Source organism: Sorghum bicolor, chromosome 5, assembly GCF_000003195.3.
Source record: "Sorghum bicolor cultivar BTx623 chromosome 5, Sorghum_bicolor_NCBIv3, whole genome shotgun sequence".
Lineage (NCBI taxonomy): Eukaryota > Viridiplantae > Streptophyta > Magnoliopsida > Poales > Poaceae > Sorghum > Sorghum bicolor.
In genome coordinates, this window is record NC_012874.2 from 3,419,191 (window position 1) to 3,491,279 (window position 72,089).

At 43.5% G+C, this 72,089-nt stretch overlaps 4 protein-coding genes and 2 pseudogenes across 4 annotated transcripts; all 6 read left to right on the forward strand.

Moving 5' to 3' along the window:
• LOC8058542 lies at nt 29,502-31,070 on the forward strand. Its single transcript, XM_021460787.1, has 2 exons — nt 29,502-29,604; nt 29,650-31,070. Exons 1-2 carry the CDS (start codon nt 29,532-29,534, stop codon nt 30,963-30,965), a joined length of 1,389 nt encoding a protein of 462 aa, XP_021316462.1. The 5' UTR covers nt 29,502-29,531; the 3' UTR covers nt 30,966-31,070.
• On the forward strand, nt 32,393-33,757 carry LOC8070630 (sialyltransferase-like protein 2). Its single transcript, XM_002448957.2, has one exon. It carries the CDS (start codon nt 32,406-32,408, stop codon nt 33,630-33,632), a length of 1,227 nt encoding a protein of 408 aa, XP_002449002.2. The 5' UTR covers nt 32,393-32,405; the 3' UTR covers nt 33,633-33,757.
• Nucleotides 35,820-37,611, forward strand: LOC8070631 (annotated as a pseudogene).
• On the forward strand, nt 40,392-42,050 carry LOC8070632 (sialyltransferase-like protein 2). The gene has a single exon (XM_002448959.2). The coding sequence runs from the start codon at nt 40,496-40,498 to the stop codon at nt 41,696-41,698; it is 1,203 nt and encodes a 400-aa protein (XP_002449004.2). The 5' UTR covers nt 40,392-40,495; the 3' UTR covers nt 41,699-42,050.
• On the forward strand, nt 54,774-55,248 carry LOC110435640 (protein LITTLE ZIPPER 3-like). Its single transcript, XM_021461407.1, has 2 exons — nt 54,774-55,021; nt 55,179-55,248. Exons 1-2 carry the CDS (start codon nt 54,774-54,776, stop codon nt 55,246-55,248), a joined length of 318 nt encoding a protein of 105 aa, XP_021317082.1.
• Nucleotides 66,229-67,638, forward strand: LOC8070633 (annotated as a pseudogene).

Below are 72,089 nucleotides of genomic sequence, written 5' to 3' on the forward strand. Positions count from 1 at the left end.
GGAGGAAATAAATCCAATGGCATTTTAGACTTTTTAGTGACTTGTAGCGTATACAAGTAAAAAGTCTCTAGAAAATAGCACGGCTTTGCCACGCCTTATATGGAATTTGGGCTAGTGTTTGGCCACCTTCCGATGGAACACGCCTTATATAGAATTTGGGCTAGTGTTTGGCCACCTTCTGATGGAACATACAAGGGTATTGTGCACTGGTTATTTAGGTCGAACCTTGTGATGGATATGGAGTTCTCAGTGGTCGAACCTTGTGATGGATATGGAGGTATATTTGTTAACATATTACATATAGATATATAAAATAGATCACTTTTACTTAGACATTAGTTTTAAACTGTCATCCCGGATCATCCTGCCATAAATTGCACATCTAGCCCTTTTCGTTTTGCTAAAATTTGATTTATATTGATGCTTATGCTAATTTATTGTAAGAAAAAAAAACTGTGTTTGTTCAACTGATGTTGCTTCATGGTCATCATAAGAATCTTCTGAAGAAATCAATACAGGCTGGCAGCCTTTCAAAGTTTCAGAATCCACCTTGTACGCTACTGAAAACCATCGCGTACTACTTTCAAGTAACGACGGCTTTACGCATATGGTACATTAACCTATTTTAACTAGCAGGAACTCCGCGCATGGCCGCGGGCGCGCAACACATGAGAAAAGGTCATTGCAGAATTGACAATGGGCTGAACATGATTTCAGCAACAACATGTTCATGTCCAAATGAAAAATATATAAAGAGCAAGAGTGGGCATTACACATCTCTACTATAATTCATCCAACAAAATTATGCTTGGTCCAAAAAAAAAAACCACCCCGCTGAGGGCCTCAACCATTATGTACCAAGCAAACGTACAAAGGTACAAAGGATTTTATCTCCATTAAAATCAACGTCTCAAAACCAACCAGACACAAATCCAATAGGGCTAGAGGAAAGTTTGAAACTTGTACCAAACTCTCAACCCCCTTCCACACTCCTTCCCCCTCAAAAGAAAAGACCGGCGGCAACGGTGTGGCGGCGTTCCGAGAGGGATCCGCGCTGCCCATCCTAGATGGGCTCCTCGCTGACGAGGAAGCCAACAACCTCGAGGACGCCTTTGACTTCGTGTTCATCTAGGTCCTGATAAGAAAGGTAACATGCTTACTGATAGAAGTACTACATGATTTGCTTTCATAACATAGTATAATTATATGATGAATCGAACGTTACACCGAAACATCCATCTGGCTCCAGTTTCTGGCTGTCATTTTGGACACAGAAGAAGGCAAACAAAATACTGTAACATCTAGGGATAAATAATAATCCGGAAGTCTGGCATCTACTTTTTATCTCACTCATTTCCCGCCACTGAAATTCATTGGTACTCCGATCCGTAGTATTTGGTCAAAATCTTCATGTATGAAAAAGGCAAATAAGATTTCACATGTATGCATAAGTCACTTAAAAATGAGGAATATAAGGAAAAATAATAATCACCAAGGATAACATGTTTGTAGTAAAAAAACAAAGCAAGTAAAATAGAATAGTAGACCTACAACAACAGAGCTAGAACATTCCATCCAGCCAGGTGGTAAGCTTAAAGGGTCAAACAAAGATGTTTTGTATGGCAAGCACACATGTAATGTAAGGATCACAGTTCACAGTTACCTCGTAAATTAATTAGGTTCATTATACTTCCAAAAATAGATGGGAAATGAAGTAATATATGATAATCCCAAGATAAATGAGGATATCTATGAAATAAGTTTCGTAACAGAGTCATGGGAATATATTATGAAGACATACACATTAGAATGAGCAGTTTCGAATTATAGGAAAGCAGAAAGTCATCGCTAAAGGCTAGTTTTTATGTACATGAAAGATAGTATACTTTTGTTTTGTCATCAGATTTAGATCTTGGCCTTAGCACACATTGAAACTAAAGTCTGTGTAAAAAAAAACAGTAAGCCTTAGTATCAACGGATCATATTCTGTAGTCCATGTAGTATCCACAATAAAATATGGACCGCGAATGAACCATCAGCACATGTATGGCATTCGATGTAACAGGAAATCATATATGAAGTATTAGTGTAGCAAGGAATCAAAATTCTACAATGCAACCACAGGCATTATGGAGTTGAAAGTTTGAATGTCGGAAAGGTTGTTTGCATGGAATGAACTCTGCACTACTTTGTAATATGTATAAGTCATGACATCAGCGCATCTAACACACATTCATGGATTCCTCAGTACAAAGCAAATGCATGATAATACTCACCTCAAATGATTGTTGCTAGGGGCATAAAAATTTGATGTTATGCTAATGAACTGAACAAACAATATGTGCAGATGATTTCTCCTGCAATGAAAATTATTGGCAAAGAAAATATTAGTACTAAAGTCTATACTTATGGTGACCGTCATCATTCAGAGGTAGTAGTGGACATACTGGTAGCAAAGTACTTTTTGATTACATGTCTACTTGGCTACTTTTATGGTACATAAACAGATACTTAAAAAAGTTATTACTGGGAAAACCTTGTTCAGTCAAAGCAGGAAAACAGGAAGACACACTGAATCTCAACTATTGAAGAAGGTAAAATACACCGCACAACAACACTACAAACAAAGGGATTGCCACACTAAACGCAGCAACTAAACAAACATAGGCAGGTATGACCTAAATAGGGAAGCGGCATCAAAGTAAGGCCTTGTTTAGTTCGCGAAATTTTTTGGCTTTGGCTACTGTGGCACTTTCATCTGTATTTGACAATTATTGTCCAATCACGGACTAACTAGGCTCAAAAGATTCGTCTCGCAAATTACAGGCAAACTGTGCAATTAGTTTTTGTTTTTGTCTATATTTAATGCTCCATGCATGCGTTCAAAGATTCAATGTGACGGGGAATCTTGAAAATTTTTGGAAACTAAACCAGGCCTAAGGCTGAAAGCGGTTGGTTTTTTTCTTTTTTGCTTTTTTTGGTAAAATAATGGTTGGCTTATGTAATTTCAGAATTTGTGGATGTACATAGGTACTAATACAGCATTGGAATAGAAAATTGTGGATGCAAACAGGTACTAATTGCAGCACTGAAACACTGAGAAGCACTACACTTCTGAATAGTTTATAATTTACTGACCGGGGCATGGGGCAGTCAAAAATTGTGTCATAATATATTTTCCTAGAAGAATTGTTGAAGTAGTAAAAGAGTGCAATTCCTCACATCACAGGATCATGGCACTTTAATTTAGTAGGCCTACCTTTTTAAGAGCATATCTTATGGTGATGGAATTCCATTTCCTTCAAATCTGAGATAGAAGCCTTCATACCACACATTAAAAGGAGAGGTCCTGATCTGATCAGTGGACATGAACAATTCAGTTGTAGAATATTAATAACGCTCCATATTTAAACATGAAACTATTTCTGTTCCATATCTGCGCAACATTCGGAAGGTTTAGATTGGATGTGAAAGAGCTGACTCAGCATTCAACAGGAATGAACTCGGAACTCAAACATGAAAAATAAGTTACTTTAGTGAAAGCATCCTTCTGTACCCATCGATGCTCAATATATAGCTTCAATCTGGTCCTTCTGTACCCATTGACGCTCAATATAAGCTTCAATCTGGTACTACATATGAACTTCAATCAAACAATAAGAATGCACTGTAAAGATTTCTGAGGGAATTACAGTAAAATGTAGGAATTATTTTGGCTATATATAAACATGCATAGAGATCAGGGAAAATTACCAGATTGAGTGAGAAGGAAGGAGCATCCAGGAGTGCTTGTTGGGAAGTGTGAGGAGATTGTTGGCCATGATGGATGCACCGTGAGGATGCTGACCGAATGGAAAAGGAAAATTACCAAGCAAACTCGTCTTGGACATTTCATCAAACACTTGAAGGGCAGAAAATAGGAAGGGTAGAGGAACAACGGTTGGGGGCCTCAGGTGCCAGGGCGGTTGGGGACAGCCATGCCGGTCACCGGAGCTGCCGGCGCGGGCAGTGAGCTAGAGCTCCAGAGACACGGGCAGGCAGACGGCAGTGGCCTGTGAGAAGATGAGGAAGGCATGTCACGTTGCAGGAGGCATAGAAGATGGGAGGACGGGAAGGACGAACCCCGAGGTTTTTGGAGAGGATGTGACGGGGCAAACGGGAAGGGTGAACCCAGAGGCTGCTAGAGAGGTAGTGATGGGGCAACTTGGCTGGCATCCATTCTGCAGATCGGGCAGCTGGAAAGAGGCGATGACGTGGCCGCTGCAGGAGCCGATTTTGGTATACAGAAATAAGGTTTATTATGGTAGATAAGGACAGATAGCTTAGCAGGTACCAAAACTTGATCGGGCTAAGCATAGAATATCAGGAATGTTATGGAAACCAATAGCCTGAAGAAAACCACTTTTAAGTTGTTTTAACCCATAGGGAAGTCTTGTAAGTTGTAACCCATTCAACTCAAAAAGGTATCAACGACTAAAATTGGTAGTTGTAGGATTAGTACTTGAGAAAGCATTATTTTTCATGTAATAATCCTTATGCGTTACATGTCTTAGTTTTCAGTTGTTAAAAGAAGCTATGCGCTCAACAGGTAACAAAATACGATCCTAGAAATATTGTAAAAATTCGATGATTAGATGACTATTTTCTAAGAAAGGTTATAATTGAAAATCACATATTAGTGAGGCATCCATGTGAGGATAAGATATTTTAAAAAGTGCATTCAACTTATATAATCAATACCTAGGACGGTGAATATCATGCATTGATCACAACAAAATTCAGCTAACTATAGTTCAAATTGTAGCTTTAATGTTTTGTTGCATAAATGAATACAACTATGTATTTCTAATTTCAGTTCTAGCATTTACAGCATGCTGGCAATCCCTGAATTTATAGGAATTGATCTAATTACGGGTAAAACTCCGTCTATGGTGGGGTGCCTATGGCATCCAAGCATAGCAGGTCCCAACCCTGGTTAAGGAGGAGGGTTGTGTTAGGCTTGGCGAGCCAATGTAAAACTTAGCTACTCTTATGGAGATGAAACCCAAAAGAATCCCGTTGGGGCGTAACCCTCTTAGCGACGCGCCATGTCGGAACCCGGGTATGGTGTTAAATAAGCAAGGGCCGGGTCGTCACCCACGTGACGTGCCGTGTCGTGATCTGGGCACGATGTCAAGTGAGCAAGGGCCGGGTCATTGCATCCTTAGTGGCGCGCTACATCGGCGCCGGGGTGTGGTGCAAAATGAGCAAGGGTCTTCACACCAGTCTCCACGGGTGCGAAGGGTAAGGAAGCTAGTCGAGCCAACTAGGATTCGTTTAGGTAGCTGGAATGTAGAGTCCCTTATGGGTAAGTTAAGAGAGTTAAAGTGGATACAGCGGTTAGGAGGTGGGTACTTCCATGGAAAATCACGAGCAGCCACAGTTGTCGGCTTGTGGCATTCAGGGTTTTTTATCTTAACTCTGTGCTTGGAGCATAACTTATTGCAGTTACAAAATCAACAATCATGTGAAGTTGGATCTCAAGCAAGAGGTGAGTTACAAAATCAACAATCATGTGAAGTTGGACCTCAAGCAAGAGGTGAGTCCAGCAAGTTACTTCCATCTGTCAAGCAAAATAACACACAAAAAAAAAAAACTCACTGATCATGATCCCATTGACAATCATTACTCAGAATGCATTGCTTCCTCTGGTCTATGCAAGATTGCTTCTGGATCACCAGCAAGGTGATGTGGTCATTAAGAGGGAAAACAGTTGAATTAAAAGTGGCATTAGCACATGGGGAAACCTTCAGCATCACGACCATTGCAGTCTGAGAATGTATTTATCAAGAAGGTATTTAGATTTCAAGGGGTTGCATCAAGAACACCTCCATTTGTTGTTACCTAGTTATGACAGACATATCAAACACCTTGTGCCTGAATTCAATCAGTATTTAAGTGCTGCTTGAACTGAATAGAAAAGCAAATAGCTACTTAAGAACTGAAACATGGTATTCTCTTTGCACACCTAAATCATAAATAGCTAGTCCAGGACAGTGACCAAGCTATCACTAGTCCCTAAATCATAAATAGCAGGTATCAAAGACATTTCACACACATTAGTAGCTATCACACAGTGAGTACAAAGAGGACTGGCTAGAACGAGTACTGCAACAAGATCACAAAGACAGCCCCAATAAGCATTGAAGCATGGTATACACATGGAGACAAAGCGATGTGCTGTTTACCTCGTGGGAATTTTGTCGAATATCTTCTGTTTGTCAGCTTGGATTTTGGATTGAACCTCAGCATGAGGGGGACCGGGAGACCGAGGCTGGGGAGAGCGATGAACCACGGCTTGGGTGGAGCCTAGCGGCGCTGGACGGCCGAGACCTTCATTGCGAGGGCCGAGCGCTCCACCGACGGCGACGCCGCGCCGGGGTCGCCGTGGGAGGGGGGCGCCTCCGGGGCTGCAGCGCTCGAGCTTCACGACCGCGCCGGAGTGGCCGCAGCCGCCGTGCCTGCGCTCGCCGCCCGCGTCGGGGTGGCCGGAGCCGCCACGCGCGCACCGCCGGCCGCGCCGGGATGTCCGAGACCGGAGAGGCCGGGGTCGCCGCGCCCGCACCTCGCCTGCGCCGGGGTCACCGGGAACGACGCGCACGCACCCGCCCACGCATGGGCTGCTGGCCCACAGGGCCGCGCCGGGCTGAGAGAGGTGCGGGGGCGGCGGAGGACCCTCGCGGCTCTGATTCCTCTGCACGACGGGGACGGGCAGAGGAGTCGCTTTACGGGTCGACGACCGAACCCAACCGAACCGACCCAACAAGAACGCACGCTCTCCCCCCTGTCACTTGACACTCACTCCTGCTGTCCCCCACTCCCCCTAGGTGCGGATGACCCGGGGGCCGCCGCCGGCGGCCAAGAACGTCCGGCGCGGATGCTCGCGCTGGCCGCTGGTGACGGTGGGGAGGACACCGGGATAAACTACTACTAAGGAACATGCAAGGAAGACAATCAAACCAATTTTGAGAAAATTCTCAGTTTAGTGGTCAGAACCAATTCTGAACATTGCTTTACAGAATTGCTGAAAAAAATTGTTCTCTACTCTCAGCATTTGCTTTTCTAACCTTAATTGCAATGTCCTTGTGTCTGAAAAAAAATGTTTGTCTGAGAACTAGTTCTGAAAATTTTCAGACAACAATTTTTTTTTTCAGGAAAGAAAAATCAGAACCAATTCTAAAAGAGTTCTTGCATTTGTCTGTAAACTACCTTTTCTATAATTGGTTCTTTCTAACTATCTTTCTCGAACTCAAACCATATCTTCAACTAATCCTATGTCTTGCATCGAATGCTGCAAAATCGATCGTCGTCTTCTACACCCTCCTCACAGCGGATGCAGAGACGCGGCCCTCCTCGAGGGTTGGGGAAGAGCCTGGGGCAAACGGGCACGGTCAAGATGCCATCTTCTGACAATACCCTCTGAGAAGTGAAAACAGTGAACAAGTTAGATCAAGAATGTAGGAAAGCAAAGACAGGTTCTAATTCTAATTGAGCTACCAACCTTAACCCCTGAAACCAGGACAGCCGGCAGCTGCTCCTCGGGAATGAGAACCCAGCCGTCCTCTCTGACTATGCTCAACAAGTGAAAATCCTCCCCTGGGTGGTGGTGGGCATGATCTGGGCAGTAATCGGAAGAAAACGCGCGCCTACAGCTTGTGCAGAACCGGTCCAGGAAATGAGTCCGGCTGAAATCGCAGCTCACCAGACTCTGAATAATGCCCCAGCTCTGTCCTTGACGGATTGCATCCACCTGGAGGCAATCAAAACGATAATAGGAACTGCACAACGGTACAGAATACAAAACTGGTATGGCAGACGAATAAGAACAAGTAGTACAGTATTGCTGAAGAATATAGAGCAGCGGCATAATCGGCATTTCGGGACAGACAATCTAAGAACAGATACTATGACAAAACAATCAGGTATTGCTGAAGAATAAAAAACCGCGACAGAATTCGGCATTCCGGAACAGCGAATCCAAGAACCGCGGCAGAATTCGGCATTCCGGAACAGGAAATCCAAGAACCGCGGCAGAATTCGGCATTCCGGAACAGGAAATCCAAGAACCGCGGCAGAATTCGGCATTCCTGAACAGCGAATCCAAGAACCGCGGCAGAGGAATCAAAAACTGCAGCAGTATCGCAGAGAATCAAGAATTGCAGCAGTATGACAGAGCAATCAAAGAACTGACGCGCACAATCGTACCTTGCATCTGGTGCAGCAATGGTCCGTGGCACTCGGAATATGAACGCTGAGACACGGATTGACAACTATGAATCCTCGTCCAGTTATATCCCAGTCCTCTTGTCCTTACGCTGAGAGCCGTCACGGCTGGGAAACGGCCCTCAAGAAGAACCACCTAGTTGTCAAGAAACCATCAGCGCTGTGAAGACAGGGATCGTTTCCAAGAAAGACAGCAAGTGCAGACAAGTCTGGCAGACAAGGATAGTTTTCAGGAAATAAAGCATAATCGCAAGTGCAGACAAGGATAGTTTTCAGGAAAGACTGTTAATGGCGCACATCAATAGTCCGCGGGGCGCCACCCACGACATCGTGCTGAGAAGCGACATGGTCGGGGCAGCAAGTCTGGCAAACAGCGCGGCGACAAATTGAGCAGAACGTCCTCGCAGCGCAGGGTACACCGAAGTCCACAGTCGCGAGCGCCTCGGCGTACTCCATGCCAGAGGGTTCAGGCGAAGAAGAGGGTTCAGGCGAAGAAGAAGATGACAAGAACGAGAGGGTTCAAGCGAGGAAGACGACAACAGCTATTGCGATTATTTCACAGGAAGGTCCCTTCATAAAAGTGAACTTTATATTAGGCCCCCAAAAGGTGGCCGCTCTCACCGAGTCGGTTCGGCGTCATCTAATTATTTTTTTCAATAATAATTTTTAAAAGCAACCCGGTATATATTAAAATTGTGAACTCAGAAGTAGCAGTCTCTCTCATTTATACACGTGAAAACATATATGAAATAAAATATATTCATCCCAGTGCCGGACCCAGCAACTGAAACCAAGGTAGTCCTATTTTTTTTCATGCACAACACAACTAAATTCAAAGAAAAAATTCAATAAAATGCCTATAAAATAAGCAAATTGTGACAATAAAATTAAAATAAGCATTTTTGTCTCATCATGTTTCTGGAAAGAAACTGCTATATTTGATTTTGTTCATACCTCAACTTCCTAAAAACATATCAACAAATTCATTCAATTTTTGGCTCACAGTTTCACAGAGTCATAGCCTTACGGATCTAAGAGAAAATGAAATCCCTAAATCACAGAGTCATAGTCTCGCGGATCTGTGAGAAAACCAAATCCCTAAAGTATGAAGCCATAGCCATCTGGAAAAAAAATCAACTCACCAATCAAGCAATCGCTAGGAACAGAAGAGATGGACTGGGGGGTGTGGTGCCGCGGTGGTGCTGATTTGCTGGAGATGGACTGCCTAGTGGCGGCCGTTGGGTGGACGCTGTCCGCAGGGCTGTCCAGGCAGAGGCGACAGGCTGACGGTAGGGTGAGGGAGGCCGGAGTCCGGTCTCCTCCGGTAGGGCGAGGGAGGCTGGAGTCCGGTCTCCGGAGGCCAGCGACTGGCTAGCGTGGGCGGGACGGTGCCGCGGCGGCTCCTCCTTGCCCTCGGTCCTTGCGGCTTCCTGCTTCCAGGTCGCGACTCGCCCGACCTACGAGATGTCGGGATGAACGGAGGAAGGAAAGGGAGAAAGAGGAGTATTGGGCCAAGTTTCTGCGGGCTGAGAAGACTACTATAAAATTTTTGGGCCAAAATTTAGGGTAGTATTGTGCCTATCTGGACTACCCATTGGGCCCGCCACTGATTCATCCAATGCACAAATGAAAACTGCACTCCTTAGCACCGAATCTAGTGATCAGCCACAACGGTAGGCGCTATGGGACTTGTTTTCATGCAAGACAATGTGAGTCCGTGCAAGCAGCCCTGCTGCCGCTCAGCAGCCCGAGCATCGCCTCCTAGCCGGTGTCGTAATTCGGGTTGATCAATGTCTAATATAACATTATAGTTTACGGAGAGTCCAAACGTTCTTGTATATCTCTTCTAACTATCTAGAACGTTGTTAAGGCATGTTCGCTGTTAAAAAAAATCTTTTTTGAGGCATTTTCAATTAGGTTTTAGAGGTGGGTAGAAATTCCAACCCCTTCGGTTAATTTTTTATTAACTGAGGTGGTCAAAAAAACCATCTCACCAAATTGATTTACAGACGCAGTTGAAAATCAACCATCTCCTAAAATCTATTTGTCGGTGTTTTCCCCCCGGGGGGGGTCACACCAACTAGTAAATTTGTATGCGTGCTCCCCTTTCCAGATGGTGATGCAAAAAGACACAAAGATTTATCCTGGTTCGGGCAAGAGAAGGCCCTACGTCCAGCGGGGGGGAGAATTTGTATTATTCTGCACCTAAGTGCTTGTACATGGGTGAATACAAGCGGGATATGGATGGAGATGGAGTGAATCTGCTCTGCTATGTGTGTGTCGTATGTTGTGGTGTATTGCGTGATGTTGTGTCTCCTCCCGGGCCTCCCCTTTTATAGTTCCAAGGAGAAGCCTAGGGTACAAGTTTAGGCGTCAGAGTAGGGGTCGATAGAGGTATGGCGTGCTGACCTACTCGAGGCCTCCGTACCGGCGTGGTCTCGAGCCGTCCCGTCTTGGTAGCTTGATGATGATTACGCGTGCCCCTGTTTCCTGCTCTGTGCGCCGTCTTGGACTGGTTTATCTGCTGCACGCCTGTACGTCATGGCGGCAGATACGTCGGAGTGGTCGCAGTGTTGTCGTTCAACGCCCAACCCTTCCCCAGGAAGGAAACGCGTCTGGTCGAGGATCGGACGCCGTGTAGCACCTTGCTATCCCGAGCGTTGACCTTGGATGTCTCGAGGGGGTCTTGATTAGACGTTCCGACCCCGCTTCGTGCGTCCTGACATGCTCTGGATTGTTTGGTGGGGAAGGCTGCAAAAAGAATGACGAGACGGGTGCCAGTTCCCTATCACGCTTCCCGTGACTGGCGTGTTAGGTGAGAACGCGACAGGCACATTAAATGCCCTGGCTCTCGTGCCCGCGTCAGGCGGCGGGCGGCGTCCTTGCGCTCGACGCCTCCTGATTCGCTCGAGCCTGTTTCCATATTCGACGGTAGTTGGCGCTCGAGCCCTGATCGATTCGCTCAACGTCCTTTCCGTCTTCGAGGCTGCGGACGTCGATGACCGTATGCGCGACTGGGTAGAGCGGCGAGTTGGGAGCCTACGGGCAATCTCATTATGTACATCAGTTAGGATACCCCTTACTCATACCCTCGACACTATTAACCGAGGCGGGCCTTACTCTTTTCGGAGGCGGGCCTTACCCATTTTTGGAGGCCCCACCTCGGTTAATATTCCCGAAGCCTAGCAGATGTCCATCTTGGCCTAATACTCGGTCACAGTGTATAAATGCGCTCAAAACCCTAGGACATCCACTCAACTTCTCTTTCACCGCCAAACCCCATAGTGTCGCTCGCGACTTCGTGAGTCGTGTGACCCCTCCTCAATGCCCTCTCTCTTACTCGTTGGCCTCTCTCTCACTCTTCTCTCTCCCACTCACCAGCAAGTAGGAGGTTGCGACACTAGCGGCCAGAAGCAGGCAAGCGGCTTCGGAGGCCGCAATCCCAGATACCGCAACCCCCAACGAGCAGGCGGCAGAGTGACCCCTGGCAATCAGGAGCAATAATAGGCAGCGGTGGCCCCAGCAGTCATGGCAAGCAAGAGCGACAACAGTCATGGATTTGCGCTCATCCCTTTCCAGCGGATCTAGACGGTGGAGCCAACCTCGGCCCCCTCCTCCCTCTCCACCGGATGCGGTGCGCCTTAGCGGATTTGGCGCACGACCTGCGTATCTAGTGAGGACACAGTGGATTCGGTTGTCTCCCACGACGATGAAGCAGATCCCGTGTGGGGACAACCAGATTCAGTAGCGGGAGGTCAGATCCGTCTACCGTTAGGCAGATCCTGGTTGTCAGGGAGCACGTAGGGGCGGTGGCGGTGGCACACAGTGTGGTGGCATGGGGCCTAGATCTAGACCTAGTTAGGGTTAGGCCGTGGGCTTTCTTTTATTTGATTCACCGAGTCGAGCAACAAACCGCCTCGAAAAATAGACCATTTATCGTGATCTTTGATCCGAGGTAGGTGCGAAAACTGCCTTGGTTAATCGATTTTGCCTACCTCGGTAAAGATTGTTGTAGTAGTGGTTGTATAAATTTTTTCCTCTATATTAATACAGATATGCACAAACCTTTTTGCGTGATCAAGAAAAAAAGCCTCAACCCTAACACTTTAGATATGTCACAAGATCCAGCGTTCTGTAATTAGACGGAAACACATGTTGTCGATGTCTAGATTAGTGCTATAGACAAACCTACGAGTAAATTTATCTTTGCATGTTTAGACCCAGATGGTGTGCAAAGATGACACAAGGATGTATACTGGTTCAGGCAAGATGGTCCCTGCGTCTAGTTTGCTCTTGCATGGGAGTTTGTAGTTGGGGTTACAAATGGTTCGAGAGAGGGAAGGGTTCCCTAGTCTCTAGTGCATAGTAGAGTTGTGCGAGATGGTTGTTTTGTTGTGTTGTTGCTCATGTATCCTCTCCCATGCAGAGCAATCCCAAGCCCTTTTATATATCAAGGGTGGGGTGTACATGTGTTGGGAGTTGGGAGTAGTCAAAAGGAAAGAAAAATAAAGAATTCTTCAGGGTATGCCTCCTTCCATTAAATCTAGGATAAATAGGAGGCTCATGTGTAGTTGGAGGTCTCGGATTAGATTGTGTAGTCTTTTCTATTTCCTAGAGCCACGTCTCGAAGTCATACTGGTCTGTATTCATCTTGTACCCTCCTAGAATGCGTGTCGTACCTCTCCTATGTGAGCAGACAAGGGAATTGGTGGCATAGTAGTGGTTATGGCCGTTGCTGTGGCAGCATGGTGGTCACTGTATCGGTGTAGAGTCTAGGTCATGGTTGAAGGAAGGTCGTACATGCGATTCAAGTAGGATACGTCCCGTCCAAAGGAGTTGGTGGCATGGTGGGGCCCGCAGCTCTTCCGTCTCACCCAAGGCTTAAGTCCCATCCCTCGAGTGAGATGAAAGTGAGGCCAGCAGGGTCGAGAGCTTTCCTACCCTTCGGGTGAGGCAGAAAAAACTACTGAGGCCCTACTTACATCAACCTGGAGCTAGAGGGCTCGAGTGAGGCAGAGATCGCGCCTCTATTCGTTGGTTAGGATAGAAGACTATTGCTCATCCTTGGATGGTTGGTGCTCGATATTACGGATTATTCCCCTAAGTTGGGTATTTGTAATATCGACACCTGACATATGTTAATCGAGAAAAGAACATAAGTGGTTGAATCATTAGGTATAGCATAGATTGCAGATTTGGAACATTCAACCCTTGCTCATCAAATTGGATGCACAGTTTCCTCACCATGGTCATCAATGATGATGCCAATGACCTAGAGTTAGTATCTCCATGAGAGCGCCCACTAGCACACATCTCCTTGCAGATAATGACCACAAACTACTACTGTTGATGAAATTGACCCATCCCCCGTGTCATCCATACAGGTAGCTCAGGGGAGCAACTCAACCTCAGCCACAAAAACCGCCCATCGTGCCGACTCTTCAGTCATCGCCACTGCTCTTTGTCTAGTGGTAGCGGAGGCTCGAGGCGGCACACAACAAGGGCCCCCACAATAACTTATGTCCCCTCTCTCCTCTCCTTTATTCATCCTCCTATTGAGTTTTGTATTTTGGATGAGAAGGATGGCCAATAGCGAGCAAGATGACTAGTGATGAGGTAGATCCATGTATGTCCTTTCGGTCTAGATCGACCTCTACCCTAGATCTGACATGGCCGAGCGGTGCATCATCAAGTAGGGCCCATGAGAAGGCGTGCATGAGGTAGGCGACCAGAGGCCATTAGTAGCGAGGCCAAGTGATAACATCCTAACATAAGGGTATATTAAGCATCAGGATCAAAGGTTTGTGACCAAGTGATCCCTCAATTGATCCCTCTAAGATGGGTTAGGGGTTTAGGGGCTACACCCCTCAGGCTCACACGTGCACACCTTTCGGCTAAGGATTGGGCCAAGCTCAAGCACGTCCTCCGCCTCTTCTCAAGGCTCAGGGGTGCCTCACTATGCTCAGAAGGGCGGTGCAGTCTCGGATGAGGAGTTGTCCTCCTCATGTCGCACTAGTGAGAGTTAGAGAGATTGATCTCCACTCAAAGTGGCTCTAGCTGATTGAAGGGACCCCAAAAGGGAACCTAGCTTAGCAATGTCACGTCCCTCCGAGCGCTTAGAGGCCTTAATGGCTGATTTGCCCTAAATAGCATCACAGTTCATGGTTGCATCCCCGGAGAGGGTAGGGGTGGAACCCCCACCTAGGTAGGGCACTAGCAGCAGATGGTGCCTCACCTTAAATATGAGTGGCTAGGGTGACACTGTTGCCTTATCCGAGGGTCCTATAAGAGGGCGCTTCCTACACCTAGGCAACAACAGGTTGGTCTAGTGAGAACATGGTCACATAACGGCAACAAGTAAGAAAGCAAGGATTCTTACTTACCATTGGCGATGGCTTCAAAGTAGAGTGCCTCTTCCGTAGAGGCACGCTCGTCCTAGAGAAGCTTGGGGGGCCGCTTCCTAGCAGCCCTGACAGAAGATATCTCCCCCTAAGATGGGCATAGAGACGTAGTGCCTGGAGGTAGGGGAAGAGTCATGAGATCCCTCATCCTCATCCTAGCCTCTAGATTTGAGAGGGATCAACTAGGTGTGGCTTGAACACGAAATAGGGGGTGCCCATTATGATCGGTGGCTCCCTCGATGTAGACCTGAGCACCATTCATGCCATCCTTGTTGCATAGTGATATCCCCTGCTAGGAGCCTAAGAGATGATATCGGTGCCGATGGGAGTCATTGATTTACTAACTTTGAGCCCCCTAGGAGCGCATGAGGCAACTTCTCTTCAGGATCTTTACACTGAGTTACACACACACACACACACACACTTCCCAATACGCTAAGCTCCATTATGTGCAACCTTGAGCTCAACTTTTAGGAAGTCAACGGGCACAAAGCCTATAACACCCTAAACCAACAACTTGTATGTGGCATAAGCACTACGATTGAAGGAGGCAACAATGATAACATGGGAGGCAGAGGCTAACCTTAAGGAAATCAAAATAGGGGAGGCAAAAGCCACCCTTGGGTCAATCATCACCATGGTGATCTATAGAAAGTCATCAACAACCATGATCTTTGTGAGTGGCTATATGAAAGACACGTAGGAGCACCGAATCAGTTGATGGCTCGCCCTACTTTTTGAGCCGGCTAAACACCATCTTCTGAGGAATTCCATCAATAATTGACAGGCACTCTCTAGGAAGTTCATGCATAACTTTGAAAGTGTATGGACTCACACCCAAGCAATCACCATGATCTCTAGAAGTTTAAACAACAAGATGACAAAAGCTTGTGCGACTATTACAAGTGCTACAAGGATCGTTGTACCTTGGTTGACATCTCTGTTAAAGACATGATTGACTACTCCACCAAAGGTCTCAGGGACAAGCACACACTAATGAACAATCAAAACACTGTTATTCTATCATGGAAGCGAAGCTTAACAAATCTCCATTCTAGAGGCATCCTTGAATGTAGAACAAAACCAGCTACTAATATCACCATCAAGTCAAGAAATTCGCACATCGCCAGATGTGTGTAGACCATGGTCAAGCACCAATGTGCTTTAGTGAAAATAGAAAATAATAGGATCTAGTGGTCCTAATAGTTTGGCTGTAGTTTGCATCCTTAGAACATGCAGAAGTGTCAAAGTAAATAGTATAAATCTTCTTTAATCCCAAACCAAACACTCATTCTCACCAACCACTCAGTCGTCACATCTCACCTCTCATCATCCCTCACATTGCCCTCATACTTTTAGTCTAAGCAATGAGGCAACCTCTGCATGCCCCTCATCTCAGTGGCCTCAAGCTAGACCTTAGCTTCAAGGGGAGAGAAGCAGAACACAAAAGTAAACTAGCAGGATGAAATAGTTCCCATGAGTGATCATGACCGAGATCATGGCCATACATATAGTTTTAACTTTGTAGAGTGTGTACACCTGCAACCACAAAGCTCACCATCATTGATGTTGTACACTGTCTAAGCGAACACCACCAAAGAACTAGCATATTCCTCATCGATTGCCCCCAAGTGGAGTAGCACATGGCATGATGTATACACCAGGATTGTGATTAGGGCAGCAAGAAAAATTGTTGGCATACTTCTCACTATGGTCCTAGGGCTAAACCCCATCCACCTCTTCTCCCATAGAACTAGCTTAGTCCGTACTAACTCAATAGGATGGGCACCATCACATGTAGGTCAAGTGGCATGCACGTTTGACATAGTCCTAGGTTCTAGGCATTAATCCACGATGGTCTTTTGAAAGGTCCTAATCTAGCTAGAGGGGGTGAATATCCTATTTAAAATCTACAAAGCACTAGAGCCAAGAGTTAGTATATAATAAGGCGAAGCTTTTTGCTCTAGCTCTAATCGAGGGTTGCAAGCCACCTATCCAACAATTATAGTTACTATAATATCTAAGTTCAATCAAGGACTAAGTCACTACTTACACTAAAGAGCTACCTAAAGTTTCTATACAAGAAAGGAAGCTACACTAGTTTATGGAAACGTAAAGGAGTATGAGTGAACTTTTATACCGATGTGTAGAGGCAAGTGAACCAATCAATATAATGACGACCAATCACCGGAAGAAATCCAATCAATCATAAGAGATGGACAGAATATTTTTTCTCCCAAGGTTCACGTGCTTGCTAGCACGCTAGTCTCTGTTGTGTTGACCAACACTTGTTGGTTCGATGGCTAAGAGGTGTAGCACGAATCTCACCCTCACTAGGACACCACAAGAACCTACCCACAAGTGAGGTAGCTCAATGACACGAGCAATTTACTAAAGTTACCTTTCAGCTCACCACCGAAGAAGGTACAAGCCCCCTCATAATCACGGGGAGATGGTCACGAACAATCACCAACTCGTGCTAGACCTTCTTTGCTGCTCCAAGCTGCCTAGATGGTGGCAACCACCAAGAATAACAAAAAAACCGCAGCCACAATGATCTCCAAGTGCCATTAGATGCAATCACTCAAGCAAATGCACTTGGAATCACTCCCAATCTCACTATGATGATGAATCAATGATGGAGATGAGTGGGAGATGTTTTCTTAGGCTCACAAGGATGTCAAGTATGTCAAAGTACCAAGAGAGACACCTTTTAGCTGGCCACTAAGTATTTATAAGCGTCCCTAAAGAATAGAGTCGTTAGGCTATGAAAATAGCCTCTATCGGGGGTGTTAGACGCGTCGACGCTACGCGTCAGACGCAACCCTAGCATCCGACACTACTCTAACATCTTTGGATCATTGTCACATGTCCTCAGTCAAACGTGACCCGTTGATCTCCAACGATCACTTAAATGTTAAAGTTCTCAATTAGAGAGGGTCGGACGCGTCAGGTGCTATGCACCGAACACACCACCCTCTGTGGGGATATAAACCCCTATACCCTTATGGGCCTATATGGGCCGCACCATCAGAGGTGGCTCGGCCCACAGGATGAAGACATACGGCGCACGACTGGTCGGCGTGCACCGCAAGGCTACAAGATATTATACCAAATAGGATACTTTGCTTGTAACTCTGTCCCTTCAGGATATATAAGGAGGGGCAGGGGTCCCCTAGAGGACAGATCATAGACACATTATTCTCTCAATCCAATACAATCAGACGCAGGACGTAGGTATTACGCCCACACGGCGACCGAACCTGGATAAAAACCTTGTCTGTGTCTTGCGTCACCATCGAGTTTGTAGCTTGCGCACCGTCTACCGATAAACTACTACCATGGGTATACCCCAGGGTAGACTGCCGACTAGCTTTCGTCGACACCCTCACATCGGACGCTACTCAGTAAGGGTTAGAACCCACTCGGGACACGTCAAACACGTGTGATGGTAGGCCATCGGATGCACGCTGCATGAACGACTGCTCGTGACCCTACTGACGTCATGCTACACCAGACACTCGAATAGTGTTCCTACCACATCTGGTGCCTAAGCGTTAGACGTGCCAATGCCCTACTATTCGCTAAGACAGAACACTAGCATGCACCAGACGTTGGGCCAGCGTTCGACGCTTTTGCAACTAGAATTTGGTGAGTGTTTCACTCCTATGACTTTGCCTCCTCTTCAATTCAGCCTCCGACATAATAGAAAATATGCATTTCATTTTTCCAAAAGCACCAAATCCCCTTAGCTTGGAGAGAGGAACCCAAACCCCTCTCCACCTCTTCAACCCTTGCTCAAATGTGCTAACCACCAAGTGTACCACCTTGTGCACGTGAGTTAGTATATTTTCACAAATATTTTCAAGGATTAAGTTAGCACACTAGGTTCTAAATGCATACACATGATTAATAACACCTAGTGACACTTGATAACTGTTTAACCAAAGAAGTCACTTATTTATAGTACGGCTATCTATCCTAAATGTGATCACACCCTCTATGGTGTCTTGATCACCAAAACTAAAACTCTAAGCAATACCTTTGCCTTGATCTCCATAGGGTTTATTTTTCTCTTTCTTCTTTTCCAAGTTGAGCAATTGATCATCTTGTGGTTATCACCATCATCACCATGATCTTCTCTTGCTCCATCACTTTGCATGTATCAATCTTATCTAATTCACACACTTAGCATGAAGGTTAGTACTGAGGCTTCATCAATTATCTAAAACTAAATTTAGGCTTTCATCCTTAATTGGCCAGAGCAAGCACCTTCCACCAAAATCACGTGGCCTACCTCTCACGAGTAGCCACCACCACATGCCTATCACATCATATATCATATCCATCACAACCAAATTTGGGGCACTCCATGCACCTAGTGTACCCCTCCCAAGTAAATCCTCTATCACCAAAGAAACATGTCAAGGCAAGGAGCCAAGGATTATCTCCAAAGCTCCTCAATCACCACCAACCACACGACATTAATCGCTCCTGTCATGCCAACCTACCATCCACCTCATGGGGAAGCCTCATGGCCAACCCTGATCCACCAACCACATGACCATCTAACTAGCACATCACATAACAAGGCATATATGTAATAATTATGGAAGTAAATGCAAGCAAATAGGTAGAAAATACATACTCCCTCCATACCCATAATACTTGACGTTCTGGGCCCACCAACCACATGACCATCTAACTAGCACATCACATAACAAGGCATATATGTAATAATTATGGAAGTAAATGCAAGCAAATAGGTAGAAAATACATACTCCCTCCATACCCATAATACTTGACGTTCTGGGCCAAGAGTCTGTTTTCAGAAAAAGTGATGTTTTGGCCACTAGAGGCTTAAACTTGACCCGTTTGCCCCTGGCTGCGCGCCTCTTCGGCTGCCGCACCGATGCATTAAAAGGGCGCTGCAGGCCTCTTCGGATGCATTAAAGGGCGCACGTCTCTCTCCACTGGCCTTCCGCAAAAATGTTGCGTTGATTGGGCTTCGAACTCTGCACCCCGCAGAAAAGGTCTCACAAATGCCTGCTCTAGCCACTTGAGCAAGACAACTTTCTTGTTTGAAGAGCAGTCGTAACTTTATTTAATAGGGGTAGAGATGGAAAAATGCCCCCTAATTAATCACTTCTTGGTAAGCACAATCATGTCCTAAACGTCAAGAATTTCAAGTATGGAGGGAGTAAGTGCGAGCGTAAAGCTAGGATGTCAGGGTGAAGAGGTTTTCAATCAAGGCTCAAGCAATAGTATGCATCACATAGACTAGCAAAGGAATAAATATAAAGCGCTAGCAATTCTACTTGCAATGCCTAATAGGATTCTCTAAGATAACGTGTTGTCATGACACTTGCAATGTCTCTAGAAGTTAGGGCCGTCCACCATCAGGATCCTTAACCTCTTGGTGCATCATCTAATCAATCTGAGCTCAAGTCGTCGCTACGCAAGGAAAATACCAAGGACAACCACCAATAAGAAACAATAAAACCACAAAAATCTAACTCAACTAGACTCAAGGACTGTACTAGGAGGTAGGGAAAAATTTTAGAAAAATTATGAAACCGGTCTCATAATTTTTGGAGATAGGATGAATTTAGGCCCTGTTTAGTTTTCCACCCAAAAATTTTTCATCCATCCCATTGAATCTTTGGACACATGCATGGAACATTAAATGTACATAAAAAATAAACTAATTACACAATTTGGTTGAGAATCGCGAGACGAATCTTTTAAGCCTAGTTACTCCATGATTAGCCTTAAGTGCTACAGGAACCCACATGTGCTAATGACAGATTAATTATGCTTAATAGATTTGTCTTGCAGTTTCCTGATGAGCTATGTAATTTGTTTTTTTATTAGTTTCTAAAAACCCCTCCCGACATCCTTCCGATATATCCGATGTGACATCAAAAAATTTTTATCTCCAATCTAAACAGGGCCTTACTATAGATTTTTTGAACTGAAGACACTTAAAACTTAAAAGGGAAAACCTAAGGGGGAAACAAAGGGCTGCCATTTGCGCCGAGGTTGTGCCCGTGCTGGCGTGGTGTGCCGCACGCGACGCGTGCTTTCGCGGCCGGGTGCAGAGGTGCGCGGAGATGGCGAGACGTCGGCCGGGATCTGTGAACGGCGAGGCTGTGTCAAGGCTGGGATCTTTGGTTGCGGTCACTGCCATCACGGTTCTGTGGTCTTGGCCATGGCCGTGGGCGAGATGGCGTTCAAGGTTGGCGTAAAGAGCGTGGCGTGGAGGCAGTGAGGCAATGTGGGTTGTGTCCGTGCGCGCGCGCAGGCACCGTGGCGACGCGTGCGATGGCGCTCTGGACGACGGTGGCTTGGCGTGAAGCAGGCTGGGGGCGGGGTTGTGCCGATGCCGCGATCGTGAGATGGAACTCCCGGCGGGGTCTCGGCTGGCGGAGCTCCTTGGTGTTGTTCCGGGTGGCGGACGGTGTGGTCGTGGGCTGGCTTGACGCTGTGACGAAGAGGTGGTGACGCGGCTCCCGTCGACGACGCAGACCCGGCTGGTCCTCGGTGGGTGTCGCGTCGTGGCCTGGGCTAGGCGGAGACAGAGCCCCAAGGCAGCGGGGGGGGTTCCGTTCCGTGGCGGCTGTGGCTGGGAGAGGGTGAGGGCGAGGTCTCGACCTCGGTAGCCCCGGTGGCCGCGCCGTTTGATGGGACGTGGTGGCCATCCAAGGTCCGGAGCAGAGGTAGCGATCCGAGAAGCTTCGCGAAGGGCTAGGGGTGGTGCTCAGGAAGGCCCGGATGGCGTGCGTGACCCCCACGCACGCTCGTGCGCTGGCTGTTGCGGCCAAGCGTCGCTGCTCCGCCTCCGCCCCCACAGGCCACGGGAGACGGCAGCACACCAGCAGCCCGCCCATCCACTCCTGGGCGGCGTCGTGCTGGCGGCGTCGTCGGCACCCTACCAGCATGGCCTCCTGGGTTGCCTGGGCTTCAGCTTGCGCGGCTATGGTAGCTGGCTTCCGCGGCGACAGTCCACGGCGAGGCGAAGCGGACGTTCTGGATGGTGCGTAGGAACTTCCACTTGCGTGTGCCAACAGGGAAGAAAATGGCATGGATTGACGAGGGAGAGATTTATAATGGCAGATCTCCAAATAGACGAATTATAATGGCATTTCTCAAAACTTAGACGAATTATACGAACTTTGAGTGTTCCAACTACAAATTATTCTTCTATATCTCTAGCATGGTGGAGGCCCTAATTTTGTTCAGGAATACAAACTCTAGATTGCCTGCTCTTTCCCGGTGCTAATGCCTTGCCTATCTCGAGTTCTAAATCCATGGAATTTTCAAAATTCAAATCTCATAATTCTTTGGAGCACACTTCAATCGGGCATTTAAATTCTCCTTATTTTTTTTTGGATCGTAACGCCTCTGTGCCGTTTAACTCGAGATCTAATTGTTTTAAGAAAGGAAGAAACGGTATGCTTGCCGGTATTCTGGGCCCAATCCCGAACCTAAGGAATTTGCCTCTTGGTTTTAGGCCTCCACCTTCAGTCTGTTCTAGTTGTCTCTCATTGGCTCATTCTGGGTTGCGATGTCGTCGATGCCTCTGTTTCGGCCATGATTCTCGGATGTGCAAACCTTCTCCACTATTCTCTCGAGATCGGCACCAGAATGCTGCCCCCGGCTAAGAATCCGGTTTCACTGAGAAAGTGGGCCGGCACAACAACACACTCCGAAAAGTTTTCCTTCCATGACCGAATACATTAAAATATTACGTGGCCTTTCTACTTCTCCTACCACCCCAGCTACCATTCCCTGGAGTGGTAAAGCCTAGAGGCTCTCTGCCCTAGAGTTTGATGACAACGGCGAGGAGGACGCTGTTGTCGTTCCTCTCTTCCTCTCCTTCGTTGCCGGTCACCTTCTCTTCCCTTCGTTTGGTGAGTTCGCCTCCAAACTTCTTGGCATTACTTGTAAACCTGTCTCTATCCATGTCGACTGGGTTCTAAAAACCCCATTTACTGCTACAGTGAACTCCGATTCAAATGGCATTTCGCTTTGTTGATCCTGCACCATTTATGCCCGCTTGGGGCCAGAGGGTTATGGTTCCTGGATGCCCAGCTTTGCATAGAGTAGTCACTGGTAGGGTACAGAGGAGAAACAATGATGTTGCTATAGCCTTTATTCACCCTTTACCCCAAGGTCAACTTGATTTTGAAGTTATTTCTAACTAGGTAGCTAGCATGCCCGTGCGTTGCCACGGGATAGCTAGCATTTTCTATTTAAAACACATAGATCGCACGATAAGATAACAATACTGTAAAAATTAGGTACCAACGTTAAAATGACATTTAATCCAAAAAAACAAAGTTCTTCACATAAAGTGCAATAGAGCACGGCGTCAAGTTGAACATCATGCGCAAGCGGCCATATATACAAACTTAAATATAATATTGTAAATATAAATATGTTACGTGACATTGTTCTTCAGACGTAATTCTAACATGCACTGATGATTAACATATACGGATGATTTTTCAGTTGATATATAATATGTATATAACATCTCCGTGTAGAGTCCAATATACTATTTAAAAATACCTCGAAACTGTAACTAATATGGCGTTGGTGAATAAGTTTTTGTACATTATAAATTGAATGAAAAAATGCATTGTATACGTTAATAGTGTTCTATTACCTCCATCAGTGTTTTCTGTGGTTGATTCAACTCGAAGTGGTATAAAAAATTACACAACAAATAAGCGAACCAATGACTAATACAAGTAGGTGGTATTATTCGTACACAACAAAAAAAACTCTTCTTAATTTGCATAGTTTTAGTCCATCATTTTTTTTCTAATTTGCATGAAACTTTTTGCTCAATGTATAAACATTTAGAACATATAGATCGCTATATATTAAATAAAATAAGAAAATAGTAATACTAAATTCAGGAACGAAAAATGTATCACGTTTACTCACTCATCATAGCTCTTTGTAAGCAGTCTATTGTTAGATATTAACAATAGTATATCAGGATTCGGAAGTCATACAAATGATCAAGTTTTGCAAATGAATAGGTAAGACAGTTCTAGCTAATTATTGATACTAAATTTTGAAAGACAACATTTGACGCATAGGGGAATATATTAAGATGGACAACAGCTCCACGTGTTGACTAAAGCTTCTTAGGTCCAATCAACTACTAATAGCTCCCTCACCTGTATAATTAAAAGGGCAATTGGTTTGCAGAAGTCTAAGTCATGAATACTACGCTTCCACACAGTCGATATAGTTAATAAACTGCTAGCTTTCGGTAATGGACAAATTCATAATCTATCATTCATAAAAGAGACATGGCCTGATAGTAAATTTTATTTTCAGATGTTAGTTGTCTGCATTGAGGAAACAACTTCTGAATTGAGGAAACAACTTCTGAATTCTGATAACCTTTAGCTGATATGATGTCCAAAATAATGGTTTTTATAATGTCAAAAATAATTGATATGGTGTATACATCAGTTCTAAGTAAATAAGACTCAATTAAGAGAGACTCATATACACACAAGTATTAATATCATTTTTTAGAAAAATTACATTTATAGTTTTTTTTTAAAAAAATGAGATGACCAAGTAGGCAAGTACTTTCATGAGTCTGCATGTGTGTGTAAACTGTTCTGATAATATTTAGAGACTGGTAATGGCAGCGTAATGAGATTATCTAAAATCCCAGCTCTACTCTATTCCCGAATTATCTACTGTAATTTTTCTTCAAGTTTGTGTAAACTTTTCACATAGAGAAGAGGAGCAGAGCTCAATCTAAAAGAATGATGGGCTTTCATGGTTGAGTTCATTGCCATCTGAGTTAGCTGAGCTAACCTGTATTAAATATATGGCTTGTATTTCAGTTCTTCAAGATTGTTTTGGTTTGAGAATTTAGACTCAGTTGCCACATTCAGTTTAGTGCAATATTGCAGAGTATGGTTCTGATTCATCATTTGCTATGTCAGTACACATATATAGATAACAATCTTTGGAAGTGCATCTGCAACTATCTTTATAGTCTGCAACGGCTACAGGAATGAAGACAATGTGAGTACTGCTTGTTCTATGATGTGAAAGGAAATAGAACTAAAGAGGGGAGATTGTTACCATGATATGTGACACCATAAAAACTCCAATCATACCATCGTTGTCTGGAGGTAGCTCTAATCCTGAATCTTCTCCAAAAACCAAAATCTAAAATACCAGGTTTGGGTCGAGCGTCAGGTCAAAAATCATGGCCCAAACAAGCAGTACACACTACACAAAAAATCAATACAAAAAGATTGACAAATCAAATGGTCGCAGGTAAAGGTGCACGAAAATCTCCATAGCCCAGATAAATAAGTAATAAAAAAAAGGTCCAAAATGAGCCGTAGGAGGGCTTGCCTCCAGTTTATTAATACTTGGCCTTCTCTTTCTGCAAGTAAATACTGCCACTGCCCAATGACCAACGCTTTGTCCAATATTAACAGATTTGTGTGTTCACTAAAACAAGTAAGTCTAAATTTATAGATGCAAAACAAGAGAGTAGTAGATGCAACTTTGCAGATACAGAACGTGCATAGATGACCAATATCAGTATCAAGTATCAACACATCACGAATAGCAGTGTGGGCTAGTTCATGCTTGTTATTCAGTAAGCAAGAAAGAGGGCCTGGACTTCCATGGTAATCAAGAGTTCTATGGCAGTAAGGAAGAATAGGCAAATATATATAGTCAGTATATAGATGGAGGATCTGTACATTGCAGCAAGTAAATTGGCAAGGAGAGTCGCGATCCACTCACTGGTAACTCATTTTACATCATTGAGCCAGTCAGCATGGCAGTACGATGCAAGTAGCAACATGCCAGCAGTGCAGCCCATGAGAAGGAGATGATAGCTAAATAGCTTAGGTGGTCAGGTTTGCTGCAAGAAGATAGATGATTCCACGAAGAACCAGATGGTTGTGCTTCCACACGGTCGATATAGTTAATAAACTGCTAGCTTCAGTAATGGACAAATTCATAATCTATCATTCATAAAAGAGACATGGTCTGATAGTAAATTTTATTTTCAGAGGTTAGTTGCCTGCGTTGAGGAAATAACTTCTGAATTCTGATAATCTTTAGCTGATATGATGTCCAAAATAATATTTTTTATAATATCAAAAATAACTGATATGGTGTATACATCAGTTCCATGTAAATAAGACTCAATTAAGAGAGACTAAGTATTAATATCATTTTTTTAGAAAATTTACATTTATAGTTTTTTTTAAAAAATGAGATGTCCAAGTAGGCAAGTACTCTCATGAGTCTACATGTGTGTGTAAACTGTTCTGATAAATTTAGAGACTGGTAATGGCAGCGTAATGAGATTATCTAAAATCTCAGCTCTACTCTGTTCCTGAATTATCTACTGTCTTTTTTCTTCAAGTTTGTGTAAGCTTTTCACATAGAGAAGAAGAAAAGCATTGCTCAATCTATCTTCAAGTTTGTGTAAGCTTTTCACATAGAGAAGAAGAAAAGCATTGCTCAATCTAAAAGAATGTTGGGCTTTCATGGTTGGGTTCATTGCCGTCTGAGTTAGCTGAGCTAACCTCTATTAAATCTATGGCTTGTATTTCAGTTCTTCAGGATTGTTTTGGCTTGAGAATTTAGACTCAGTTGCCACGTTCAGTTTAGTGCAATATTGCAGAGTATGGTTCTGATTCATCATTTGCTATGTCAGTACACATATATAGATAATAATCTTTGGAAGTGCATCTGAAACTATCTTTATAGTCTGCAACGGCTACATGAATGAAGACAATGTGAATACTGCTTGTTCTATGATGTGAAAGGAAATAGAACTAAAGAGGGGAGATTGTTACCATGATATGTGACACTGTAAAAACTCCAATCATACCATCGTTGTCTGGAGGTAGCTCCAATCCTGAATCTTCTCCAAAAAACAAAACCTGAAATACCAGGTTTGGGTCGAGCGCCAGGTCAAAAATCATGGCCCAAACAAGCAGTACACACTACACAAAAAATCAATACAAAAAGATTGACAACTCAAATGGTCGTAGAAAAGGTGCACGAAAATCTCTATAGCCCAGTCAAATAAGTAATAAAAAAAGGTCCGAAATGAGCCGTAGGAGGGCTTGCCTCCAGTTTATTAATACCTGGCCTTCTCTTTCTGCAAGTAAATATTGTCACTGCCCAACAACTAACGCTTTGTCCAAGATTAACATATTTGTGTGTTCACTAAAACAAGTAAGTCTAAATTTATAGATGCAAAACAATGGAGTAGTAGATGCAACTTTGCAGATACAGAACGTGCATAGATGACCAATATCAGTATCAAGTATCAACACATCACTAATAGCAGTGTGGACTAGTTCATGCTTGTTATTTAGTAAGCAAGAAAGAGGGCTTGGACTTCCATGGTAATCAAGAGTTCTATGGCAGTAAGGAAGAATAGGGAAATATATATAGTTAGTATATAGATGGAGGATTTGTACGTTGCAGCAAGTAAATTGGCAAGGAGATTCGAGATCCCTGACTGGTAACTCATTTTACATCATTGAGCCAGTCAGCATGGCAGTACGATGCAAGTAGGAACATGCCAGTAGTGCAACCCATGAGAAGGAGATGATAGCTAAATAGCTTAGGTGGTCAGGTTAGCTGCAAGAAGGTAGATGACTCCAGAGGGCACAGATTAACTGAATGACAGTATACTGAAATTAGCATATAGAATTTTGAGGTGGTTGCAGAGAGATTGTGATTCAGAGATGAAAGGCACAAAGGCAGTTGTAGTGTTTTGGCATCCTGGTTTGTGTTCACAGTGCATGCATTTTTAGTTGTTCTACTCAAAGAACTCTTGAACATACTTGTCGACAGGCATGATCTGATGATGCCCAACTTGTGCACCACTAGCAAGTGGCAACATGTTGTAGATAGTCAGATGAAAATCAATGTAGCAAATTTCTAGTTCCCAATTCTACAGATTCGACAGTCGCAGATTCGACAGAATCACTCCACCAACATTTATCCAGTTTTCAATCGATTATAGCTGAAACTGAACTGCAATCACCAAAAATAAAACTGCTACTTTGTAAACTGAACTGCAATCAAACTAAGCACACTGCACACAAAATCCGCCATGAGCTTGCAATAGTAGAATTCAGGTACACTGCACATTATATCAGTTCAGAAACAAACTAAATCCACCATGAGCTTGCAGTATAGCATAAGTGATAGTACTCGTAACATTCAGGTACACTTAAGGCTTGATTTTTTCTGCTAGGTCTGGTTTACTGATTATATCTTGGTGTCCCACATTTGTATCTATGCAGCAAAGGGTTAAATCTTCAGGGACCACTATCTATGGAGATGTCAGAACTGATTGTACCTTGGTGTTCAGGATGGAGGCTGAGATCCCAGTGGCCTTCAGTGCAGACTTGGAGACGCCCTCGTCCAGGGAGGTGGCCGCGGTCCCGATGGTGTTCTCGTCCAGAGAGAGGTCGCTGTTGTCCAGGTACAGTCGCGACGGTGCTTGTTGCGGAGGCTGCGATAGCGCTCGAGAGGTTGCGGCCGCGGCCGAGATCACAACGCTCGCGCACGAACGTCCAGAGAGAGGATCGGGGCGCAAGATCGCTGTCCATCGGAGCGCGGGGATCGATGGCGCTCGCGTGGATGTGATAGGAAAGCGGGAGGGGATCGGGGAGGAGAAATTTCAATATTTAGGACTCAATTCGTCTGCCTCGCAAGATTTGGGATCCAGTTCGTTTGTCTTTCAATATTTAGGACTCCGCATGTGAATTGCTTCGAAATTTAGGATTTCAGCAATTTTATCTCATTTTCTTTGATCTTTTCACCTCTCCTGGTCACCTAAAAAGACCAACTACCCCTAGCGTCCTAGAACATATCGATCTCATTTGATTCCAGAGCTCGTTGCCGGTGTCGAGTGCCATGGCGAAGTTCTGCGGCAGCAGGCCGACGATGAGCAAGACGTTGAGGCTGACGGTATAGTGGAACTGTAGCTTGCTCGTGCGGCCGAGGCAGCGCCCCGTCGGTGCCTGCCGTGCCCGCAGCAGGAACGCTCGAGGCTTCGAGCCCGGTGGCCTCGCGCGACTCGCCGACAATGGACCAAGGCCGCAGCATGGCGACGAGCAAGATGAAGAGACAAACGAGGTGGTGATTAAAACTCTGCTGCGGTAGATGGGTGTGCTGGGAGGCTGAGAGGCACCCTGTCGGGGGCGTAGGAGCGGCGGTGGAGCGGCCCTGCGTCCGGTCGTCTGGAGATTACGAAGCCAATCTTTCTATTCTATAATGAGTCAGGGGTAGTTTGGTCCTTTCAGATGGCTGGGAGAGGAGAGAACATTTCAGAAAAAGGAAAGTAAGATAAAATGACTGAAATCCTAAATCTTGAAGCAATTCGCATACTCAATCCTAAATATTGAAAGGCACACGAATTGGATCCCAAATTTTGTGAGGCACACGAATTGAGTCATAAATATTGAAATTTCTCATCGGGGAGGGGATCACGGACGCCTGGACTGTTTCCTAATGCGGGGAAGCGGACGCGGACGCACGGCTCGAGAGGGCAGACGGACGAAAGTGAATGTTGTAAAAAAAATATCCATCTTTTAGTCTTTTTATAGTTAAAGGAGATAGTACTTTGACCGTGTCGTGTGACTCGTGTCCAAGACGGTTTTTTTTACAACAGCCCAACGAGTTTGCATGCAAATCCCGATCCGTTATGGCTAGGAGTCAGATCCGATCCGAAAATCCTGCGATGGAGTATAATCCAAGAGTCGAGCATACGTTCTCTAGCCGGCCGGCACACTATTCGTTGATCCGTCCATCTCTTCGGCGCCCGGCGTGATGCCGCCCGTGCGTCGAGCTCGCCAAGCAGATCCCTCCGGAAGTCCGTACAACGACGGCTGGCTGTCGTACCGTCGCCGCCGCCGCCCCCGCCTCGTCGGAGGAAACGTGCGCGGAGAATCCGACGACGATGTGAGTGGCGGCGCGCCTCCATCTGCAACCACTCTGCCCGACGACGTGCTCTTTGGGATCTTCTCCCGCGTCTCGTGCCTCGCCGACGCCGCGCGCTGTGCCGCGACGTGCCGCCGCTGGGGCCGCGTCGTGGCCGCGCGCGCCGCCCCCATCTCCCGTGCCCTGCCACCGCCGCCCGGCGGTGGATTCCTTCCCCAACTCTTCATCGGCGTCCTCCTCCAGCACCAGGAGAAGAACGACGACGTCCTCCGCCGCCGCCGCCGCGCTAGTGCGGGCGGAGGTGCGACGCAGCTGCGCTTCGTCCCGACGGCGGCATTCGCCTCGCGGTCACGGCTCCTCGGCGACGAGGGCCAAGGAGTCGCCCCGTTCGACGACGCCCGCCCTGTCGCGTCCCGCAACGGCCGCGTCGTCCTCCAGTTCGGGCGCAAGGAGCGCGCCGACGGCCTCACCCTTTGCGTGTGGAACCCCATGACAGGGGACGTGGCCATGGTCCCAACCCTCTCCGGCAAGGAATTCCCCGGGGACGACGACTACGCATGCGCGATACTCACCGGCGACGACCACCTCTGCTGCTCGCCGGGTTCCTTCCGCCTACTCCTCGCCTACGGTCGCCGTGGCTTCACAGCGCTACGGTCTTTCTCCTCGGACACCGGCAGCTGGGGTCCCGAATGCAAGAAGCCCGGTGCCAAGCTCAGCGGCCACTTGCTCCGTCATCAGCTAGGCCCGGCCGTCGTGCTCCACGGCGTGGCATACTGGCCCATGCATCGTGCCGCGTTAGGCGTGCGGCTCGGCAGCACGGCGGCGGAGGCCGCCATGGACGTGTGCTCGGTGCCATACAGATACAGTTTTGAGCTGGACGAGCACGTGCTGGGCGTGTCGGCGGATGGGAGGAGACTGAATTTTGTGGACATAGGGATTATGGGACACCTAGGGAAGCCCATAGTTAACTTGTCAACCTCATGGCTTGAGGACGCCGTCGCCGTCGGCGGCGACAAGACCACCACCACCACCACCACTACCAACTCCGGCGATCCAAGTGACGACGAGCAGATCCCCATGCCCCAGATCAAAGTGGCGAGGACAACCCCGATCAAGCCGTGGTGGTTCGGGGAGAAGAGTGGCACGCTCGTCTTCACCGTGGAGGAGGAGACGAGCAGGACAAGTGCCGTCTTCGCGTTGAACGTTGCGACGAGATCGCTGGAGAAGCTGGCCGACGGCGTTAGCAACCATACGTGCTGCAGAAGACTGTTTGGTTATGAGATGGATCGCGCGGCGCTTCTTGCCTCGGTAGCTCCTCAGTAGTCAGTAGCGTGCCCGTGCGATCTCTATCTCTCCATAGATGCCAAATAAATAATCTTCTAGTTTCATGATCTAGTTTCCAACATACCAATATTTTATCCTTATAAAATTCTTTCTAGTCCTATAAAACTCTTATCATCTCTCTTCATTAATACTCTGTCACATAAACATATTTAATGTGCATGAACTCTAATGAAACTCCATTGAGACTAGCCTAACGATAATGTGTATCATTAAAATGTGCTACTCAACTTTATTCTAAATTATAATATCTTTTCACTTTTCTAGATTTGGATACATTGTTGTTTTTACTATGTATCTGGATATAGTTCATATCTAAGCATGTTTAGCGAGGCTCGTCTCTAGCTCTAGCTTCTCCAGAGAAGCCCTGCTAAACGTTTTTTTTTTGAGAAACTGTTTTTAAGTAAAAAGCGGAGAAGTCCTTCGTGAGGAGCCGTGCCAAACACCCCAATAAGTATATAGTAAAAATTACGTATCTAGAAAAGCAACACATCTTATAATTTAAAAATAAAGGGAGTAATTTCACCGCCTGAATTAGTTGAAAAGGACAAGTATAACGATGACAAGAAATAAAGATGACATGCAACATTTGTGCTCTGCTTGAAATCTTATCTAAGTGTTACTAGTTAGAGCTCAGTCTCCACATTAATCCTCACTAGATATATATGTTAGAAAAATTCTAGAAATTCTCATAATAATAATAATCATAAATTAATACTTGGGCCACAAATCATGCTTCGTCTTATTTGGTACACTAAACAGTAACCAGCTCCTGTCTCCCTGTTTCTTCTTGGCATGTCCAAACGTTAGCCAAACAAGCAAGGCCTTGTTTACTTCCCAAAATATTTTGTAAATTTTTTCACATTCTCCATCACATCGAATCTTGCGGCACATGCATGGAACACTAAATATAGATAAAAAAAACAACTAATTACACAGTAAGTAAGTATTTATTTTTTGAGTACGAAGTAAGTATTTACGATAAAGTTGAAGGCATAGGAATCAATTCTGATTTCAGGAATTTGGGATACGTACCGTGTCGGATTCGGAAGACGTAGGATCGTAGTGGCCGGGGTTGTGTGTTGATCATCCGTGTGCATGGCTGCATGCGCATGCCTTGATTATCGTTTTCTGACGACTGGTGTTGCCAGTCCGCGTGCGCTTTGTCCTATATGTGACCTGCCACCCTGCTAATCGCCCGCCAGAGCCCAGAGCTAGGCGTGCTGCCTGCAACGCATGACTTGCCATGAGCAATGATCTATCTGCTTCGCCTTCTCATCCATCTTTTCCTCGACGGTTTCTAAACTGGAGCATCACAAGATGACGGAACATGTGACGACGCTGGAGTGAGTGATTAGCATGATAGCATCTGCAGTCCCAACATCCATCTCTGATTCACCATCTCTGAGCTTTTCCTCAACAATGGCGGTAGTAGCCCGTAGTAGCCAGACCTCGGCCACCGCACCGGCCGAGATGAGGCGCCGCCACCTCCCGCCAGTCATGTTCCTCGCCGTGCTCTTGCTAGTGTCCCTCTCCTTCTGCCGCCACCTGCTTCTCCCGTCCCAGTCCCAACCCCCCTACACCGATGACGACGACGCGCTCCTCCGCCGGCTATCGGCCATCGACGTCGGCGGCGACCAGATTGTTGCCGACGCCGCCGCGATGTTGTCCCACGCCTCGATATCCTCCTCCCCTAGCCATGACAACCACCGCCACCTCCTCCTCCACCTCCGCCGCCTCCCTTACTCCACCACCGGCCCCATGCTCCGCCTCCGCGTCCCAAACGACACGCTCCCGACCGACGGCTCCCTCCTCGCCGGCTTCCGCGCCTCGCTCCGCGCCTTCCTGCGCGCGCACAAGCACCGCCGTCGAGGCTCCAACAACGTCGCCGCCGTCATGGGCGACGTCCCCGGCCACCTCGGCCTTGTCCGGCGCTTCCACACCTGCGCCGTCGTCGGGAACAGCGGCATCCTCCTGGGCGCCGGCCGGGGCGCTCAGATCGACGCGCACGACTTCGTCATCCGCCTCAACAACGCCCCCGTCGCGGGCCACGCGCGCGACGTCGGCGCCAGGACGTCGCTCACCGTGGCGCACTCCTTCGTGCTCCACCGCTGCGCCGCGCCGTCGGCGGCCACCACCCCGGGCTGCGACTGCCACCCGAACGGCCGCGCGGCGCCGCTGGCGATGTACGTCAGCAGGCCCGAGCACCTCCTGTACGTGCTCGCCTGCAACGCCACGGCCACGCCGGCGGCGCCGTTCCGGCTGGTCCTCACCGACGCGCGCCTCGACGCGCTGTGCGCGCGCGTCGCCAAGTACTACTCGCTGCGGCGGTTCGTGGCGGAGTCGGGGTCGCCGGCGAGCGGATGGGCGCGGCGGCGCGACGGGAGGGACCCCTACTTCCACTACTCGACGGGGCTGCAGGCGGTGGTGACCGCGCTCGGGGTGTGCGACCGGGTGTCCATGTTCGGGTTCGGGAGGGCGGCGGGGGTGAAGCACCACTACCACACCAACCGGAGCAAGGAGACGGAGGTGCATGACTACGAGGCCGAGTACCAGTTCTATGGCGACCTCCAGGCGCGGCCGGAGGCGGTGCCGTTCCTCGGCGAGGCGCCGGGTTTCGTGTTGCCGCCGGTGAAGCTCTACTGGTGACGTCGGCGTCGTCACGTTGGGCATGCAGTTTGGTTTGGCTTTATGCGACTTGTTGGACACTTGGTGCGCCCTGATGTCTAGCAACCATAACGCTTGGAATGCTGTTAATAATCTCAAGAGCTACTGCTGCCGCCATGAACTCATGAGTCATGACTCGTATATGACAAATCTTAGTGATTGTCGAGGGTAGCAAGCTACAACTGAAATGTTCACACTTGCTGCCTTGCATGGAAAAGTACTAGCTCGATCGCTCCCTTAGAGTCTTAGCATATTTTTGGAGAAATACTATACTGCACTTGGAGTGATTCAACGAAAGCCACATGCCTGGTTTAGTCTCTTCCTTGTGTCATCTTCGTTTCCAGCGAGGCCTTCGGCGAGTTAGGGTTCATCTATCCCTAGTGGATTTATATAGAAGGGAAAGAGAATATGTGGGCAGTAGACCAGTGTGGTGGTGGATGTGGGGGCGGCATGGGTGAGGCGGCAGTTGCACTGCTGGCTAGTGGAGAAAAGCGGTTGGACAGGGCAAGGGCAAGGGCATCATGATGAGAACCCAGTGAAGCTAGGTTAGCGTTGCGGTGGTAGGTCTGGTGGCAGGGAGTACCGAAGACGGAGGAGGAGGAGGGTGGGCTAGGGGTGCAGACACCGTGAATGAGCGCAAAAATGAGACGCCCACAGTGTGAAAGTGCTCTTTGGCTCGCCGAAGTCCCTTAATGACGTCGAAGATGGAGGTGAGGGGAGAGCTTTGGATAGATAGGAGAGGGAGATCGAGCAATGGGTGATGAAGATGGTTGGGGTGGGAAGCAGCGAGCAAGGAAGAAGAAGACGTGGGGTTTGGAATGAGCTAGAGAGCTAAACCATTGGATCACCACATCAATGGGAAAAAAAAGACTAGTGTTTTTGGGGCCCATAACATAATAAGAGTGCTCACTAGACTTGCCTTCCATGTAAACTAAGAAATCATTCAAAGTGAGTCTAATATGCATGAGTCATACTTAGTTTCATGCGAGCATGTAAACATACATAGTCAAGGGCTCTAGACTGCCATTAGTGGCTTTCCTCCACTCACCAAAATAATGTTGTCATGCATGTCCATTTGCATATTTCATACATTTGACAAGTGTCCATCAACATTTTTTATGTATTGACAAGTGTCACGTAAGCATGGGAAATGGTGTCATGCATGTCTAGAATAGTAGTTACTACCATTAATTAGTATTAGTGCAGATAATGATATATGTAATTCTAACATGTACATGACCTTAGGGCCTTAGTGGATTAGAACTAATTGTTAGTCCTAACAAAAATTTAGTCGTCCTTTGGAATGGAAGAAAAATAAAGAAAAAATATAGGATTCAAATTCCTATGAATTGGATTCCTATAGCGGCCTTTGGGTTGTAGGAAGTGTATCTAAAGAAAACTTTCCTTTCCCTTCAATTCTATAGGAAAACTATAGGAAAAAAGAATTCCTTTTGACTTCATGAAGAAAAAATCATGTCCATGAGGAATGAGGCACACAGTGGATTAATGGGAGCTGCTTGCGTCTAATCAAGGGAGTAGTAGAATGGAATAAGTATGTTGATTAAGAAAGCAATATATTTTTGCTGCTAAAATTCCTTTGACGTTTTTGTGTTTCTCCATTGCTTATCCAAACATCTAGACATACGAAAGTCCTATGTTTTTATTAATTCCTCTATTTACACTTGCATTTCTATATTTTTCCTATTTCTATATTTTTTATTAAAAATACTACTCTAAAGTAATGCTGATAAATTCAAGTGAGTACAGGACGAACAAGGCTCAGCAAATAAGTCAAAGTCGCACCCAAAGTCAGACGAAAAGTCAGAAAATAAACGCTTAGAAAATACTGTTGACTTATTTATTGTGAGAAAAAAAACACTGCTGAATGGCTGAGACTGATATTCCTGCCTGAAATATCCACGTCGGATACGTCCATTCATCGAGCTGGCTGGCTGCCACACCTGTGCTGTGCCTGCGTAGCCTTGTTTGAATTGATTTATTTATAAATTTTATAAATTTATAAATACTCGTGCCCTGGCTGGTGGTGGTGGCTGACCAGTGGCCACTCCCCCACACTCCACACTCCACTACTTCCCTTTTTTTTCAGCTAGAACAATCTGCTCAGATTCAGACGACCTTTGCATTGTGAGGCGTGACGCGTGAGTGACCATGCCAATGGGAGGAAGAAGCATGGCGCTCCTCACCATCCTCGCCGCGTCCGTCGCCCTGTCCGTCACCCCGGTGTGCCTCGCCGTGACGTCGCCGTAGGTGCGGCCGGCGCCGAGGGAGACGCTGTCGTCGTCCCTGCTCCAGGACGCCGACGGCCAGACGCCGCAGCAAGGTACGGCGTTATTGCTCTCGTTGCCGTGTCTCCATACTTGTTTTTCTTATCCTCCACGATCTCCTTCTGTTACGGCGGCGGCCGGCGGCCTTTGCATTCCGCCGAGCCAAACCTGACCTGTTTCTGAATTCTGAATAACCACGTCGTTAGCACCAGAAATCCTGCAGCGTACAGCACAGCAACTTTAGGTTAGGTCTTGTTTAGTTAACCCCAAAAACCAAAAACTTTTCAAAATTCTCCGTCACATCGAATGACACATGCATGAAACATTAAATATAGTTAAAAATAAAAACTAATTACACAGTTTGTCTGTAAATCCCGAAATGAATCTTTTAAGCCTAGTTAGTTCATAATTGGACAATATTTATCACAAACACACGAAAATGCTACAGTGACCCGAACCAAAAAAATTTGGAAAGTAAACAAGTCCTTACTGTTGCTGAATGCTGATGGTGCAACTAATCGCCACTGCAGCACTGTTAGTGCTGCAGTCATGGCAATAATCTTGCATTATTGATCTTCATCTTTTCCCAACTGTGTGAATGTTGTCTGCATACACATGGCAAAGTCGGATATGTTGCTGTGAAAACCATCGTCATTGCAAACGCTGAAGTTCCGTGTGGTAGACGACATATGGCGTTTCAAATTTTTTAGAATTATAGTTGCCAATAATAAAGTATGCATCAAACAAAGGAAAATATATAGTTACAAGAGTAGAGAAGCAAATAAAAGCAGGGGAACTGAACCTTATGTATCCGTTTTAAGTATCTCGATCGCTGTGTTATTGCAGGTGACCTTGGACAGACGGGATGGTCCCAGCTTCGACGCTGAAGCACGTCCCCTACGCCGACTTCATCCAGGACGGTGGGACTCGTTCGGCCGCCTCGTCGAGCCGCTGGCGAGCGCGCGGCCGTGGATGGTGACCACGGAGGGCAACCACGACGTCGAGAGGCTGCCTGCCCGTCCTGGAGCCGGAGCCCTTCCGTGCCTACAACGCGCGGTGGCGCATGCCGCACGACGTCGTCGCGCGGTCGCGGGCGCCGGCGCCGGGGCGGACTCGCCGCCGTCGGGCGACAACCTCTACTACTCCTTCGACGTACGCGGCGGGCGGCGCGGTGCACGTCCTCATGCTGGGCTCCTACGCCGACCACGCCGCGGGCAGCAGCGTGTGCGCGCCGGCAAGGAGGATCCCTGCGGACCCGTGTACGTCACCGTCGGCGACGGCGGCAACCGGGAGGGGCTTGCCGGGAAGTTCGTCGACCCGCACAGCCGGCGATCTCGGCGTTCCGGGACCGGGAGGCCAGCTTCGGGCACGGCCGGCTTGAGGTGCCACGCATGCGTTCTGGGCGTGGCATCGGAACGACAACGATGACGCGGTGGTCGCCGATCAGGTGTGGATCACCAGCATCGCGGCCAATCCAGCTTGCAACAGAAACATGAACAGGATGTGATCGGTTCAGAAGCTATGAAAGACTTTTGCTAGCGTTGGAATCTTCGACTTGTTTCTTCTACACAAAGGAAAAATTCATTTATAGTTCTGTCATGTCTCGTAAGAAAAGATAAGGCGCAGTACATTTTAGCTCCGTGAGCTATTGTCGGAGTCTGGATTTTATCGTAGAACTTGAAATTTATACCGTCTGTCTCCTTCAATTCAACTCTCAAAACCGTTTAAATTACCTCTATATCCTAGTTAAAAAAACAAATCATGTATATGATATGATAGGATTTTTAAACCAAAAAAAAATATCTTGAAGCTTCTAAAAACTCCAAAAAAAAAAAAAAATCTACTGGTAGAATGGGATACGTGACAAAATAAAATAATTTGAACCACTTGAAAATATTTCTAGAAGCTTTCAAAAATTAGAAATAGCTCTAGAAAAATTGGAAAATGTCCAAAAAATGTAGAGAAGTCCTGAAACAATTAATCTATATCTAATAAACTTTTCATGACAAAAACATGGCATGCAACTAGCATGAATGCATTTAACATGAATGTATGTTGCATTCATGTTGGTTACTTCCCATAGTTTTGATGTGGAAAGTTTTTTAAAAGATGTTTACAATTAGTTAGAATATTATCTGAATTTTCAGATTATTCTAGATATTCCTCTAATTTTCACAAATAAAAAACTTAGTTTTGGAATCTTCTAGAGATACATTCATAGACTCTAGATTTCTGTGTCCCAATCTACTCTAGGATTGTTTTCTCAAATTTTTTTGTGGTTTAAAAACCTCACTAGGATTGAATTGGATTTTTTGAACTAAAAAGAATGAAACCGCCTTGAAAACAACCTCTAACTGAGGCAGGGAGGTATTTTGAAATAGACAAGTTATTAGGTTTTAATTTTCTAGGGGATAGTTCAAGCTACACATACAACGGTGATGACTCATGCTATAGAGTTACGGAGAAGTTGTAACTTATGTACCCACATTATAATCCTCCTGTTTAGTATGAACACAGGTGACAAGATATATGAAATATAGATACAACCTTTTCTGCTTTGACAAAAAATGAACAATTTAGTTACTCAATTGGTGCTAACTCATATAGGTCCTGCTAGCTAGATACCACCACCTCCAAAGAAATATCATTTTCTTTGCACATAATATTTATTTTGCTTCTTGTTCAGAAACATGAATTCTGATGGAATTTAAATTATTGGCACAAAGTTGAAATACCAATTTCCTGAACTCTTTTTTTGTTGTTGAAGAAATCATAACTTCAAGTGGGCTATGAGCGCTCAACTTCAACTGTTGTTACTGGGCCATAATGAATAGAACTATTGGACTTCTTGAAATTTAAATGGGCTATAAGCTCAGCTTGAACTATTGTTCTTTTAACAAGGAACCAATATAATTGATTAAGCAACTTGCTGTTAGAACCATTATAAAGTTAATAGTTATATTTTGGAGTGTCGTCATTAAAGGACACTCCTGCTCATGAGGTGCAAAAGAACATGCACCATTGAAGGTAATCTTATTGGCCCTAATACATGTAAGAGCTAGTCTGGCAAGCAAATCTACCGTTTGATTTTGTGTACGCCTAATCCTTTTGATTGATGATCTAAGTGAAAGGTTTAACTCTCCAATCGGGTTGGTGTTCCTGATCTTGTCCATTTAGGGAATGGACAAGTTGCTGATTGTCAGAAAGCATTGTGCTACAAGATTCACCATCACATCGAATCTTACGGCACATGCATAGAATATTAAATATAGATAAAAAAATAACAAATTGCTCAGTTTATCTGTAAGTTGCGAAATGAATCTTTTAAGCTTAGTTAGTCAATAGTTAAACAATAATTACCAAATAAAACGAAAGTGATATGGTAGCAAAAAACTTTCACCTTCTCTGGCCTTGTTTAGATCCAAAAGGTTTTTGGATTTCGACACTGTAGCACTTTTGTTTTTATTTGACAAACATTGTCCAGTCATGGAGTAACTAGGCTTAAAAGATTCGTCTCGTGATTTACAGACAAACTGTTAGTTTTTATTTTCATCTATATTTAATGCTCTATGCATGTGCCGCAAGATTCGATGTGTCGAAGAATCTTGAAAAGTTTTTTGTTTTTGGAATGAACTAAATAAGGCCTCAACTAATAAGCCCTAAATAGAGGAGAGGCTGTTAGTTGTAACTGAGGCACTGTCACTGCTCACTGCCAACAGCATCGTGTTTTCAAGGCCGTGTGGACACGGATATCTACCGTTTTTTATAGCTGGAATGCGTGGTTAGCTGGACACTCATCACTAGTACGAACTCCTCCACTCTCTAGTGTTCCTCCAGGCTCCAACAAATGACGCAAAATGGCCGGAGATTGGTCGCCTGGTTACTATTCTCAACCTGGATTTGTGTGCATTTTACTGTACCAAATTCAAATAGTACAGTTTGATCTTCAAATTTCGAGTGCCTTTCTCCGTTTTACGCCGCCTGAATTTGCCTAAGGCCTTTTCAAAATTCTTTGTCACATCAAATATTACGGCATATGCATAGAGCATTAAATATAGATGAAAACAACAACTAATTGTATAGTTTAATTGTAAATTACGAGACAAATATTTTAAATCTAGTTACTCTATAATTAAATAATATTTGTCAAATAACAACGGAAGTGCTACAATGGTGAAATTCTAAAAAATTCGCAACTAAACAATGCCTAATTTTCACTCAAAATGTTCCACTTTTGGAACAGTCAGTCAACTATCAAGAGTGCCGAGGGCATCTCGCTCTCACCAAAACCAACCGTCGCCCAACTAACAAGCTAGCTACCCAATCGAACCACCGACACGTGGATCCCACCACCCCCTCAGGCCCACATGTCAGCGTGACATTCCCGCTCAGCCCACTAGGATCACATCTTCCCAAGCTCCCCCGGCCCCACCCGTCTCGGAGCTTTCTCCCCCACCCCACCTCGTCTCGCTCTCCGCGTCGGCGGCCACCACCGGCCCACCGCGCCTGCCTACTAATGGCAGCACCTGGATCTGGCCGCCCGGTCCCGCGCCCACGGAGATGAAGCGCCGCCGCCTCCCGCCCGTCCTCTTCCTCCTCGCGCTCGCGCTCCTATCCCTCGCCTTCCGCCGCCACCTCTCCCTCCCCCTAGGCGGCGCGTCCCGGTTCGCCGGCGGCGGCGGCGACGCGCTCCTCCGCCGTCTTGCGGCCACCGACGTCGGCGGGGACCAGATCCTGGCCGAGGCGGCCGCGCTGCTGGCCAACGCGTCGGTGTCCACCTTCCCCAGCATCGGCAACCACCACCGCCTCCTGTACCTGCGCGTCCCCTACCGCAGCAACGCCACCGCCGCGCCGCGGCAGCGGACCGTGTCCCGTCTCCGCGTCCCGTTCCACGGCGTCCCCAGCGACGACGCCCTCCTCGCCGCCTTCCGCGCCTCCCTCCGCGGCTTCCTCCTCGCGCGCCGCCGCCACCGACGCCGCGACGGCGACGTCGCGGGCGCCATGGCCGACCTCCCCGCGCTCCTCCTCGGCCGAGGGGGCCGGCGGCGCCGGCGCGCCGCGACGTGCGCCGTGGTCGGGAACAGCGGCATCCTCCTGGGGTCCCGCCGTGGCGCGCAGATCGACGCGCACGACCTCGTCATCCGCCTCAACAACGCCCGCGTGGCGGGCTTCGCGCGCGACGTCGGCGCCACGACGGGGCTCTCCTTCGTCAACTCCAACATCCTCCACCACTGCGCCGTCCGCTCCGCCGTCACCACGCCCGGGTGCGGCTGCCACCCGTACGGCCGCGCGGTGCCGCTCGCCATGTACGTGTGCCAGCCCGCGCACCTCCTCGACGCGCTCGTCTGCAACGCCACGGCCACGCCCGAGTCCCCGTTCCCGCTGCTCGTCACCGACGCGCGCCTCGACGCGCTGTGCGCGCGCATCGCCAAGTACTACTCGCTCCGCCGCTTCGTGGCCGCCACGGGACAGCCGGCGAGTAACTGGACCCGGAGCCACGACGAGAGGTACTTCCACTACTCGTCGGGCCTGCAGGCCGTGGTCATGGCGCTCGGGGCGTGCGATGAGGTCAGCTTGTTCGGGTTCGGCAAGGCGCCCGGGGCCAAGCACCATTACCACACCAACCAGAAGAAGGAGCTCGACTTGCACGACTATGAGGCTGAGTACCAGTTCTACCGTGACCTTCAGGAACGGCCGGAGTCGGTGCCGTTCCTCGACGAGGCGCCGGGCTTCAAGGTGCCACCGGTGAAGCTCTACTGGTGACCACTGAGGAGGTCAGTAATGTGTAGTAACTGTTGTTAGTGTAATCTGTTTGTTGTTGTACAATCTTTACATTTTGACTTAGGGAGGTGTTTAGGCTGAGAGAATTGTGTAGAATATGGCAATTGGAAGGGAATGTGAGAGGAGGTTGGGGAACATAGAGGAGAAAAATGGAGATCAATTTTGTATTGATCAAATGGATCAAATTGGTTTGTAGTTCATGTATTCGGTGTAGGACAATTGTACACTTCATCAATTTTAATGAGTATAGACTTCAACACAGTGAAAATGTAAATTATGGGCAATCGAAACATAATGAGCCTGCTGTTGCAATATGAGATTTGGAAATGTGTAATGAGGCTTGTTTTTGTAATGTGTCATTGCGTTTGTTGTACAATTCTTAAACTTAACTGATAGGGACGTTTAAGCAGAACAAATGTACTATGGGCAATTCAAAGGGAATGTGTCTTACAGAGATGTTTCTGATTGGGGAATGTAAATTCAGTTTTTTCAGTCAAATGGTGAAGACAAATGTTACCCAACTCTGTGATGAACGGTTTGTACAATTTCTATAATTTTACTGATTGAGGTGTTTAGGCTGAAAGAAACGTGTATGTGCATCATGGCAGTCTAAACGGAATGAGACTTGTTGATGTTTTGGATTGTGCAGCATCTAAGGAATCTCAAGTTTGTGTTGGTCGGCAGATGAGTCAAATTAGTTCTGTTTGTTCATGTACTTGCCTATCTGGTGTAGTAACTGTGCACTTCATTAGTTGATATTAGTTTAGACTTCTTGCATAGAGAAAATGTAAATTATGGTGTTGAAATATGAGATTTGGACATGTACAAGGCATGTTTCTGCTAGTTGGAATTGTGCAGTAATAAGACTAGTGATTGTTTAGGCAGTGTGTTATTTATCTCTGCTGGGCAGTTCAATTCTTACACTTGACTGACAGAGATGTTTATAGGCAGATAATGAAAATACTGGTCGCTGATTTATCGTGAGAGAAAAACACTGTTGGCTGACAGAAAAAAAAAATACGGCTTATAAGACAACGGGGCTCTTAACATGCAGTAGCTGTTTCTAACTGGGAAATATAGCTCTTTTTTCTTTTTTGAGTTGAAAGGTGAAGAAACGATACTCCACTGTGTGTAGTGTAGTTGAGGTGGTTCGAATTAGTTGTAACTGTTGGCATACCTGTGAAAAGTGCTACAATGACAGAAACCGTGAAGCAAAATGAGGAGTTTGTGTGCAGCGGAAAGGGAATGGACGTGTATAAGAAGAAATCATCTGGGAAGGTACCGGAGTGGCCCTTGTGTTCAGTGATGCTGCTTTTTTCCCCCATTTTTTTAGTTAATGACTTGGTGATTAGCTTTCCTAACTCCTTGTTAGGTGAGAAACTGAGAACCGGGTCAGTAGCTGACAATTCGGTGTCTTTGTTTTCTGTTCACCTCTGCTAGGGAAGAGAATTAACTGTTAAGTATAATACTGTCCTATTCAGAGTGGTAGGCTGTCTGTTAAGGACCAACCACTAACAACTACTACTACTACTACTACTACTACTACTACTGTCAAGTCAAATGCGCTGCGCACGCACGCACTGCTGTTACAAGTTCGGCCTTCCCACTGACACTGTTATTTAAGTTTAATAGGTGTGTTTATAGCGAGCTGACTGTGGTACAACTACGTACTATGGTACTAGTAGAAGTATAAAGTGAAGGATGGGAAACGGTAACCAGAGCAAATTTCTTTCGAAATATTTGGTCGTTGTCCTATAATCGATCCCAAAAGACACACAACCAAATCCTATAAAAAGGATGGATCAAGAAACCCTAGAGAAGATCCCTGGAACAGTAGAAAACTAGATGAAACTCGAAACGGAGCATGAAACGAGCAAGAAATGCACCAAGCAGCACAAAATAGAAGATGACGGACTGTCTGCTATAGTACCTTAGAACTGTGCTACATTACCCCGAATAGCAGTACCTTGAACTGTCGGCAGTTCGAAAATGAGGAACCTGAACTTGTTGAACCAGTAGTGAACTTGTTGAACCAGTCTTGAACTTGTTGAACCAGTCCTGAACCTGGCGAAAATTTATAGGCAGTACCTTGGACTGTTAAGTATATCCGGTGAAGATTATCTCTGGTTGACCATAACTGTCCGCCTATAAATTCTGGATTGTCCGCAATTCAAAAATTCAGAGATAGCTGAAAACACCTAGGGCTGACTGTGACTCCCAGACTATCCACAGTTCAGTAGCGTACTATCCGCAAGTCGTGAATCAGCAAGAATAGAGAGCGTTGAAAAGTACCTCCGACCAAAATCCGTTTGCTGTGTGGCCAAATCAAAACCCATAAGAGATCATCGTCCAATGAAGCCAATCAATGGGAAATTAGAAACCCAAAAAAAAACACTAGTTTTTCTTCTAAAAGCTTGATTCACCCCCGATCTAGAGCTCATGAGGAGTTCGATAAAATCCTTCGGTGGAAAGGTTCAACTCACGTCCTAGTTCATCTCATTGCAAAATGAACGAATCAAAATCACCTTAAATCGGAAAAATGAGGCAAGAATGAGAAGAGGAAAAACAAAAATGTGAAGAATACAAACACAATTCTCAAAAACATCTCTCAAATTGAATCCCGGAGGATACAAAGAGGTTAGGGCCTCCATTCCCGCAGCAATTTTGGTTCTTACAAATTCATAGATTTGTGGACCTCTCCCACAAGAAACCCTAAGGGGTGGGAAAACTAGGGAGGAAAGAAGGAAAAAAATTGGAGAGATAAGGAAGATAGAGGCTCCCCCGTCATCCTATTTAAGGCAATTATACATTCCTAGTTTTGTTCCTTAATATTTTGAGTCGAACTACATAACACAAGGACGTTATGGTCAACCAGAGATAATCTTCACCGGATGGACACAACGCCCTTCATGAGATAGCTTCGTCTCAACGCGAACTCCTTGATGCCGCCACGTGCCATCAGTTGCTCCTTCGAACCTCTGCCCGGGTCTTGAGACCCAACAGCGAACCCGACCACCGATGGTTTTGAGACCCAAACCATCAAAACGTCCGCCTCGCTCAACTCGTACATCCACCGTCTTGACTCGGTCAACACAGTCATTGTCATATATACTTGAACTTGTCGATGTCCTAGATGTCAGCCACCGCGGCTAGCCACCTAGCCTCTGGTCTCTCGGTCCAAGCCTCACGTCCATCCTTGATCGCTCCCAATCCATCGGCATGGCACGTCTAAAGTTGAGCATGCAGCCCGCGAGCCGAAGGCACGACCCAAAGCACGGTCATTTGGCCCGGCATGAGCACGGCCCGGCCCGATCCTAACCAGGCCCGGTCCGGCCTGAAGCACGTAACACACCGTGCTTGGGCCGAACCCTCGGCCCGCCGGGCGGCACGACACGGCCCGCTTTTAACAGCAAGCACGATGTCGGCCCGATATCAGGAAATTTGTGAAACTTGAAGTATTATTATGTGACTTGTCAAACTTGTAATTTTTTATCTTTGAGTATATTATGTTATGTGAATTGTGAAATATTAATGTCTACGAATTGAATGTGATTTACTTATGCTTTGTTAATTCTATATTAAATTTGGTATTTTTCATATAACGGGCCATAGGCCGGCCCGAAGCACTATTGGGCCTCGTGCTTTTTGGGCCGACCCGGCACGAAAATCGGCCCACGGGCCGTGCCTGGGCCGTCAGGCAGGCACGATGGCCTATGGAGGCACGGCCCAGTGGCACGCGGGCCATACGGGCTCGTGCCGTATCGGGCCGTGCCTAGCACGAGCCCGTGCCGTGCCGGTCCGGGTCGGCCCGTTGATCATCTTTAGACACGTCCCTACTTGATCTTTTCTTCGCCGTCAACAAATGTATCCAAGCTCCACGCGTGCACACCACAAGCCAAGATACATATCACACAACCTAACTCACGCTATGGTTAGTCACAAACTCAGCCTAGGTCATGGATCACGCTGATAATCACTCATCACAAAATGAACTTTAACCGTATATGTCAACTTTGTGTTCAAAATAAGACTGATCGATATCACCAGTGTGAGCCTGTTTACTTGTATAAAAAGTTACGGTTAAAAGTATTATTCGCTGATTTGTTGTGAGAGAAAAATACTGCTAAATGACTGGCAGATTCGATAGATAAACTCAAACAAACAATCTCTATAAGTGCTCCTCTATTAGTAGCACCGTCGTCTCTGTCGAACTATCCACTAATGCTTTCTGCTGTCGTTTCTCTGCCAAACTATCGACTAATGGTTTCCACTGTGCTTATCTTTGGTGAATCTCTAAAGAAGTATTTGGTTGGGGGTGTTAAAATTTAACAGGTACTATAATATTTTTGTTTTATTTGACAATTAGTGTCCAATTATAGACTAAATAGATTTAAAAGATTCATCTCACAAATTATTAAATAGTATATATTTAGGTCTTCTTTAATTGTTGAGGTGAAAAATTTTTAGGTATTATAGCACTTTCGTTTATATTTGGTAATTATTATCTAATTATGCATAAACTAGGCTCAGACCTTGTTTAGTTTCCTTGCGGAAATTTTTCATGTTACTGTAGCATTTTTCGTTTGCATGTGGCAATCATTGTCCAATTATGGATTAACTAGGCTCAAAAGATTTGTCTCGCAAATTATAGACAAATTGTGTAATTAGTTATTTTTTATCTATATTTAATGCTCCATGCATGTGCCGTAAAATTCAATATGACAGAGAATCTTAAAAAGTTTTTGGTTATTGCGAGAAACTAAACAAGGTCTCAAAAGATTCATCTCGTATACAATTAGTTATTGTTTTTATCTATATTTAATGCTCCATGCATATGCCGCAAGATTCGATGTGATGGGGAATCTTGATTTTTTTTTGTTTTTGGTGGAACTAAAAAAGGCTTTAGTACTCCATGTATATATTCAAATGTTCGATGTGACGGGAGTTAATAAGGCCTTGTTTAGTTTCCAAAAATTTTCAAGATTCCCCATCACATCGAATCTTTAAACGTATGCATGAAACATTAAATATAAATAAAAATAAAAACTAATTGCACAGTTTGCCTGTAATTTACGAGATGAATCTTTTGAGCCTAGTTAGTCTATGATTGGACAATATTTTTGAAATACAAACGAAAGTAGTACAGTAGCCAAAAGCAAAAATTTTCGCAAACTAAACAAGGCCTAAAAATCAGGAGAAACCAAACATGGGGTAAGCTCCGCTAGTGTGAGAAATCAAACCTGACCTTAAGGCCTTGTTTAGATGCGGAAAAATTTTGGATTTCGCTACTGCAGTACTTTTTTTATTTGTGGCAAATATTGTCCAATCATGGACTAACTAGGATCAAAGATTCGTCTCACAATTTACAGTTAAACTGTGCAATTAGTTTTTATTTTCGTCTATATAATTTGTCTGTAAATCACAAGATAAATCTTTTGATCCTAATTAGTCTATGATTGGACAATATTTGCCACAAACAAACGAAAGTGCTACAGTATTTTGTTTAGTTCCAAAAAAATTTGTAAAATTTTTCAGATTCTCCGTCACATCAAATCTTTAGACGCATGCATGAAGTATTAAATATAGACGAAAATAAAAACTAATTACACAGTTTGGTCGAAATTTACGAGATGAATCTTTTGAGTCTAGTTAGTACATGATTAGATAATATTTGTCAAATAAAAACGAAAATAGTACTATTCCTATTTTGCAAAAAATTTTGAAACTAAACAAGGCCTAAATCAAACTGATACAGTACATTTGAGAAAGGTTTTGCTTTGTGCTGAAATGCCTTGCTACCCTGCTGCTGCTACACGCAGTGAGCTGATGGTGGACCAGTCTACGTAAGCGAAGTCGAACTGCTGACTGATGGAGGTGTGAGATTGAAAGCAGTTTCATGCTGTGGTGTGAGGGCCTGTTTAGATTGGGAAGAAAAATGTTTTGGATATCACATCGAATGTGTCGGAAGGATGTCGGGAGAGATTTTTAGAAACTAATAAAAAAAACAAATTACATAGCTCGTCAGGAAACTGCAAGACAAATTTATTAAGCATAATTAATCTGTCATTAGTATATGTGGGTTACTGTAGCACTTAAGGCTAATCATGGAGTAACTAAGCTTAAAAGATTCGTCTCACGATTCTCAACTAAACTGTGTAATTAGTTTATTTTTTTATCTACATTTAATATTCCATGCATGTGTCCAAAGATTCGATGGGATGAATGAAAAATTTTTGGGTGGGGAACTAAACCGGGCCTGAGATTGCAAGAACCATCATCCATCTCAAGGGTCAAGGCTTTTACTCCTGACATGAAATCTAACCGATTTGCAAATCCAGCATACTCCAAGCAGAGATGCATGCTCATGAACTCGCCGCACATACGTAAGAGAAGAGAAGAGGACAGCAGAGAAATCCAGCGGATCGGAGGATGTTGACACGAGCTCACTCACGTCTTTGGATGTCCCTTCCATTTGAGAAAGCTAGGCTTCCGTTTAGATCATTTTTTTTAATTTAGAATTGTTTGTATTTAGCAATTATTATTTAATTATAAATTAATTAAATCTAAAAGATTTATTTTCTAAATTATAAATAAATTGTATAATTAATTATTTTTATTTAAATTTAATGCTTTATATATGTTCTCGATGTAACGAGAATTTTTGATTTTTTTAAAAGAATATGTGTAGGAGTAAGTCCCTAAACTCGCTCACAGCGAATTTTTTTTATTTTTAGCCCAAATTTAAAACATATTTTAAATTTGACCCGTTTATGAAAATATGTTCAAAACTAGGCCGTTTGGAACCGCCACCATGTATGGCGGGGCAAATGCACAGAACCCCGCCATGCATGGCGGCGGGGTACTACCGCTGACGTGGCATGGTTCAGGGGACATCTGCTAACGTGACTAACACGTGGCGGGGTACGTGGCAAAGAGTACCCCGCCACTCATCATGGCGGGTTGCAACCCCGCCGCGCATCATGGCGGGGTGCTCCTGTCTAACAAAACGGGCCACCTCCTACTTTCTCTGCGTTTTCTGGTGCACTTTCGTTAATTTGTGGTAATTATAGTCTGTAAATTGCACTAATTATACAGATTACCTGTAAATCGCGAGACGAATATTTTAAGCCTAGTTTTCATAATTAAATAATTTTTATTAAATAAAAACGAAATTGCTACAGCGTTAAAATCTAAAAAGTTTTTGGATCTAAATAAGTCCAGGCTATAATGTGTATGCGTGGAAAGAGAGAAACGTCATACGCAAAGTGACCACATGAGTAGTCTAGGGTGTTGGGTGCAAAAAATTTTGCAAAATTTTTCAGATTTCCCGTCACATAAAATCTTTAGACGTATATTTCTAACTTTAAATAAATTTATTAAAAAATTAGATTTAAATATCTATCAAATAATACTAATTTTATATTATAAATATTAATATTTTAAAAAAATATTTAATCAAAAATATTTTCATAAGCAGGTTAAATTTGAAATATATTTTAAATTTGGACTAAAAATAAAAAAAATTCCTCACAGCCAGCAGCTCCGGACTCTTCTGCAGTCCAGCTACTGCATCACAAAAATAGGCCCGGGTACAGACAGATCTCTGCCTCAAATGCATCCATGCTGATGCATCCACTGCAGAGGAGCTGACCGGCTGACCGGACGGGAGCTTCGTCCGACTTCTGCCATCCATCATGATTGCTCACGGAAGGCGAGCGTGTTCACTGGAGTCCGAGGTCAACGTGTCCAATCAGACCCAGCAATCCAGATTTTGGACACCCTATACATACAACTTGCAATATAAATTAGGGCTTGTTTAGTTCCATTTTTTTTTTGAAAATCGACATCTTAACATTGTATTTGACAAATATTGTTCAATCATTGACTGGCTTAAAAGATTCGTCTCGTCAATTCCAACCAAACTGTACAATTAGTTTTTATTTTCATCTATATTTAATACTCCATGCATTTGTCTAAAGATTTGATGTGACAGGAAATCTAAAAAAATTTACAAATTTTTTTGAACTAAACAAGGCCTAAACAAAAAAATATATATGAAAGTTTAGGCCTTGCTTAGTTCGTAAAAATTTTGGCTTTTGGCTACTGTAGTACTTTCGTTTTTATTTGACAAACATTATTCAATCATGGAGTAACTAGGCTCAAAAGATTCATCTCACAAATTACAGGTAAACTGTGCAATTAGTTTTTCTTTTTGTCTATATTTAATACTCCATGCATGCGACTAAAGATTTGATGTGACGGGGAATCTTGAAAATTTTTGCGAACTAAACAAGGCCTTAGGCCCTGTTTAGATTGGAGATGAAAATTTTTTGGATGTCACATCGAATGTGTCGGAAGGATGTCGGGAGAGGTTTTTAGAAACTAATAAAAAAACAAATTACATAGCTCGTCATGAAACTGCAAGACAAATCTATTAAGTATAATTAATCTGTTATTAGTACATGTGGGTTACTGTAGCACTAAAGGCTAATCATGGAGTAACTAGGCTTAAAAGATTCGTCTCGCGATTTTCAACCAAACTGTGTAATTAATTTATTTTTTTATGTGTATATTTAATGTTCCATGCATATATCCAAAGATTCGATGGGATGGATGAAAAAATTTTAGATGGAAAACTAAACAGGGCCTTAGATTTGAACTAACTCAAATTTTGTTAATGCCTTGTTTAGTTCACACAAAGGCCTTATTTAGTTCGTAAAATTTTTCAAGATTTCGCGTCACATCGAATCTTGCGGCAAATGCATGAAGCATTAAATATAAACGAAAACAAAAAACTAATTATACAGTTTGCCTGTAAATCGTGAGACGAATCTTTTGACCCTAGTTAGTTTATGATTAGATAATATTTGCCACAAACAAATGAAAGTGCTACAATAGAGAAATCCAAAAATTTTTGAGAACTGATCTAGGCCAAAAACCAAAAACTTTTCAAGATTCTCCGTCACATCAAATCTTGCGCATATGCATGGAGCATTAAAATAGATGAAAACAAAAACTAATTACATAGTTTGCCTGTAAATCACGAGACGAATCTTTTAAGCCTAATCATTTTATAATTGTGTCAAATACAAACGAAAGTGTTACAGTTTCAAAATTCAAAATTTTTTCAGATCTAAACAAAGCCTAAGTTGGTAGACTGCTTTACAAAACAAAGTGAAAATTAGGATTATAGATTATGATCAATCTAACAATATTTATTTGGTATTATAAATGTTAGTATTGTTTTTATAGATTCGATCAAATTAAAAATTAGTTTGTTGCTCGAACGAAAAGTGAGAATTGCAAGTTTTGGGATGAAGAGAGAGAGTACAGTAGCTGATTTTTTTTAAAGACTTGCACTGTTTGCTAGTATTTAAAATAAAGTATAGTACATAGACTCTTGAAATTTGACCCAAAAATAGGGACCTTGTTTAGATGTGAATTTTTTTAAAAAATTTCGCTACTGTAGCACTTTCGTTTGTTTGTGACAAATATTGTCTAATTATAGATTAATTAGTGTCAAAATATTTGTCTCACGATTTACAGTCAAACTGTGTAATTAGTTTTTGTTTTTGTCTATATTTAATGCTTTTATACATATGCAGTAAGATTTGATGTGATCTTGAAATTTTTTTTGTTTTTGAGGTGAACTAAACAAGGCCCTTTGAAGAGAATGCTAATGCCATGATGGAGGATTGAAGCAATACACTGTACTGGGGCGGTTGACGTGCAACTTGAAGTGCATCGGAGAAGAGGCAACTTGAATGCCGATCATCATGAGTTCCTTGCCTTGGGACAGTAACAAATCTGTTGCCCATCAGCCGAGTGCTTTTACTCATCATGACATGAACTCCAACATATTTTCCTGCAGAATTTACTGTAACAGATGGAGAAATTCTACAAAAATATTGTTATCACCCTGCACCTCGACTCCAGTCTCCATAGCAGTGCGCGGTGTGGTATGTGACACATTCGCTGCTTCCTGTCACCCTGTGTCATCTGTTTTAAACTTTTTAAGATTCTCCGTCACATCAAATCTTACGACACAGTTTGTATGTAATTTACGAGACGAATCTTTTGAATCTAGTTAGTCTATAGTTGAGTAATAGTTATCAAATACATACGAAAGTACTATAGTATCAAAATCTAAAATCTTTTTACAACTAAACAAGGCCTAATACTGACATCCTGCCCCAACTCACACTGCCATTCCCTCTTCTATAAAGGCCTTCTCGAAAATTTTCATATCAAATCTTTTGAACACATATATTAAACATTAAATATAGATAAAAAAGTAATTTATTTTTCTATAATTTACGAGATAGTATATAGTTGGATAATAATTACCACACAAAATAAAGTGATCAGCAAGTTTCAAGATTTTTCATTCTATCCTTGTGTACACTGCACATCCTAAACAAATTATCCACACATACGAAAACCTAAAGTCCTAGTACTACTACCTAGCCTAAGGCTGAGCAAAGGCTAGCCGAAGTTAGGTCTTGTTTAGTTCGTGAAAATTTTTCAGTTTGGTTAATATAGCACTTTCGTTTATATTTAGTGATTATTATTTAATCATATAGATTAATACTAGGTTTAAAAGTTTTTTTTTGTAAATTATAGATAAATTATGTAATTAGTTATTTTTTATCTATATTTAATAATTAGTAGAATTTTAAATAATTTTGAAAACTAAACGAGGCCTTAACAAAATTCATGTCGAAATTTCGAACCCTGGCGGTGACAACGTGCAATAGTCATCATGCGCCTTGGGACGGGATGATACACCTACAGTGTGTTCCAAGATAAGCAGGGACATCTGAGTTGACACTTGACAGCAATCGAGTGGCAAAGTTTAATGACCATTGACCGTTCGACGTCGGACTTGGGCCCGGCCAGTTTAGGGGGTGTTTGTAGTATTTTCATTGTCTAATTATAGACTAAGGTCTTGTTTAGTTCACCCAAAAACAAAAAAAAACTTTTTAAAATTCTTCGTCACATCGAATTTTACGACACTTCTATAGAGCATTAAATATAGATAAAAATAAAAACTAATTGCACGACTTGACTGTAAATCACGAGACGAATTTTTTAAGCCTATTTACTCTATGATTGGACAATATTTGTCAAACAAAAACGAAAATGCTACAACATCAAAATTAAAAAACTTATTGGATCTAAACAAGGCCTAATTAGGTTTAAAAAATTGTCTCACAAATTACTCTCCAATCATGTTTTTAGTTTTGTAAATAGTCTACATTTAGTATTTTATGCATGTGTTCAAATATTCGATGTGACGGGTGGTAAACTTTACCAACCTCTTTTACAAAATGGACAGTGTAGTACTTTCGTTTGTATTTGACAAATATTACCTAATTATAGACTAACTAGACTCAAAATGCTCCATGCATGCGTCTAAAGATTCGATGTGACGGAGAATTTGAAAAATTTTGTAATCTTTCTGAACTAAACAAGGCCTTAGTTCTAAAAAATTTCAAGATTTCCCATCATATCAAATCTTGCGGCACATGCATAGAGTATTATATGTAGACGAAAATAAAAACTAATTACACTGTTCGTTTGGGCTTATCAGACAAATCTGTCAGCCATTGAGCAATGTTTTTCTCTTACAATAAATCAGCCAACAGTACTTTCTGCAATGGTTTATCAGCCAAACGAAAGTGCTAGAAAATCCATTTTCTTTTGCCAAGTTTAGTTCAAAAAAAAATTGTAAAACTTTTCAGATTCTGTGTTATATTAAATCTTGCGACACATGCATGGAACACTAAATATAGATAAAAAAATAACTAATTACATAGTTTGCCTGTAATTTGCGAGACGAATCTTTTGAGTCTAGTTAGTCCGTGATTGATCAATATTTGTCAAATAAAAACACAAGTGTACAATGTCCATTTTGCAAAATCCATCTGAAACTATACAAGGCTGCTAGAGCCTTGTTTACTTCCTCGTCCATTTTGCAAAATAGTCAAGATTGTCCATCTATCGAATCTTGTGATTCATGTATGAAACATTAAATATAGATAAAAAAAATAACTAATTGCACAATTTGAGTGTAATTTACGAGATGAATTTTTTAAGCCTAGTTAATTCATAATTGGATAATATCTGTCAAATACTAACAAAAATAGTACAATATCCATTTTGAAAATTTTTTTGCAACTAAACAAGGCCTAGATTGCAGTCATGACGGAACAACTGTGTCTGTAGTTTTTTTTTTTGTTTCCACAACTGAAAAATAAGCTAATGCAGTGATACGATGAGAAGATTATCAACCCATCTTAAACCATGGTTCGACTTCAACAGAATGTTCATCATTAGCATAATAATCTAGTAATAAACCACACCATTTTCTCTAATAACATGTATATCTACTTCGATCTGCGCATGTGTTGAGGGAGAGATCGATCGAGGAAGGTACCTACTCTACCAGAGGCTATGGACTGACAGGACCGACCAAAGGACTCTCGAAGAAGAAGAATGATTGCGTATCTTTGGACCTTCTTCCCCGGGCTGCGTTGCGTCATCAATTGACGCCCATCATCACACACCCTTGACAGCCAGCTACTCCCACTCCTCCTCGTGTCTGCAGCTGCTGCAGAGGTAGATGACGCACAGGCACAGCGATAGCATTGACTCACTCCCGGCCGGCCGGTTTCCCGCCCGTTGTCACTCCATGACCATGAGAGGACGATCTGATCGAGGAGCTCGCTCCAGGCACGGGGCCGCCTATAAATAATGGACTCATAGTCGAGCGAAGGCGAAGCATAGCAGCAGAACAAGATCGATCGATCGAGCTCCATCTTCCTCAAGTCCCCCCCTCATCTGCCTGCCCTTTGAAGGCCAAGCAACCCCTTCAGACTTCACTCCACTGAGGTAGTGAGGTGCATGCAGCGAATCACCGATAGAAATGTAGAGCTCGATCGTCCTTTCTTGTTTTGGCGTGTTGTTCTCTACTTAATATTATCATGTTCGTTCTCGCATTGCATTGCATTGCATGCATGCATGGCTCGCAGGAGGAGGATCATCGGAGGAAGACATGGAGCGGGTGAACACAGCGAGCCTGTGCCTGGAGAACCTGCTCATGATGCAGGAGAACGAGCGGCTGCGGAGGCAGGCGCAGCAGCTGGACCAGGAGAACAAGGCACTCCTCGCCCAGCTCAAGCAGCAGCAGCAGGGCGCCGGCGGCCCTTCCGGTTCCGCTTCTGCCGCCGCCGGTGGCGCCTCTGCTGCTGCCACCGCGAACCATCCCCACCACAAGGCAAAGGCGGCCGGCAAGCAGCCCAAGTGAGCAAGCGACCGCCACTGCTCGGTCGCGCATGCATGCAAGAAGATCGATGGTGGCGTGGACGCCGCGCACGCATGCTGCACCTTGACTTTTGTAATTGCTACTCCTAGCCTAGCAGCTACTCCTGTTAGCTTTTTTTTTTGAACAACTCGTTAGCTTCTGGAGCATGCTTGCATATTGTTATGACGATGAGCCAGATTTAGCAGCATTTTGTGGTTCAGTGTAACTGTGTCAGCATTATATTTTGTGGTCATGTGGTGCTTTGCATGCATGCTACGATCAAAAAGCTAAGTCTGAAATTACCGTTGACTGATTTATTATAGGATAAAAACATCGCTTGCTACTAGAAAAAGTACGACCGAAAAGAAAAGAACACACATCATCCATCCGCTATGTTTACAGGCACTTGTTCCTGCAATGTGTGTTTGTGACGTCCCTCTGTGTGTCCATCGTATAATCACTGCCTCATCACTCATCAATGTTGATTGTTGAGGGCCTAAGACACTTTGTTGATTCCAGATCTCCTCTGCAACACGACTTAGGAATACGTTCGCGTTCAGTTTTAATTAGTAGTAGTGCTACAGCTCAGGATACAATAATTGTGATCGAATCTGTTCCGGGTAAAGCTCGTTTTGTTCAGATTCAATTCATGGCGCATCCCATCAAACAATATCTCTCGAATCTGATCCTCTATTCATAACACTCTCTCTATCACTGTCAATTCATATCTCTCGAAATGTTCTTGGGCCTTTTTGAGTTCCAATAAAGAAAACAGTTCTTGGACCAAAGGTCTTCTAGTAGGCCCATGCGACGAAGTCAGGGTTTGTGCACGTGGGCTTACAGGCTCGGCCAGGCTGTGATCCCTAACCACCACCGGTTAACTAAGGCCTTGTTCAGTTTGCAAAAAATTTTGGCTTCGGGTACTGTAGCACTTTCGTTTGTTTATGGTAAATATTGTCCAATCATAGACTAACTAGGGTTAAAAGATTCATCTCGCGATTTACAGGTAAACTGTGTAATTAGTTTTTATTTTTATCCATATTTAATGCTTCATGCATGTGTCGTAAGATTTGATGTGACGGGGAATCTTGAAAATTTTTGGTAACTAAACAAGGCCTCAATTCATTATTCTTCCTAAAAAAACTAATTTCATCGTTCTACTAAAAAAACCTAACTTCGTTCTTACTCCCTCTGTCTGTAAAAGAATACAATTCTAAAATAATATCATGTTTAACATACCAAGTAAAAAGAGTATATATTTATAATATCAAATAAACACCATTGAATTAATTACAAAATGTATTTTCATAATAAATTAATTTAGCCACAAATATTAATATTATTTACTCAAAACTTAGTCAAACCTAAAACACTTAAACCGGGATGCATCTCATAGTTGTATCGTTGAAGGGAGGTAGTACTTCATAAGAGTTCATCCAGAGTTCATCCATATATAGGAAGAAGCTCCAATTTTGGTTTGTTTCGCTTATCTCCACTGTAATTGAAAACTTGTTGGGCTGTTAGACCAAACAAACTCACCCCACAGCAGCCCACTAATTCGGCCCACTAATTTTCTCGCACCGCAGTCTCTCTAGGTCAATCACGGTATACCTGAGCACGTACCTTACGCCGGCGCCGCCATCTACTCCTGTGGTTCCTCCTAATCACTCCGGCTGGCGTAGAAGGTGTGGCGGTCGCGCATCCGGCTGCTGACGCGGTCGCCGCTGGAGCCCAGCCGCGTGCCGAGCGACACGACCGGAAGGTGCTCGCCTACAGCATCGGCGCACACCTGGTGGGCTTCGCGATGGTACTGGCGGCGCACTACGTGAACGTGTACAGCCGGCCGGTGCGGGACGACGGGTCGTACATGCACACTTCTTCCTCAGACGCCGATCATTAGAGTTAGCAGGTGCCTTGTTGCATGTCACTTCTTCCTCAGATGCCGATCATTAGAGTTAGCAGATGCCTTGTTGCATATCATAAATTATAAATTAAACTATCTAATCGTCTTGCTTAGGTACCGCGGTTAATATACATCTGAATGGTTGCATATTTCTCTTTATGTGTCTTAGATTCTACTACCATATTATTAGGACGGACTGTACATTTTATTCATAATAGACATGCAAAACAAAATTGTTCGTATTATAGATCCACTACAAGAACAAACTTCTTTGCCTGGTTTTAGTCAAGATATGGCATATACAACTACATTCCAAGCTATTGCTAGAATGTTCATGCTCGCCATGGGACTATCAAAATCAAGGAGGAACCACCGTATATCTTCATGGCGGCGAGAATACCCTTCATGTGTAACAAAGGTTACATCAAACCATAAAGACTGATAATCACTTGTCATTTGGTTCAAGTTTGTTGTAGTTGTAACAAATATTTCAGATTTGTACGCCAAATAAACAACTGATCTTGTATAGGAACTTGGGAGGCTTTCTTGTATACAATTTCATGAAGCTTTGGGATGGTGTAAGATTGCCGCCGATAAATAATGTAAGCACATGTAGTCTCCAACTATATTTGCATCAATGAACGATTAAATATTGACAAAATATTAACTGTTATTCACAGCTATCAAGATCACTAAGGACGGAGTTATTGGCTGAAATTTTGGCGAGTCGTGCAAACGAGTGCTACGACAACATCCCTGAAGATATCCAATATTTGATTAAAAAGTTAGAGAAAATGTAAAGATGTCTTTATGTACTGATGATTCATAAAATATTGTAGACTTTAAACAATTAACCAAAATTAAAACTCTAAAAAAGTTAATATAGCATTCCTAAAAAAAAATCGTGGCATTAGCACGGGCATTATACTAGTTGACATAGTGTACTTCTGAAGAAGGCTGAGTCTATTGCTTAAGAAAGTATATATTCATTGTTACTTCTCTGATCTTTGGTCGTCATCTTCTTCCTCAGAGTAAGAGAGTGAGTTATTTTGCTATGGGAGGCTAAAAACTACGTGGCCAAATATTCATGGGTCTCATGTGTTATGGGCCAACTTCCATTTTGGATACTTGGGCATTTGAGTAAGCCATAGAAACCTCAATAATAAATAAACATTAGAAATATGTTAAATATTTTTTTAAAAAAAATAACTAAGCAGCTAGAAAGTATAATTGAAGTCTTGTATCAGCTGATTAATTTTGATAATTCTTTTATGAGCAGTCTTTTGCCATGTATATATGGTATTCTATTAAAAGGTATTGTTAAGAAGTTAAGACTTTTATAAGTCTATGTCTTCTAGCAAGGGAACAATTTCTTTCCTTAACAGAAGGAAAAGAATATAGATCAATAAAATGGGGTATCTTATGTTTGTGCCAAAGAGAAGCAAGGTGTCTTATCTTAGTACTAGTATAATGCCCGTGCTAACGCTACGGTGACATTTGGTAATCCTAATCAAACAACAAAATATGATTTACCTACATAGTACTTACAATTTTAAAATATATGTATCCAATGTTGCGACAGGAACTAACCTTACCAAAGAACTTTATTATCATGGGTTCAACAATAATATCATTACAAAACAAGACACTTGACACTCAGTCTTTGACATGACATATTGGCAAAACATGCACGTTTACACAACTTTATTTCTCTCCACTCCAAACTTCTTAATTCTTAAGCTTTGCAGCTACCGGCCTTCCTGCTAAGCTCATGACCGATCAGATTATACTTGCACATATCAACAAAAGGAAAAAAAGAAATCTCACAAACATCCATGCAAATGAAACAACCAATGAATATCTTTTAGTAATCAAGCATAGATTGAGAAAATATTTACAATTACAAAAAGCAATTTAAACAATTTCCAGCAACAAACATCAGCAAGCCTTGGTTGCATCCAGTCACATAGGTCAGCTCTGATGTAATACCTGATTTTAGGAACAAAACCAGATATGCACCTTATGTGAGTTTTAGGGATCAAAGCTTACATATAGCTACAAATATAGGGTAATATCAAAAGACAATGCATAAATATATAACTTACTTAGTATAAAAGAGATAACCTTTGATAGCAAACAGCGGACAGACAACTCCAAACTTCGGGTATTAACTTCACTCTACAGGATCCAACTGACTCGTTGATCACAAGCCTAAACTTCTCATGAGGTTTGGGGGAAATCACAAGCCTAAACTTCTCATGAGGTTTGTCGAACTCCACAAGTATAGCAACTAGATTGTATAGCTCCCACAATCTCATGATCAATGTGACATAAATAATATAAAGCATTAAACAATAAATAATGAGCATATTAACACAACAAGAATCATCACCCTTAATGTAGATGTCCCCAAAGCCACTCCTGACCATGAGCTCAGCTAGTATACTAGTTTTTAACACTCTGCAGAGGTTGTACATCTTTACCCATGAGTCATGATTTACCCTTTCGCCCGAGGTCATCAGCCTCTTAACCCACTAAGGAAGCTCGGCAGGGATCACTATGAAGTCTTTCAAAGGTTCGTCTAACAAGTTAGGGCCGCTTGGTTTCATTAGTCAGTCCGTGTGATCCAGCCGCAGGAATCCACGGTCTGCTATTCCCCAATTGCGCCACACGGGTAACCGCTAACGAGCTAGAAAAATAACTCATACTTAACTAAAGCCAGAGCCATTATAGCCCTCATGGTTGCACTGTTATCCCGGGTGATCACGTACAGACAAATCATCAAGTTGCTAAAAAGTCATTTTTATCATTTATTACTTAATATTAATCTAGCCACATGATCATGGTCACAGAAATAAAATCCGAATTGCTATACTTGCCTTGATCCAATTGCTCTTGCTGATCCTTTAGTTCTGCTGGTCTTACTTGTTGCCAAGGCTCTGATCTTGATCACTGAAGCACTCTTGATCACCACGAGTTGCTCACCGACTAAACTCGATCATCGATCACCAACACACAAACAATCAGAGACAACATACATGAAGCAAACAAGGCTACAATTAGAACAGTACACCAATCATATAAAACATCATGTAAAAAGATTTTAAAGACGTTCTTCACGTTGCTACAAACAGGCGCGACAAGCACATTAATCGGAGCTACGGTGAAACAGAAACAACTACTGAAGAATTTACATTTGAAGCTTATTTATTTTAGTTATATAAAAAATATACATATAGAATATCTAGAGAAATATCATATTATGTCAATTTATATTTTGAAATAGAAAACCAAGACAGACTAATTATATTTTGTTCATAAATCTCATTGCATAAACATTGTAGAATTTATTCATAATATTTGACGTGTTATACATTATTAGGATCATAGAGGCTCAAAAATCATACAGAAAATCGTTGCACTATTTGAGCAGAGATTTAATTGTAAAGAAAATTAAACTACGGCCTGATTAATTATTTTCTAATTAACAAAGCACTATGAATACCTGGCATGATATTCTTTTTTTTGCGAGCAACACCTGGCATGATATTCGAAGAGCTTCAGAATTATTAGACCAAGAAACGAGTTGATGAAATTTTATTTATGCAAAACTAGATGCTGAATTGATATGCAAGGATGTTGTATGCGTCACATCAGTCAAGTATTTAGCCAATTGAATAATGTGTTATACCATTTATCATTGCAAGATGTCGCTAACTTGATCATACGTGCTTGCTTGGTCTCAAGATAGACGAGCAACTAGGGACGCTTGCATCACAGTGGTAGATGTAATCAAAGCTGCTAGCGATGTTTTAAAACAAGGAATAAAGAATTGATTAGAAAAGAAAAGATAAATTGAAAGGCAAAGTGATTAGGGCTCATGTTGGTGGACATGGAGCAGGTTCGCCGGCAGCGATGCTTTCTTGGAGCTACAGCAACGCTAGAGCAGCCGACCGCTTGTAGATGTCGTGTATAGGCGAGATGATGACGATCACGTTGTAGAGAAAGAAAGAGAAAATATAATTTTATTTTACTTCTAGGAATTCCTAAATTAGAGGCTTCCCATATGATAGTTTTTGGTGTACTTTGCCTAAGGGGTTGGTACATATATATAGGGAGAGAAACTCCCCACCTCTACGTCAAATAGCGATATGGTACTAATTGATTTGCAATCTTCATCTTTACTAATAGGCCTAATTAATTATTAATGCCCACTAGTAAAAAAATACATTGGCCTTTGAGATCATAGGTTGAGCGTTGGGGTAAAATGAAAGATTTATTATTTTCGAAATTAATTATTTTTTGTGAATAAAATATTTCTAGAAAAGTCCAGAATTATTATTTAAGTCATGAAAAATATTTTAAAAGCTCTGAAAATTCGGGAAAAATTCTCGGAGATATTATAAAACATGAGGAACCCAAATAAAGTATTTGGAGCTCATGATAAGATAATTCAGAGCATTTAAAAAATTAGATTATGCTCACAGTCAAGTGGGAACAAGTTTCACAAAAAGTGTTGGAATAATTCTTGGTCAGTTTTTACAGATTGGTTGACAGATAAGGAACTGGAAGGAGTGTTTTGGGGGATAAAGAAAAGATTTCTAAGAAGCTACAAATGAAAGCCTAAGCTGAGAAACAAGAAATTTGATTGTAAAGAAAAATAAAGAAATACCGGTAAAGAAAGATCGATCTACAAACGCAATTTAAAAACTTTGCTCACTCTCAATATACAAAGAAACAAACATCACATTAAAACATATGCACCAGCATGTATGCACAACAATGTTGCTAAACCCTATGATAAATTTTAATTTAATAAAAGAAAATATTATTATATTTTCTTGAGCACAAAAATACAAAATTTAAATTATTTTAGCTCTATTTCTAAAGAACCAAATTTTAGGGTGTTACATCTGCAATCCTGCAGTGTACAATTAACTACTTTAGTATTGCTGCTGACAAAAATATATGCTATCATGTCAGGTTCTCTTTCAACCTCCATCTAGCACATGAGGATGAGCTTCCCTCTGTCGTGCAGGTAGTTATCGACGGAGGCATTCATCACATATTTGCTAATATACTACTTGCACGATGGAGCAGTCTTTCGTGGACGGATGGAGTATATTAGCAAATATGTGATGAATGCCTTCATCGATAACTACCTGCACGACAGAGGGAAGCTCATCCTCATATGCTGGATGGAGGTTGAAAGAGAACCTGACATGATAGCATATATTGTTGTCAGCAACAATACTAAAGTAGTTAATTGTACATGCAGGATTGCAGAGCTGACCTATGTGACTGGATGCAAGCAAGGCTTGCTGATATTTGTTGCCGGAAATTGTTTAAATTGCTTTTTGTAATTGTAAATATTTTCTTAATCTATGCTTGATTACTAAAAGATATTCATTGGTTGTTTCATTTGCATGGATGTTCGTGATATATTTTTTTCTTTTTGTTGATATGTGCAAGTATAATCTGATCGGTCATGAGCTTAGCAGGAAGGCCGGTAGCTGCAAAGCTTAAGAATTAAGAAGTTTGGAGTGGAGAGAAATAAAGTTGTGTGTAAACGTGCATGTTTTGCCAATATGTCATGTCAATGACTAAGTATTGTTTCAACTTTTGTGTCAAGTGTCTTGTTTTGTAACTGTAATATTGTTGAACCCATGGTAATAAAGTTGTCTTTGGCAAGGTTAGTTCCAGTTGCAACATTGGATCCAGTTATTTTAAAATTGTAAGTATTATGCAGGTAAATCATATTTTGTTGTTTGATTAGGATTACCAAATGTCACCGTAGCGTTAGCACGAGCATTATATTAGCTATAATATATATATAGCTCAACAATGTGAACATAGGTTTGGTCACACAGAAGCAGGAGAATGGAAAATACCTGCAAGCCACCGACGTCATGTGAACTACGCAAGCATCCAGCTCTCAGACAGTACTGCCTCATGATTTATCTTGTGAATACATATATCGTCTGTTGACTATGCATGCATTTCCACATCAAATTAAGCTCCCCTACCATCAGGGTCATCTTGATGCCAGATCATGAGATCATCCCACAAATCAAATGCCGTGGAAAATTGGAGACTCGCATTTCTGACCTAGTATCAGGAAGGCGACACACCAAGTTGCAAGAGCAAACAATAATATCGCGGGCAACAGCGGGAATCTTCCGGTCCGAACGTTCGGACTGGAGACGCCGTCCGATAATTTCCACGCGATGATTTCCGCGCGCGCGTGACAGGTTGACAGGTACGTACGTTTTCTTTTTTATTTCTTTCTTTTTTGTTTTTTCTTTCTTTTTCTTTTCTTTCTTTCTTTTTCTTTTTCTTTTTATGTTTATTTTCTTTTTCCCTCCCGATCGTTGCTGTTAGTTTTCTTCTCTTTTATTCTTTCTTTTTTCTTGCTATATTTTTTTTCTTTAATTTCTTTTCTTTTTTCTTTCTTTTTTTCATTTTATATTCCGTTTGGTTCTTTTTTATTTTTTTTTGCTTTATTTCTATTTTCCTTTTTTGTTTTATATTATTCTTTGTTTTGTATCTTTATCTTTATCTTTTTTCTTTTATTTTTATTATTTTTCTTTGATGTTTACATGCTGATGTTCTATTTTTTATTTTTTCTTTTGATTTTGTTTTTCCTTTTATTTTTTAATTATGTTTTCTTTTATTCATGTTTTATTTCTTAATCTTTTTTTTTCTTTTCTTTAATTTTTTTCCTTTTTACTTTCTTTTTTTCATTTTATATTCCATTTGATTCTTTTTCTATCTTTTTGTACTTTATTTTTATTTTCATTTTTTGTTTTATATTATCCTTTGTTTTGTATATTTAATTTTTAATTATGTTTTCTTTTATTCATGTTTTATTTCTTAATCTTTCTTTGTTATTAATCTTTTTTTGCATCGTATGCGATGTTCTATAATACATTAAGTGTTGTTTTATGGTTAATTCAGCAATGTTTACTTAGTATACATACAATGTTCTATAATGTGTTGAGTGATGTTCTATTGTGAATTTAGTGATGTTCGCTTAGTACACATGTGGTGTTCTATGATATATCTAGTGATGTTCACGTAATATATATACGATGTTCCATAATGTATTTAATAGTGTTCTATTGTGTATTTAGTGATGTTCAGTTTAGTACACATGTGATGTTTTATAGTTTATTTTTAGTATGTTTTAAAACTATCCATATGATGTTCTTTTAAATTTTTCTCTATTACGTGTTTTTTTCCTTATGCTTTGCTCTAGATTTTATTTTTTTGTTTACATGATGTATTTATTTATTTATTTTAAATATTATAATATCAGTTTCATGAATCTAAACTAGAACACTATTTTTTAAACTGAGAACATTTTTCTTATGAAGATGGAACATTTATTTTATGAACCTAGAACATTGTCTATCATAAATAAAAATGTTATATCTTTATAAGATAAATGTTTATTAATAAAATTTTATCTAAATATATCCATGTGAGATCTTATTTTGAAGGATTTATTATAAGACACACTATAGTGTAATCGGATTTTGATTTAGATATTTAGTTTAGGAGCTATGACTTTTTAAATTTTGTTGATGAAAATGGAGAATATATGGATGAGGTGGGCCCTGTAGGATGGACAGCTTCTGTCAACCGCTAGCTGTACTACTCTGATCCATCAACCGGGAAATGTTATTGGCAGTCCATCAGCCAGAAAATTCAGACGCCATACACGCGCAGACTGCCGGACGCGGTAAAATTTTGAGCGGGAGTCTGCCCGACGCGGGATTCGGTCCGAACGGCCGGACCACAAGCGCCCCCGGGCAACAGTAGGTCATCAAGACTACATATAGAAAAAATCGTCAAAGCTCATGGCACACGAGAATTTAGAAACTCCAACAAAAAAGGGTATTGTTCATAGGGGACTTGTGCATATTGACTTCGGTTCTTGGTTCTATTAGGCCCTGTTTAGTTTCCCACCCAAAATTTTTTTATCCATCCCATTGAATATTTGGACACATGCATGAAACACTAAATGTACATAAAAAAATAAACTAATTACACAGTTTGGTTGAAAATCGCGAAACGAATCTTTTAAGTCTAGTTACTCCATGATTAGCCTTAAGTGCTACAGTAACCCACATATGCTAATAACAGATTAATTATACTTAATAGATTTGTCTTGCAGTTTCCTAACGAGCTATGTAATTTGTTTTTTATTATTTTTTAAAAAATCCTCCCGACATCCTCCCGACACATCCGATGTGACATTCAAAAAATTTTCAGCTCCAATCTAAACAGGCCCTTACAACTCAATGAAAAATTCAAGGTCCACCTTGTACACTCTTGCTAGCTATTAAAGTCAAGGTCAATTGAGCTCTATATGCATTCAATGGATGGCATTTTATGTTTCGTATTGGCTATTAACATTGAACCTAGAAAAACATAGCACCGGACCTATAAAGCAAATCTTGCAGAAAAAAATATTTTGGTCTGAAAAACTCTTGCTGACAAACACAGGGATAAATCACATCCTCGATCCCGCTTCAAGTCTAAGGGAGAACTTGAACAATACATCACACTCTGGGAATTAGAGGACAAGATAGAGTAAGTTTTTAAGTGACCTAATTCACCCCATCTTATTAGTCACGGTCTCATCAAGACTCACAAAGGTTCAAAGCATCCCCTCGGCAATATCCATTTACCGGTGCTAACATTCCAATCTCTAAATTTTTCCAACTAGTTCATCACCTTGGTAGTTGACTTGCTTGTTCCTTGCCATAGTAAAACCACATAGAACACTGTTTCCCATTTGATAATAGCATCGTTAATTGGTGAATGCAAAACTGATTTGGAGAGGCCCTTGGAGATGCTCTTATTAGTTATTATATATTGTTGCAAAGTTCAGCTTCCAGCATCGGTAGCGTGTCTTCTATCATCACAAGTATGATGCTTGAGTGTTTGGTTATCGTCTCATTTGCAATCCCATCTGCATATATATAGGCCTTGTTTAGTTCGCAAAAATTTTCAAGATTCCCCGTCACATCAAATCTTTGGTCGCATGCATGAAGCATTAATTATAGACGAAAATAAAAACTAACTGCACAGTTTACCTGTAATTTGTGAGATGAATCTTTTGAGCCTAGTTACTCTGTGATTGGACAATGTTTGTCAAATAAAAACGAAATGCTACAGTAGCCAAAAACAAAAAATTTTGCCAACTAAACAAGGCCATAGCCTTTAGACGCGCGTGGATGGCATAAATATAGCAAAGTTTGTTATGCTCGGTGTGTGTAACCGTACCATCTCTGAACGACATCAATACCATCATGGCAGGATCGCGCAGCCGTATTACCTCGGCCACCGCACCGGCCGAGACGAGGCACCGGCGCCGCTACCTCCCGCTGCCGCCACTCATGTTCCTCGTGCTCTTGCTAGTGTATCTCTCCCGCCGCCATCCACGAGCTCCACCCCAATACACCTACGACGACGTGCTCCTCCGCAGGCTAGCCGTGACCGACGTCGGCGGGGACCAGATTGCGGCCGAGGCGGCCGCAATGTTGGCCAACGCCTCGATATCCTCCCACCCAAGCCTCCATGGCAACATCCACCGCCTCGTCTACCTCCGCCTCCCTTACAACGACAGCGGCACCTCGCGGCGGAGGACCATGCTCCGCCTCCGCGTCCCCTACGATAAGGTCCCCAACGACAGCTCTCTCCTCGCCGGCTTCCGGGCCTCACTCCGCTCCTTCCTCCGCGCGCACCAGCACCGCCGTCGGGGCTACAAAAATGTGGCCGGTCTCATGGACGACGTCGCCGGCGGCCTCCTCGGCCTGCGCCGCCGCCGGCGCTTCCCCACCTGTGCCGTCGTCGGGAACAGTGGCATCCTCATCGGCTCCGGCCGGGGCACGCAGATCGATGCGCACGACTTCATCATCCGCCTCAACAACGCCCCCGTCGCGGGCTTCGCGCCTGACGTCGGCGCCAGGACCTCTCTCACCTTGACCCACTCTTTCATGCTGCAGGACTGCGCCGCGCCCTCCGCGGTCGTCACCACCTCCGGCTGCGGCTGCCATCCCTACGGCCGAGCAGTGCCGCTGGCGATGTATGTCAGCAATCCCGCGCACCTTTTGTACGTGCTAGTCTGCAACGCCACGGCCACGCCGGCGGCCCCGTTCCGGCTGCTCCTCACCGACGCCCGCCTCGACGCGCTGTGCGCGAGCATCGCCAAGTACTACTCGCTGCGGCGGTTTGTGGCCGCCACGGGGGAACCGGCGAGCAGCTGGACGCGGAGGCGTGACGGGAAGGAGCCGTACTTCCACTACTCCTCAGGGCTGCAGGCGGTGGTGCTGGCGCTGGGTGTGTGCGACAAGGTTTCCATGTTTGGGTTCGGGAAGGCAGCAGGGGTAAAGCATCAGCAACCACCAGAGCAAGGAGACGGAGGTGCATGACTTGGACGCCGAGTACCAGTTCTACGGCGACCTCCAGGCGCGGCCAGAGGCGGTGCCGTTCCTCGGCAAGGCGCCAGGCTTCGTGTTGCCACCGGTGAAGCTGTACTGGTGAGAGGTCGTCTCAGCGACGTACGGAAGCCGTCGGCAACTCGGCATGTGTGTGCATTGCATGCAGTTTGGCTTCTGTACGACTCTTGGTGTTCCTTGATGTAAATAACTAAAAATAATCATAAGGAGTGCAAAAGCTACGTACTTGGCAAGTGTTAACAAGCGAGGGTGCAGTTAATCTCGACACATAAAACTTTTTGGATACTTCCATATTTGCTAAATAAAATGTGCAAAACTGTATATAGAAATTAATTATATTCACAATATATATTTTCTGCAAGTTAATTTTTCATCTAATCTTCTATATATCTTCTTTTTCCAGTCATCTAAACTGTCACACATCTGCCTACCTTGTGGTTACCACGTAGACATGAATTCTTATAGGCTCCATTTGGCGTAGCTCCAAAGCCATCTTTTTCAGCTTTAGCTCTACGTACAGTTCTACCAACAGAGCTGTGTTACATTCTTAGGATCGACTAGGCCATAGATCAACGGGAAATTTACTTCTATTTAGGATAAATAAATTAGAATCTCATAGATTCGGGGATGAAGAGAGAATGGAACAGTGAACCATACCTTCAGGTCGGTAGAGAAGCTCATGGTCGGGCCGGGGCAGTGGCGGCGGCGGCGGACTTCCCGTCGCTGGCAATGCCTCCCCTCGATCGGTCTAGGGTCAGGTGTGGCTAGCGGCACTGTTGCGATGAACCTCATACCCAGTGCCCTAGTCCCACCCTCTCTTTATATACTGCACGACAGGGCCCACCAGTCAAGTCATTGGGTTGGACGCCCCCGATCAGGGCGTGGTCAAGGGCCCGGCCCAGTCTTTGGACTTGGGCTGGCAGAGATCAACCTAACATTTTCTCCCTTGATCTCAACTATTACTTTAACCTTTAGACTTTGACTTTAACACTTTTCTCTTTACTCGTTCCATCACAGATGAGTGCATAGAGCATGTTTCATCGTCACGGTCTTTTGCCGATAGACTTGACAGCTACAATGCATGTCTCTGATCTGAAACACAGTAACTTTAACTTTGGGTCCTTTATTATCCATAAATCATAGGCTTTCCCATAAACCCATGTCGACTGTGTGTTCCCTGAACACACTGGGTGGTAAGCCTTTGGTAAGTGGATCCGTGAGCACTCGCTCAATACTTTTAATATGATTCTAGACTATCTCCATTACAACGTATAACTTTGCGTCAATGTGTTTGGCAGCACACTTGACCCGTTGTAATAGGAGCGAAAATACTTAAATGGTTAATGCTGTTGACAACCATTATCAATTCCGGGTATAGGTTTTCTTAACCCTTTCGCCTGCCTTTTAAGCCTCATAATAAGCTATACTATAGGTATCCATCCGTGATGACACCATAATTGTTTCTTTGGAGCTTTTCCACAATAAAACTCCAACTGCGAGTGTTAGGTACTATGTGGGTTTCACTATACCATTTGTACCGTAAGAGTACTAATTTGTGGCCTTTATCTGCAATGGGAGGGGTGCTTGTGGGAGCACCTACGAGGACAGTGACTCCGGGAGATCGATCTCATTGTCAAGGGTTGCGGAGAGCAAATCAAGGTTTCAAACTGCTGATATTCATTCAGTAATTTAGATGAGTTTTGTACTGGTTCCAAAACATTGAATCTTGTGGCACGTCCAATATTTTGGGTTGATCATTGAATTTAACATAAGGACTGCACTTTGGCTCTAACATTCGAAGGAAACCATTAGGGAAGAAGAAGATAGAAGAATCTAGTTAGATTATTATGTATTTTTTATTTTAGATTTTTCATGTGTAATTTGGAGATGTGTTGTGCCAAGATTTATTATGAGTGTCTCCTCCCTTAGCGAAAAAAGTATGCTTCTCTAATAGTTTTCAAATAACTTCCTAAACGATTTTGCATTGCGAACCTAGAACTATTTACAACCAGCCGTACCTTTTTTAACAGTTTTTTTGAACCTAGAACTATTTACCAATCTTTTATTTTATTATTTTACTCATATGACCAATTTACTCTGATCTCCTAAGAAAACACCAGAGGGAGAGCAGGTACAGAGTACCTCTTAAGTACAGAATCTTACGAGTTAGAGAGGATATTTGGTAGCTTTTTATTTTTAAGGAGCTATTTTACTAAAACGTTGGAGAGTATTTAATCCCTTTTTTGTTAAAATATTAAAATATTGGTAAAGTTATTTTTACCAAACTTCTGGAGTTGCTCTATGTATGTAATGATAAAATAGTCATTTCTATTAATTGATTTATTAAGACGGATCGACATAACACTAGCTACTACAATGCTGCCTGACTTGACTTATGCCAATTGGCAGCTGCATTCTAAATTGCAATTGGAAATGCAGGCACGTTTGCATTCTGACTTGGCTGCGATGTGAGCTCCGCTTTAATTTTTGATTATTAGCAAGTTGATATAAATACTATACGTACTCCCGTAGAGTCAGGTCAACGGCAAGTTTGATATTGGAGTATTGTGGTTATACATTCTACTACATCATGATTACATAAACAACATGAACATAATTACATAAGTTTTGTCAAACGGAAACAGAAGAATATATAAAGCACCCTGCACGCCACCCATGTCAATATGTCATGTAAACTACGCAAGCATCCAGCTCAGACTTTATCTTGTGATTAGTATCGTCAGCTGCTGACTGTGCATGCATTTCATATTAAATTAAGCTCCCCTACCATCAGGGTCATCTTGATGATGGCATATCATCGTGCAAATGCCAGAATAGCTATATACATCGATCGATGCAGAAGCTAGGATATTAGTACATTCCCTTTTTCAAATAAAAATCGCACAAATGCCATGGAAAGAAATTGGAGACCCATGTTTATGAGCCAGTATCAGTGTACAAATGAAGGTTATCAAGAACGGCTAGAGCTACTTGTGTAATCTTCTTCTTTTTTTTTATCATTTTTTCCTCTTTCTTTGTCACTTGAACCCTCTCACTGAACTGGTTGACACTGTTGTTGTCTTCTTGTTTTGGTTCAATAAATTTCAGGGATTTTGACCCCTCCTGTTTCTTAAAAAAATCATATCAAGACTACAGAAAAAATTGCCAAAAATATTTGAGGGATACATTGGTTGTTGTTTTAGGCACAATGAGGAACTCAAGGACCGTCAAGCTCGATGCCTCGATGGTCTTTGTCTTCCATGGATGACCCTTTTTTTCTTTTCTTTTTTTTTGCACAGGCTATTAATGCTGTACTCAGTGTCTAGAGTTCGCTAGACTTATAAAAAATATTTTGGGAACCTAAACGACTTGTGCCTCCTCTCTAAAGTTGAATGAAGGTGGACTTTATCCATTGTTCATAAAGGTATGATAAAGATATGAAACATGTTATCCTTCAAAGTAAACCACCGATTCCTTGTTGGTCGATCTCAAGGGAACAATCAAAAGACCAAGTCTGGGAACGAGATCCTCTGAAGTCGACCGAAGCGACTTGTCTCTGCAGTCGCTGTGCATCTAGCCATTCACTGCTATCTGACGGTGGAGCTAGAAATATGCAGTTCCCCACTTGGCTTGCTGGGCCGGCCCAACATCAGGCACGACGCACGTATAGGCGTATAGCTGCTGCGTCGGGGCTCAGGTCTCTGCTTGTGCTCTCCATCGGCAAACTGGTGCCGAAATCTCTACACTTGTCTCGTCTATTGCTCTCCATCAACTGGCAAACTACTTGCATCTAATTTTCAGGAGCAATGACAGATGTTGTTATTGGTAAATTCCAGTAGTACAGATTATATCCCATATGCACTCAGGAGTATGGCTCAACAGCCTCCTTGGCCATATTACTAAAAAAACAGGCTCCTTAGATATCATGTTCAGATAGTTTTGGTTTCCTAGTTCTATGTAATTAACCATATGAAAGTTGCAAGTTGCAGACTTGCTGTAATATTTTGAGCAGCCATATGAACTTGGAGTAATCAGCAATATCTTTTGTGGATTTCATTCACAATATCATTCCAGAACTTATAGCAGTGTAGCACTTGAATACACAATTGATAGCAGTATGTAAGTGCATTGCAGTTTCCTTCCATCACAGAATCTTTTACAGTCCACCGATATGCTTGTCCATAGGATGGCAGGGGCTGCTGCCACGAATCCTAAGCGTCACAGTGGTACAGGTGTGAGCGCTGACGAGGTGAGGAACGCCACTGCCACAACCAGCCACGCGCCAGGAACGCTTGCAGCGACGACGCTCGACGGCTTGACCACAATGGCGGCGATGGTGAATGGGAGCGTTGGCGAGGTGGAATCCCTGCTAACGTGCCATGCCGCTAGATCAAGAAGGAGAGGGGAGCGCCGGCGAGGTACTCCGAGCGTCCTGGCGGCGGTCGGTCGAGAAGAGGAACGCTGACGTGGCTATCAGTGACGGCGGCGGAGTCTGTACGAGTGGCGTCTAGGGACAGGGAGTCACAGTCACTAGCCCACTGGGCTGATATGGGCCGGCCCGTGAGATTGGTTTGTTTCCAGTTTGTTTGACGCACGGTTGGATATGAATTGGACGGCTCGGATGCGTGACTGGCTGACTGCAGAGACAAGTCGCTTCTATCGACTTCAGAGGATCTTGTTCCCCAAGTCTGTAGG

Excerpts from the sequence above, each read along its gene's own strand:
- LOC8058542 (XM_021460787.1), top strand. The coding sequence starts at position 29,532 with ATGCCGCCCGTGCGTCGAGCTCGCCAAGCAGATCCCTCCGGAAGTCCG. Across the intron at positions 29,605-29,649 it reads CGACGGCTGGCTGTCGTACC|AATCCGACGACGATGTGAGT; the intron begins GTCGCCGCCGCC and ends ACGTGCGCGGAG.
- LOC8070630 (XM_002448957.2), top strand. The coding sequence starts at position 32,406 with ATGGCGGTAGTAGCCCGTAGTAGCCAGACCTCGGCCACCGCACCGGCC.
- LOC8070632 (XM_002448959.2), top strand. The coding sequence starts at position 40,496 with ATGAAGCGCCGCCGCCTCCCGCCCGTCCTCTTCCTCCTCGCGCTCGCG.
- LOC110435640 (XM_021461407.1), top strand. The coding sequence starts at position 54,774 with ATGGAGCGGGTGAACACAGCGAGCCTGTGCCTGGAGAACCTGCTCATG. Across the intron at positions 55,022-55,178 it reads GCGGCCGGCAAGCAGCCCAA|CTTCTGGAGCATGCTTGCAT; the intron begins GTGAGCAAGCGA and ends ACAACTCGTTAG.